The sequence below is a fragment of the Phocoena phocoena genome, chromosome 16 (genome assembly GCF_963924675.1).
Source record: "Phocoena phocoena chromosome 16, mPhoPho1.1, whole genome shotgun sequence".
Taxonomy (NCBI): domain Eukaryota; kingdom Metazoa; phylum Chordata; class Mammalia; order Artiodactyla; family Phocoenidae; genus Phocoena; species Phocoena phocoena.
Genome location: NC_089234.1, coordinates 31,272,043 through 31,325,433, shown reverse-complemented (window position 1 = coordinate 31,325,433; position 53,391 = coordinate 31,272,043). Strand labels below are relative to the sequence as shown.

General features: G+C 43.3%; 1 protein-coding gene across 1 annotated transcript; it reads left to right on the top strand.

Annotated features, from left to right (window-relative positions):
* The first annotated feature begins 15,000 nt into the window (after nt 1–15,000).
* DNTT (DNA nucleotidylexotransferase) lies at nt 15,001–49,783 on the top strand. The gene is made up of 11 exons (XM_065894318.1): nt 15,001–15,250; nt 27,158–27,332; nt 28,037–28,165; nt 29,419–29,589; nt 30,619–30,690; nt 31,928–32,051; nt 35,449–35,581; nt 36,650–36,758; nt 40,373–40,618; nt 47,361–47,444; nt 49,353–49,783. The coding sequence occupies exons 1-11, from the start codon at nt 15,048–15,050 to the stop codon at nt 49,437–49,439; spliced, it is 1,533 nt and encodes a 510-aa protein (XP_065750390.1). The 5' UTR covers nt 15,001–15,047; the 3' UTR covers nt 49,440–49,783.
* Nucleotides 49,784–53,391: the final 3,608 nt, after the last annotated feature.

Sequence of the window (53,391 nt, the reverse complement as noted above, 5' to 3'; positions counted from 1 at the left end):
AACACAGTAAGTTAAGCAAAATGAGAAGACAGAAAAACACACAGCAGATGAGGGAGCAAGATAAAAACCCACCAGACCAAACAAATGAAGAGGAAATAGGCAGTCTACCTGAAAAAGAATTCAGAGTAATGATAGTAAACATGATCCAAAATCTTGGAAATAGAATGGGGAAAATACAAGAAATGTTTAACAAGGACCTAGAAGAACTAAAGAGCAAACAAACAATGATGAAGAACACAATAAATGAAATTAAAAATTCTCTAGAAGGAATCGATAGCAGAATAACTGAGGCAGAAGAACGGATAAATGACCTCGAAGATAAAATAGTGGAAATAACTACCACAGAGCAGAATAAAGAAAAAAGAATGAAAGGAATTGAGGACAATCTTAGAGACCTCTGGGACAAAATTAAACACACCAACATGCAAATTATAGGGGTCCCAGAACAAGAAGAGAAAAAGAAAGGGACTGAGAAAATATTTGAAGAGATTATAGTTGAAAACTTCCCTAATATGGGAAAGGAAATAGTCAATCAAGTCCAGGAAGCACAGAGAGTCCCATACAGGATAAATCCAAGGAGAAACAGGCCAAGACACATATTAATCAAACTATCAAAAATTAAATACAAAGAAAAAATCTTAAAAGCAGCAAGGGAAAAACAACAAATAACATACAAGGGAATCCCCATAAAGTTAACAGCCGATCTTTCAGCAGAAACTCTGCAAGCCAGAAGAGAGTGGCAGGACATATTTCAAGTGATGAAAGGGAAAAACCTACAACCAAGATTACTCTACCCAGCAAGGATCTCATTCAGATTCAACGGAGAAATTAAAACCTTTACAGACAAGCAAAAGGTAAGAGAATTCAGCACCACCAAACCAGCTTCACAACAAATCCTAAAGGGACTTCTCTAGGCAGGAAACACAAGAGAAGGAAAAGACCTACAATAACAAACCCAAAACAATTAAGAAAATGGTAATAGGAACATACATATCGATAACTACCTTAAATGTAAATGGATTAAATGCTCCAGCCAAAAGACATAGACTGGCTGAATGGATACAAAAACAAGACCCATATATATGCTGTCTACAAAAGACCCACTTCAGACCTAGGGACACATACAGACTGAAAGTGAGGAGATGAAAAAGATTCCATGCAAATGGAAATCAAAAGAAAGCTGGAGGGCTTCCCTGGTGGCGCAGTGGTTGGGAGTCCGCCTGCCGATGCAGGGGACACGGGTTTGTGCCCCGTTCTGGGAGGATCCCACATGCTGCGGAGCCGCTGGGCCCGTGGGCCATGGCCGCTGAGCCTGCGCGTCCGTCCGGAGCCTGTGCTCCGCAACGGGAGAGGCCACAACAGTGAGAGGCCTGCATACCACAAAAAAAAAAAAAAAAAGCTGGAGTAGCAATTCTCATAACAGACAAAATAGACTTTAAAATAAAGACTACTACAAGAGACAAAGAAGGACACTACATAATGATCAAGGGATCAATCCAAGAAGAAGATAAAACAATTGTAAATATTTATGCACCCAACATAGGAACACCTCAATACATAAGGCAAATGCTAACAGCCATAAGAGGGGAAATCAACAGTGAAACAATCATAGTAGGGGACTTTAACACTCCACTTTCACCAATGCATAGATCATCCAAAATGAAAATAAATAAGGAAACACAAGCTTTAAATGACACATTAAACAAGATGGATTTAACTGATATTTATAGGACATTCAATCCAAAAACAACAGAATACACTTTCTTCGCAAGTGCTCATGGAACATTCTCCAGGATAGATCATATCTTGGGTCACATATCAAGCCTTGGTAAATTTAAGAAAATTGAAATCGTATCATTTTCCGACCACAACACTATGAGACTAGATATCAATTACAGGAAAAAATCTGTACAAAATACAAACACATGGAGGCTAAACAATACACTACTAAATAACCAAGAGATCGCTGAAGAAATCAGAGGAAATCAAAATATACCTAGAAACAAATGACAATGAAAACACGATGACCCAAAACCTATGGGATGCGGCAAAAGCAGTTCTAAAAGGGAAGTTTATAGCAATACAATCCTACCTCAACAAACAAGAAACATCTCAAATAAACAACCTAACCTTACACTGAAAGCAATTAGAGAAAGAAGAACAAAAAACCCCAAGGTAGCAGAAGGAAAGAGATCATAAAGATCAGATCAGAAATAAATGAAAAGGAAATGAAGGAAACAATAGAAAAGATCAATAAAACTAAAAGCTAGTTCTTTGAGAAGATAAACAAAATTGATAAACCATTAGCCAGACTCATCAAGAAAAAAGGGAGAAGACTCAAATCAATAGAATTAGAAATGAAAAAAGAGAAGTAACAACTGACACTGCAGAAATACAAAGGATCATGAAAGATTACTACAAGCAATTATATGCCAATAAATTGGACAACCTGGAGGAAATGGACAAATTCTTAGAAAACCACAACCTTCCAAGACTGGACCAGGAAAAAAGAGAAAATATAAACAGTCCAATCACAAGCACTGAAATTGAGACTGTGAGTAAAAATCTTCCAACAAACAAAAGCCCAGGACCAGATGGCTTCACAGGTGAATTCTATCAAACATTTAGGGAAAAGCTAACACCTATCCTTCTCAAACTCTTCCAAAATATAGCAGAGGGAGGAACACTCCCAAACTCATTCTGTGAGGCCACCATCACCCTGGTACCAAAAACAGACAAAAATGTCACAAAAAAAAGAAAACTACAGGCCAATATCACTGCTGAACATAGATGCAAAAATCCTCAACAAAATACTAGCAAACAGAATCCAAGAGCACATTAAAAGGGTCATACACCATGATCAAGTGGGGTTTATCCCAGGAATGCAAGGATTCTTCAACATACGCAAATCAGTCAATGTGATAAACCATATTAACAAATTGAAGGAGAAAACCTATATGGTCATCGCAATAGATGCAGAAAAAGCTTTTGACAAAATTCAACACCCATTTATGATAAAAACTCTCCAGAAAGTGGGCAGAGAGGGAACCTACCTCAACATATTAAAGGCCATATATGACAAACTCACAGCCAACATCGTTCTCAATGGTGAAAAACGGAAACCATTTCTTCTAAGATCAGGAAAAAGACAAGGTAGTCCACTCTCACCACTATTATTCAATATAGTTTTGAAAATTTTAAGCACAGCAATCAGAGAAGAAAAAGAAATTAAAGGAATCCAAATCAGAAAAGAAGAAGTAAAGCTGTCACTCTTTGCAGATGACATTTTACTATACATAGAGAATCCTAAAGATGCTAGCAGAAAACTACTAGAGCTAATCAATGACTCTGGTAAGTAGCAGGATACAAAATTAATGCACAGAAATCTCTTGCATTCCTATACACTAATGATGAAAAATCTGAAAGAGAAATTAAGGAAACACTCCCATTTACTGTTGCAACAAAAAGAATAAAATACCTAGGAATAAACCTACCTAAGGAGACAAAAGACCTGTATGCAGAAAACTATAAGACACTGATGAAAGAAATTAAAGATGATACAAACAGATGGAGAGATATACCACGTTCTTGGATTGGAAAAATCAACATTGTGAAAATGACTATACTAGCCAAAGCAATCTACAGATTCAATGCAATCTCTACGAAACTACCAGTGATATTATTCACAGAACTAGAACAAAAAATTTCACAATTTGTATGGAAACACAAAAGACCCCAAATAGCCAAAGCACTCTTGAGAAAGAAAAATGGAGCTGGAGGAATCAGGCTCCTAGACTTCAGACTATACTGCAAAGCTACAGTAATCAAGACAGTATGGTACTGGCACAGAAACAGAAATATAGATCAATGGAACAGGATAGAAAGCCCAGAGATAAACCCACGCACATATGGTCACATTATTTTCGATAAAGGAGGCAAGAACATGCCATAGAGAAAAGACAGCCTCTTCAATAAGTGGTGCTGGGAAAACTGGACAGCTACGTGTAAAAGAATGAAATTAGAACACTCCCTAACACCACACACAAAAATAAACTCAAAATGGATTAAAGACCTAAATGTAAGGCCAGACACTATAAAACTCTTAGAGGAAAACATAGGCAGAACAATCTATGACATAAATCACAGCAAGGTCCTTTTTGACTCACCTCCTAGAGAAATGGAAATAAAAACAAAAATAAACAAATGGGACCTAATGAAACTTATAAGGTTTTGCACAGCAAAGGAAACCATAAACAAGACAAAAAGACAATCCTCAGAGTGGGAGAAAATATTTGCAAATGAAGCAACTGACAAAGGATTAATCTTTAAAATTTACAAGCAGCTCATGCAGCTCAGTATCAAAAGAACAAGCAACCCAATCCAAAATGGGCAGAAGACCTAAATAGACCTTTCTCCAAAGTTGACAGATTGCCAACAAATACATGAAAGGATGCTCAACATCACTAATCATTAGAGAAATGCAAGTCAAAACTATAGTGGGATATCACCTCACACAGGTCAGAATGGCCATCATCAAAAAATCTACAAACAATAAATGCTGGAGATGGTATGGAGAAAAGGGAATCCTCTGGCACTGTTGGTGGGAATGTAAATTGATACAACTACTATGGAGAACAGTATGGAGGTTCCTTAAAAAACTAAATATAGAACTACCATACGACCCAGGAATCCCACTACTGGGCATATACCCTGAGAAAACAATAATTCAAAAAGTGTCATGTACCACAATGTTCCCTGCAGCTCCATTTACAATCATCAGGACATGGAAGCAACATAAGCAGATGAATGGATAAAGAAGATGTGGCACATATATACAATGGACTATTACTCAGCCATAAAAAGAAACGAAATTGAGTTATTTGTGGTGAGGTGGATGGACCTAGAGTCTGTCATACAGAGTGAAGTACGTCAGAAAGAGAAAAATAAATATCATATGCTAACACATATATATGGAATCTAAAAAAAGAAAAGAAAAATGGTTTTGATGAACCTAGGGGCAGGACAGGAATAAAGACACAGACGTAGAGAATGGACTTGAGGACACAGGGATGGGGAAGGGTAAGCTGGGACGAAGTGAGAGAGTGGCATGGACATATATACACTACCAAATGTAAAATAGATAGCTAGTGGGAAGCAGCCGCATAGCACAGGGAGATCAGCTCAGTGCTTTGTGACCACCGAGAGGGGTGGGATAGGGAGGGTGGGAGGGAGACGCAAGAGGGAGGAGATATGGGGATATAAGTATACATATATCTGATTCACTTTGTTATAAAGCAGAAACTAACACACCATTGTAAAGCAATTGTACTCCAATAAAGATGTTTAAAAAATAAAAAAGGAGGTTTTGACCTGCGTAGGATAAGTCATGCTTCTCTACATAAAGAAAGGTAGTTTAGGATCAGTAGGCAATAAATATAGAATAAGTGGGCTTCCCTGGTGGCGCAGTGGTTGAGAGTCCGCCTGCCGATGCAGGGGACACGGGTTCATGCCCCGGTCCGGGAAGATCCCACATGCTGCGGAGCGGCTGGGCCCGTGAGCCATGGCCGCTGAGCCTTTGCGTCCGGAGCCTGTGCTCGGCAACGGGAGAGGCCACAACAGTGAGAGGTCCGCGTACTGCAAAAAAAAAAAAAAAAAAAAAAAAAGATAAGTAACAAAGGGGTGCTCTTAGTGTGGGTTCCCAGGAAGCTGGCCCTGAATTGGGGATTTGTATGCAGGAAGTCTATTGAGGATGCTCTTGGGATCAACATCTGTGAGGGAGTGAAGGGAGTTGACTAGGCAGAGGCAACAATTGATCCACAACACAGTCACAACACAGGCTTCAGTCAGTCCCACAGGATGCTCTGGAGCTGGGGAATCCTTCAGAGTTGTCACCCCTTGAAACAAGATGGCCTCACCTGCATAAACCTCCCCGACCAGGAATTAGATGCAGCTGTCCCGTCCCAGGGACGGTCCTGACCTCAGGCCAGGTGGTTCCCTTTGGCAGTGAGCCATCAGCTGGCAACACTCCCAGCAGCAGAGGAAATGGGTGCCTGGGTCCTGAAGGGGGGCTCTAGGCAGCACAGCACAGCATCCACTGCAGGGCGGATCGGTGACCTTGGTGATAAAATGTTCATAGCAGGAGGGGGCGGAAAGGCCCATTCCTAAGGAACTAGGAGCAATCAGGGAATTTGAAGCATAGTATTATCACCAGGCTCGGTCTGCTATTCATTTCACTCTGACCTAAGAACGTCTCAGACCCCTAGAGTTACAAATACTACTGCAGTGTAACATTTGCCCCATAAAATCTAGTAAAGAATAATTGAAAACTCAGCTGACTCTTTTCAAACCGTAAAGGTCAAACACATTCCAAATTTGGTTTAATTATCTATTTTACAATTTTGGCTATGATCCTATTGTTTTCCAAAACACTGTCTAAATGACTGTGAGATTCTGTCTTTATAAAATTGTTTCTTTCGGATTTGCCTCCTTGCTCTGTCACATTTATCCCAAGTCTCCATTCCTACTGCCATTAGCTTCTTTCAAGTCTTTGCCCAAATGTCACCACCTCAGTGAGGCCTTCTGACCATTTTTTTTTTTTTTTTTTTGGTACGCGGGCCTCTCACTGTTGTGGCCTCTCCCATTGCGGAGCACAGGTTCTGGACGCGCAGGATCAGCAGCCATGGCTCACGGGCCCAGGCGCTCCGCAGCATGTGGGATCTTCCCGGACCGGGGCATGAACCCGTGTCCCCTGCATTGGCAGACGGACTCTCAACCATTGCGCCACCAGGGAAGCCCTGATCCCCTTAATTTAAATTGCCCCCCTCACCTCCACCTTAACATCTTTATTCTTTCCATAGCACTTATCACCATCTGGCCAACTCTAATTCATTTATTAGTTGTATTTATTGGTTCCCCCCCACCCCACCCCGTGATAGAATGTAAATTCCATGAGGACCAGGATAGTCTGTTTTATTCACTCTGTATTCTTATTGTGTAGGATAGCGCCTGTAGTATAGTAATCGCACAATAAATATTTGTGAATGAATGAATTAATGAATAACCCCAGTTTAGGCCTCCATCAGCTCTCTCCTCTCCGTCTCCACGTCTCTGAGGTGTCCCCTTTCTAGACTACTCTAGGCTGACTTCCTCATGCCACTCTCTGCTCAGAAGCTCTCCATGGCTTCTCAATGCCTACTCAGGCTTTCAGCACTCTCCGAGAGCTGGTGCAGCCCTCCCGGCCCTGGACAGGCCCCCTCCTCTGTGAGCAAATTCTCTGCCTCTCCCCTCCCCTCTCTCCTCTGAATTCCTCCAGCAAGAGATTGTAAGAGGGGCAACTTAAACATCCTCTAGGGTGCTCTGAAGAGTAAGTGTGAGGTTGAAGGTTAATGCACGTCACAGAGACTAACATTGTTACAGATGACCACGACTGCTATGCCATCATCATACGATTCTGCCATCAACTTCTCATTTAAATCATAGGTGTCCTGAAGCTAGGAGCTAAAAAATCAAGTCGGATTCTCCAGTTTACTAGAAACAAAGCTGATCTAGTGACTCAGATCACAGTGGTGTATCAGAGCTGGCTAGTGCCAGCTAACAAGATCCAAAGGTGAAATGTTCTTGAACTTTGAGAGCTGATTGTTAAACATTCACACGCTCCTGGCTGCCTATCTGATTCCTGTGTTTATTTCTGGTTTGCAATCCAGAAGGGATAGAGGTGTTACTGGTTACTTCAGAAACACTATCAAGTGAGAAGGAGAGAATTAAAAGGATCTGGGGAGAGAGGTGAAGGAGAAGTTTGGGGAGTGAGGATAGAAGTTCTGTTTCAGACATTTTGAGTAAGACCCATAAGAGGAGACTATATGGGGTAGGCATTCAAGGGAGAGGAATGAACCGGAGATAAAGATTAGGAAATCCCCTGGTTCTGGCAGCACTGGAGGACTTACCCCAGGGATCCAGCAGCCACTGCTAACCCCAGTCCACCCAACCTACGGCCAACAGCACAGTCACCAGGGCCTGCCTCTGTCACTTTAGACTCGGTTCAGGTTCTCTCCTGCCGTCCCAGATCAGTCTTTGATCACCTCATGCCTAGATTAATCCAATGGTCTCCTAATTTCTTCCCTTCTCTCTACCTCTCCGATTCATCCCCTTCATTACTGCCTGGTTGGTTTTCCTGAGGCTCCATGTCACCACATTGTGCCTTTGCTCAAACACTTTCAGCAGCTCCCAATTCTCTGCAAATAAAATCCCAACTCTCCTATTCAAACTCTTCTCCAAGGCAAACACCTGTACTTTCTTACCTCCATGCTTGACACCCATGCTTTCACCCATCATTTTGTCCGCAGCTGGAGTTTAATAAATATTTTTTTTATCGAAGTATCGTTGATTTCCAATGTTGTGTTAATTTCTGCTGTACAGCAAAGTGATTCAGTTATACACATATAGACCTTTTTTTAAATATTCTTTTCCATTATGGTTTATCACCGGACATTGAATATGGTTCCCTGTGCTAGACAGTAGGACCTGTTGTGTATCTATTCTATATATAATAGCTTACACCTGCTAACCCCAATCTCCCACCCCATCCCTCCTCCAACCCTACCCCCCTTTGGAAACCACCAGTCTGTTCTCTATGTCAGTGATTCTGTTTCTGTTTCATAGATAGGTTCATTTGCGTCATAGAGTTTAATAAATATTTTTGAATGAAGACTAGAAGTCACAAATAAGCTGTTGTTTCCATCAATTCCCTTGTTCTTGCCATCATTCCTCACCTTGTGGATGAAGGGGAAACCTCAAGTTATAACTAAAATATAGAATTTTCTTGTATTTATTGGCATCAAGGATACAGAACTACAGATTGATTTTTGAGTGGCAAGAAGCAAATTTTCCAAGATTTTTGTCATTCAGGAAACTCCAGGAATTTTCCCGAGGAGGCAGTTCAAAGCTCCAAAAAACACTTGCTGCTGAGAACCAAACACAGCTGTCCAGGCGCGGAGGAAGCTGGTGCTTGGTGAGAAACCAAACCAAAACAAAGCCCTGCCCGCACATTTGAGGATGGCAGAGTTCCCAGGTCGACAGCTTGAAGTGAGTAGATGATACAAGATTTTTGATATAAAAGAAAATAAAACTACCGGAAGCAGAAGTTTTCTCTCTCAAACTGACTTCTTCTAATGCACAGAAACGGAACAACAACAAGACTTCTCAGGACAAAAATAACGATTTGTTTTTTTTTCTTCTTTTGACGGGAAGAAGCCCACTTCCCCACCCAACCCAGGGAGAACCTGCAACCGTCTCCCTTCTCTCCTGCCCCAGATACTCATACTCAATAAAGGTCTGTAAGATCAATCATATGGATACAAAGTATTATCCCAGATGGAAAAACAAATCAAGATTAAATGAAGGAGAACAGCAACTGCATAGGAGCCGGAGAGTGGCAGCCAATGGCCAGGTGTGCTCTCTGTTTCCTCATAGCTGCCATCACCTACCCAAGCCAGGACCACTGGTTGTGTCTCCAGCACACGGGAGTGGCAGTACGAAGGGGAGGGTAGAATAGGGACCACGAACCCACAGTGGGCCAGGTGGCTATGTTCATATTATCTTGTTCGTCACTTACAATGCAATGAAGTCGGCACTATGATTGCCGTTTTACAAATCGGAAGCCGAAAAGCCCACAGGTTAAGTGACTTGCCCAAGGCCACACACCTGGTGAGTGGCAGGTGGTTACCAGGCCTAACTCCAAGACCCCAGGCTGAGTGTGTATGCAGCTGTCAACACCTGTGGCGTTCAACAAGGTGATCTAAGTGGTCTAGGAAACAAACCAACCAAAAATACAAGCAAGTTGGGAATACATTGGGCTAACCTAAAATAAACAGGTTTCTTTACTGCAAGGCTCCCCGAATAGTCTAACACACATAAAGTTTTTCTGGCTTCCCTTAATACACCACAGAACTTTCTGTTTTGCATGGAACACTTCATGAGAATAGTGTCACCCAGAGCCCATTTTGGGAATCATGGCAGGACACCCTTCCAGTCTCATTGAGATCCTCTGTCTGTTCTTGAGTGGGCCTGACACCACTTTTGGAAGAGTCTAGGGAAATCAAAAGTCCAGTGAGAAGTACTCTGACAGAAATACCTCTCAATTGTGTGGGAACACCACAAGGGACAGGGGAGGGAAGGGGGCAAGAAAGATGAGCTATTATAATGACAATGAACACTTTTTAGCACTAGTTGCCTGCCGGGACTATTTGAGGTAATTATTTAGTCCTTATAACCACCTATAACATAGAAATAATTATAACCTCCATTGCACAGATGAGAGAATTGAGGCACAGAGAGGTTTGATAACTTACCCAAGGTCACACAGCTCATAAATGTCTGGGTGTTGAATTCAGGTAGTCTGGCTCCTTTATTACTGTGTTATACTTGCTCACATTGAAGAGACATTTAGGTGGGAACTTGTAGCTTGGAGAAAGGCAGACATGGCAGAAGATTCATATCATAGTTACCCAAACAGCATAAAAGCTTAACAAAAACACCAAGTTAGATTTGATTTCTAGTTTATTCTACATTTACTGGTGCCTACTGTACAAGGAGCTGTGTTAGGTGCTGGGGATTCAGATGTTAACATGCCCTACATGATTCCTGTCCCAACAGAATTTACGGTCCAATAGAAGGTACACACAAGGGATTAGTGTATTACAGCACAGAATAGCATGTGCTCTTATGGGCAAGGAGACACAGAAGACTGTGGGAGCACAGACGGCACCTGACCCAAACTTAGGATAGCCCTAAGTACTTTAGTGCTTTATAAAGTACTTTAACCTCTATATGATGCCTGAAAGAGGGAACAATTGGTATGAAGTTATTTCAGGGGGGTCACATCTTCTTGTCCCCAGGACCATACCCACAGCTTGGAATTCTGGCAAGTGCCCAGAATGGCCTGACCACTGTACAGTGTGGTCCCCCTCTTGAAGCCTCTCCTCTAGGAAGTGTAGGGCTCTGGCCCTCCCTAATCTCTTCCCCAGGCTTGGTTCAGGTGCAGTAATGTCCCCTTGACTGGGAGTCTTCACAACCATCTGTCAGCACTTAGCTTGATCCTAGGCACGGCAGAAACAGGAACACTCCCCCTAAATCCCGTGTGCTCCCCTGCATTTCCAAGCCCTGCTGTAGTTAGGTGGACTATGTGGCTAATTCTGACCAATGGGCTATGACCAGCAGTCATATGCGTATCATTTCTGAGACAAATTTCCCCTTAGAATAAGTATGCCTTCAGCAGTGTAGGTGATTCTCCATTTCCTACACCCTCAATTTCACTGGACAATGTATTTGTCAGTCAGGGTCCAGGTAGGAAATAGGAAAGCACACTAGATCTTTCAACAAAGAGAATTTAATATAGGTTTTGCAGGCATCGGAGGGCTACAAAGCAAAATGAGAACACTGAGATATCTCAGAGAGAGTAACTGTAGGAAGCATGTCCCACCCCAAGGGCTGCAGGAACAAAGGGACAGAGCAGGCATTGTTGAAATCTGAAAGTTTGGAGCAGGCAGTCCCCATGGAGCTGGAAACCAGATCTCTGAGGAAAGGGTGCTGCCTGCTGCTGGTGGTGCTGTAGGAGTTCATAGGAAGATCCCTGCAGAGCTGAGACTGTGCCAAAAAAGGGGGAGAAAGGTTAAAAAAACAAAAGCCGGAGATGCCAGAGTGAAGAACTATTACTGAGAAGACCCTGAAAGTATCAGCAAGCAAATCAAAAGGGTCGAGTCCTCACCTCTCCAGGCTTGCAGTCTCTCTCTCTAGTGCCCCCTATTGGCAGGGCCCAACACGGAGCCAGATGACATGAGAGATGGAGTTTGCACGGTCCTAGCCCCAAAGTCATAGAGCAGATCATAGGAAGAGAGATTTCTTGATTGAGAGACAATAACCTAATAACCAGACAGGCACCATCACATTTTTAATTTTTGATAGTAATCCTTCCAATACTAATGATTCAAAGCAAATTAAATAAGACATTGGTTAGCATAATATTTCAATGATTTAATAGCTTTATAAATCATATAGAATTGATTTCAGATCAAGGTGGGACTTCTCTAAAAACAAAACACGAAATCACTACCAACTGACATTTATTGAAAGTGCTTCCTCTGCGCCAAACACTCCACTCAGGAGTTGCCGTGGGTTACCTCAGTCAATCCTCATTTTACAGATGGGGAAATCTGAGGCTTAGAGAAGTGAAGCACCGTGCTCAAGGTCACAGCACCAAAGCAATGGAGATGATGAGATTTGTACAGGCAGCCCGATGTCAGAGCCTGAGCTCTCAGCCATGTCTCTGTACTTCTCCATCCCTTTTACCACTTAGGTGACATACTGGTTCTTCCTCTGGCCACACCCTGGAGGTGAACACGACAATCCCAGATTCTTGCCAGAATCTTTCCCCTACTCCAGGCCACGGGGCCACTTGGTAGTTAAGACTGCATTCTCACGTGAAACATTCAGCGCTTCAGTCACCAAAAGCCTACCAGTGAAGACCACAGTGGACTCTCATCCCAGATTTTGATCTTTGGCAAGCAATCACAGCACACTGGAACGGTAGAACTGCAGTAAAGGTCTTACCAGATGTTTAAATCCCTTCTGTAACATTTCAACAAACAGTTGTTTGGACTCTATTTGAACAATTTTCATGACCTGTAATATCCCACTGTGCAATGTGGCCTCTCTATTTTTAGAGAACCCTAGCTAATAAAAAGTTCTTACTCTCAGAGAGTTAAAATCTATTACTCTGGAAATTCCCTGGAGGCAATGGTTAGGACTCTGTGCTTCCACTGAAGGGGGCGTGGGTTCAATCCCTGGTCCAGGAACTAGGATCCTGCAAGCTGCCGGCTGGGGCCAACAAAAAACGTATTACTCTATAAGTTCCATCTGAAAATTTTTGATCTTTCTTAATCAACACAGATAGCTTTGCAAATGCTTGAAGGCAGCTGTCATATCACTTTTCCCTGGTATTGTGGTGAGGAGTTCATGTACTTTTGAAGGTAGCAACAGTCTCAAATATGGCAGAATGGATGAGCAGAGCTCAGATTTGTTACTGGGGAAGACACACGTAGAGGAAGGCTTCTTTGCAGTTAAGAGCACAGGTTTCATACTCAGATTAAATTCAGTCATTTCCTACTTGTGACCATTGACTAGTTCTGTGACCTTGAGAAAGTTGTTAAGCCCAGTGGGGATGCTAGTACCTACCAGACAGTGGTGTTGTGAGGATTCAATCAGCTAAGGCTTTTAGGTGCTTGCCGTGGCCACAGAGTAGATGCTCCGGAAATGAGATTAGTAAAGTGTATTGATGAAAGACACGAATTTTATTTTACACATAAAGTTATGAAAACGTCTCTTTATGGCAGTAATTCTCACCTAAGGATCATCCCATCCCATCCCAAAAGATTAATTTTAGGCTTATATAACAGACTACTTAGTCTCCTGAACAGACAACATTAGTCTACTGAAAAGCTGAGATATTTAGCATTTGAAACCCAAAGACCTAAATCAAGATCTGATTCTGCCCCTTATTCTGTGATCTTGAGTACATTGAGCCTCTGTTTCCTAACTTATAAAATGCACCAGCATAGTCAAAATGCCCACCATGAAATTCCGATGGAGCAATTAGCGGCAACAGATTAGAACACAGAGTAATGTGAAAGGATCTGAAAACACAGTTCTGAGTGAAAAATAAAAAGGTGACCAGCAGGATAAGAAGTATAACAGTGCCATTTATGTAAAATCAAAACAACCATACACGATGAATAGCACCCATGCTAACTACAGAAATCCAATGTATTGCAGTGCTAATCTATGAGGGGAAGAGAATGCAAGCTACTTGGGAGGTTAAAAAATCATCAAAAATAAAGACAAGGAGAAAAGGGAACCCTCTTGCACTGTTGGTGGGAATGTAAATTGATACAGCCACTAAGGAGAACAGTATGGAGGCTCCTTAAAAAACTACAAATAGAATTACCGTACGACCCAGCAATCCCACTACTGGGCATATACTCTGAGAAGACCATAATTCAAAAAGAGTCATGTACCACAATGTTCATTGCAGCTCTACTTACAATAGCCAACACATGGAAGCAACATAAGTGTCCGTCGAGAGATGAATGGATAAAGAAGATGTGGCACATATATACAATGGAATATTACTCAGCCATAAAAAGAAACGAAATTGAGTTATTTGTAGTGAGGTGGATGGGCCTAGAGTCTGTCATACAGAGTGAAGTAAGTCAGGAAGAGAGAAACAAATACCGTACGCTAACACATATATATGGAATCTAAAAAAAAAAAAATGGTCATGAAGAACCTAGGGGCAAGACGGGAATAAAGACACAGACCTACTAGAGAATGGACTTGAGGATATGGGGAGGGGGAAGGGTAAGCTGGGACAAAGTGAGAGAGTGGCATGGACACATATACACTACCAAACGTAAAATAGATATCTAGTGGGAAGCAGCCGCATAGCACAGGGAGATCAGCTCGGTGCTTTGTGACCACCTAGAGGGGTGGGATAGGGAGGGAGGGAGGGAGGGAGGCGCAAGAGGGAAGAGTTATGGGGACATATGTATATGTATAGCTGATTCACTTTGTTGTAAAGCAGAAACTAACACACCATTGTAAAGCAATTATACTCCAATAAAGATGTTAAAAAAAAATAAAGACAAGAGGGGTCTCAAGAAATTTATAATAAGTAAATAGATTAATTAATTAATTAATTAATAACATGGGAAAAATGATGCTTCCCTACCTTCCTCAAAAGGTTATTCTGAGGATCTGATGAGATGATGCATAGGAACCCAAAAGTGAATTTACCATTTCCACTATCATCTCTGTACTGGACAAATGAACAGAGGTAGCAATTCCCCATGGATCTTCAGCAGGAAGTCATGAACAGGGCAGAGCCCAGTGAGATGGTGAGATGACATCAGGGCTCCTTATGAAGGAGGGGCAGGCTCTCCCTCACTTCTGGAGACACCACTTGTTGGCACAGCCAAAGGCAGCAGCAGTCTCTCCCCATGGATCCGCTGCACGTGGCCCCCTCAGGCCCTCGGAAGAAGAGACCCAGGCAGCTGGGCACCTCAATGGCCTCCCCTTCTTATGACATCAAGTTTGGAGATTTGGTCCTCTTCATTTTGGAGAAGAAAATGGGAACCACCCGCAGAACCTTCCTCATGGAGCTGGCTCGAAGGAAAGGATTCAGGGTTGAAAATGAGCTCAGGTAAGAGACATCACGGATTTCAGTTTGTGAATAAGCAGGGCTTCTTTGGAACCCGTGTTTTCCTCCACCTACAGAAGAGGTGACTCTCCCACTGGGAGAACAGGTATGAAATTAAACAACAAACTTGAGGCAATTAGTTAAGGGAAATAAGATGAGTGGGGATTTGATGCAATTATATTGAAACCAGTTGGCACCAAAAGATAACGTAATTTTTTTTTTTTTTGGCCTTTCACTATTATGAGATGAGGTATCTAGGGATGACCAACAGAAACCTAGTTGGGAAGTTCAATGATGAAACCATTCGAGTTTGTTCTTGACCAAATTAAACTAAAGCACCACTGAGTTCAATCAAAAACTGTCAGCTGCTTGGAAGCAAAAAGAGTGGTTTGATTGCTTGGCTCTTGAGCTGTGCATCGATCTGACTGTGCTGAGGTGGGTAGTGTCTGTGATGGTCTAGGATGAGTGACCAGCTGGCTCACCATAGGCACCCAAATGTGGCTCTGATCATGCTTTTCTAAGCAGCAGTCTGAGTGGGATTTGTAGAGAGAGGGATGCCGGTTAAAGATTCAGGGGCAGCTCTGTCCAGGGGTGATGGACACCACGCTGAGAGTGATGAGATCAGAGCCCAGACAAGAAGGCAGTTGAAGCAAACGCGTGGGGCACCTTAACTGGCTCACTAGCAAACCCACTCACATCCCAGCACTGGCCCTGCTCTTTTTCTAACAGTCAGGTAAACTCTTCACTGGTTTCAAACAAAACAAAATCCAGACACAAATGGTATTAGAACCTTGGCATAAACAGTTCCAAACAGAATTGCCAGAGGGCTTGTAATGAATCAAGAATGATAATTAATGCAATTGGCTGGCTTTGATTGTCCAAGGAATAGTTTGACCGCATTTTTTTTTTTCAGGAAAATCGATAAGAATTCTGTGTGAAAATACATTTTTACTTTGAAGATAGTCTTTGATGTTAAAAAATAAAACTGACAAGCATTTCCTGAGGAAGTGTCAGTTTCAGATTGCTAGAGAAACATATGTCAAAAGTCAATAATCAGATATGATAATTTTCACAATACCCATAATTCATATGAAGAGTCAATCTCATAGAAACATTTTATTTATTTATTTTTTACTGAAGTGCCCCATTCAGAAATTCCTGAGTTTCCCATGGTCTCCCTCACCCGATTTCTCTTTACATGGTCTCCCAACTCCTGCCTCTTTTTTCGTTTTTAACCCCTATCTCATTTGGGATATTAAGCTCAAAATCTCATTGAAACATCCCTTCCACAAAATCATAGATGTCATCCAATTGTTGAGTCTGCCTTATTTAACAGACTTACATAAAATATTGGAATCAGGAGGGGGAAAGACGACATAGGTAAGTGGCTAAAAACCAAAATTGAAAAAAAGGAAACTGAAAAAGTAGAAACTAGAAGCCTTAGCAAATATGGAACTGCTTTTTGCGGTAAAGAAATTTGGCAAGGGCCAGACAGGAAGGTGAGAGCCAGATGGTCAAGGCATCACTTACATAGAAAGCTCTCTGTTGAAATGTCCACACTTCCAGCAAGAGCTGACTAGTTTAGTTACAGGCACAGCTACGAATATGCACACGGTAGCTGAGGCAGGTACTAGGAGAGACGCTGGGAGGCAAGCTTCTTCTTTTGACAAGAGCCCAACAGGCAGCTTTGCTGCCGGGGGCTGAGCCCAGCTGCTCAGGCGACAGAGGAAACTGGCGCACGGTGAGCCAACTGCTGCTGTGAGATGACGGTGGCAAGGTTCCCAGGCTGGCTGCTCAGAAGACACATTAAATACAAATGTGTTTTATGGCACAAAAATAAACCACAAGAAGTAAAAGTCCTAGCTCTCAATCGGAATTTCCATACATAGTTATACAGACTTTAACTGGAAAAGACAATGGAAATTATTGTAGGGGAAAATCTCTAGATAAGAAATCTAGAGACCTCAAATTCTGGCTCTGACCCTTCCCAGCCATGTGATGTGGGGCAAGACCCCCCTCTTCTCTCTGACCTTAGTTTCTTGATAAATGGTCTAGTCTATCTGATGTGATACCACATGTGATGATGGATGTCAATATACTTGGATAAATTAAAACAGTTATACAAATGTAAAGTGTGGTTGTTTTCTTGTTACTTAGCTGAATCCATTGACCTTTACAGTAAATCCCTAAGGAGAGGGCTCTCTCTCCACACTCTGAGCTAGATCAAATGACATAAATAAATAGAACAAAGAAAGGAAGGAAACCCATCAAATCGTCTATTTCGTAGGGAAAGGGGTAGTAGGGAGAGACTAGGTAGTAGGCGGAGGAGGTCGTTGGGAGACATTATGGCTGCTTTTATGCTCTGTGTTTTCCAAGTGTTTTTACAATAAACGTATATTTTTAAAATGAAAATAAAGGAAGTTGTTTTTTAAAAGAAAGGATACTTCTCAATAAGAACAGCTAGATCTCTCCTTTTGATATATAGGATTCAGAGAAAGAGGAGCTAAAATTAAAAATGCTCTGAAAATAGACAGTAATCTCCATAGTTTCTGACACATTCTTTGGCTGCCAGGAGGATTAAATTTGAGGAAAAATCTGATTCCTACTTTACCTGGACCTGAACACACAGCTTAGAAATGGTGTACCTGAATGCATAGAACTATCTGGAACTATTTAAATTTCTAGCATATGTGCACTGTATCTTTATATTTGGATTGGACTTCATTAATATTTATGTTATATTGCAAAAGACATGCTATTGCATGTGCCATAGGAAGCTGGTTCTTGAAATATAAATCAGGAGAGGTGTCAAGTCCTTTGAGGCATTTGTGCACATTCATTAAAAAGGTTTCTGAATTTTATTCCATGGCCAACATCCTAAATTTTAGAGCGGCTTCATAATATTTGAGCTACTCTAGCTGGGACAAGATAGAGAAGGATCAGAATCTAGTGTTTGTCATGTTCTTCTTTTATCCTTGATTCCAGTACTTTGAGCTATTTTAAAACTTTATCTGCATCAACCCTCCTCTATGAACATATTAGCTAAGCCTACCATCTATGTCTTGACCTAAATCATTGATGCTGAAGAAGAAAGGGCTGGGTAGGAAGGGTGGATCTCCATGGTTACATCGCCCAGCAGATTAACACTTGCTGAGTTCCACTGTTCAAGCTGTAGAAACCCATCAGAGGATACTTTTGCCCTTCCTGGACCTGCATAATTTGTCTACAAGGGTACCTTTGGAAGGCACTGATTTTACTGAAAGCAAGATATACCATCATGGCATCACATATAAAGTGTTCTGTTAGTACCCACTCTGCACGATATGTGTCAGGTTCTGGAGACAAAAAATAGTAGAAGACTTGAACCCTGCAAGCAAAGAGTTTAAAATCAGACAGGAGAGTCAGGAACTGTACCTTTGTTGTCACCTAGCATGAAAAGATAGCATAATGTATTTTCCAAGTATGTACTCGTCTTCCTCTTTTTTTAAAATTAGCATTTTCCTACCCAACACTTCGAGCCTTCTTGTGTCATTTTGGTTTCCATCCATTCACTACGTAACTTTTGAAATGTGGCTTCTGCCTCACTCATTATCCCAAAACTATTGTCTTCAAAGAATTTCCTGGTAGTCAAATCCATGGTTTTTCACCTGAATATTGATAAAGACCCTTTCCTTGACTAAACTCTAGTGTGGCTTCTAGCAGCTTAAGGCCATGTCCCTAGGATTGTACCCCTGGCCCCGCCTTAAAATGCCTGCCTGAGAAAGTTCAAGATTACCGGAGAATTTACTGTTTGTTCCAGCCAAAACCTGGCAATAGGCAGATAGACCCCTGAACCCCCTCTTAGAACAGGTACTTTAGAAATCTTGCCAGTATAAACCCTTTCTCTGCCCCTTTGAGATGTAAATCTTCCAACCACCCAGAACTGTCTTCTCAAGGACCTGAGAGCAAACATCCAAGGAGATCATTCTCACCCCCAGTCTCTGCAGGAAGGTAAAGGCCTAACTTCAGTGGGCCCCTTGCTCTAACTTGCCCCACTGCCTCCTGTCACAAATATTCCAGACGTTTTCTCCTCTGAATAAGCAGCAATTAGTAAATCCAGGTGGCCAGGTCACAAGGACCAGCCCCCTTAATGCCTCTCGGTGCCTTTCCCACACTCCAGCCTTTACAAGGTCTCCTGCCTTCTGTTCGCTCGAAGTTGAGTTCCATTCATGCTGGACCCTCTTCCCTATTGCAATAGTTATTACTGAATAAAATCTATTCTCACTGCTTTCAGTAGTATCCAGCTCTGCTTATCTTTGACAATGTCTGATCACTTCAAATTTGTGGTATCTCAAATAAAAATATTAAAGTCATTGTTTGCCAAATAAACTGAACACCAGATGAAAGAGCTGTTACCTGCTCTAGAAAATACAATGTGGAACTTGTCCACCTCTAGGCCTCTTCTGGGTCCAATGTCAAAACACATCTTCATTGGTTTCTCTTTATGGGTTTTTCTCACTCTTTCTCCCCCAACCTTGAATGGCTCCTCCCTGCACCTCTCTGCATCTAAGACCTAAGGCCCCTGGAAGCCTTCCTAGAGGAATAAACTTCCTCCGTGGACACAGGTGTGATCCATGGCCTAGGGTTGGGCCCCGGCTCTTCCACTTGGGTTTGTTCCTCATCTCACCCAGCTGCCCGTCCCTGACTCCACAAAGGCAAGGGCGTCATCTGGGCCATTGTGTAGACCTCATCTTCATACCCTTGACAATTTTCTTACCCAGAGTAGGCTTCAGGAAATATTTGCTCAAAGAATGATTTATCTGGTGAATATGAAGCCAACCAAAGGAACTTATGATTACCAAGAGTAATTTTTGTCACTAAATTTTTTTTTCCACAATGCACCTGTATTACCTTTGTAATCAGCAAAGTAATGAAGACTTTATTTTTCTGAGTTCAAGAGTATGCAGTGTAAAAATTAGTCCTGCTCTGGTCCAAAGTACTTTATATTTCAAAATTTGTGGACTTTAAAAATGAAAATGTTGGGCTTCCCTGGTGGCGCAGTGGTTGAGAGTCCGCCTGCTGATGCAGGGGACACGGGTTCGTGCCCCAGTCCGGGAAGATCCCACATGCTGTGGAGCGGCTGGGCCCGTGAGCCATGGCCGCTGGGCCTGCGCATCCAGAGCTTGTGCTCTGCGGCAGGAGTGGCCACAACAGTGAGAGGCCAGCGTACCTCAAAAAAAAAAAAAAAAAAAAAAAAAATGTTCATAGTCTCATTTGCTGTGGGTCAAAAACTCAAGGCAAGACCCTCTCAGTCTTAAGTATATCAAGGACTGGAAATAGAAACTTGGCTTTACTGGTGCTAGTAAGAATGTGCGATAAAACCAAATAAAACTACCTTGATTTTTCGGTGTCAGGGATTCTGAAACAGATCGGTTGCTAGGGAAATTTGCAAGAGGATATTTTTAAACTGTGAATGTCTCTGCTCAACTATAAATAACTATTTAAAGTTATTGTTTATAAAATAAGTCCTATGTCAGATGGAAAGAAGTAAGAAATTAACAGATACAAACTACTATACATAAAATAGGTAAGCAACAAGGATTTACTGTATAGCACAGGGAATTATATTCAATATCTTGTAATAACCTATAATAGAATATAATCTGAAAAAAATATCTGAATCACTGCTGTACACCTGAAACTAACACAATACTGTAAATCAGCTATACTTTAATTAAAAAAAAAAAAAAGAATGCCCTCCCCAGGGAAAGAAAAGAGTTTTAAAGACAAAGAAAAAAGCAGGTGACCATCCATGAGGACAGCTTGGGGTGTCAGTCTGGCTCCTGGCAAAGAAGGATGGCTGCCTCTTTCCTCATGGAGAGTTTTTCTAATTGTATCAAGAGGCAGGACCAACTGGGAAAAGAAAGACAGAAAGATCAGGGATACTGGTATCTGAGAAAAAAAATCGGAACTGAGATTTGTGAGTTAATCTTTCAGTTTAGAGCTTTCTGGACATCTGAGGGCCACATTCATGATTCTTATAATATCTTTTACCGTATGGATTATTATATACCTAATGTGTTTCTTTTAATTGCCCCTAAACGGAATCATTGCAATTTAGCCCTATCTTAAGGAATAATAATCATAAAAACCATGGGTCTGATATACATAATTTAAACATATAGATTTAATAAACACATAAACTTTTTAAATGTTCAGTTATGTACTCCTTAAAATTATCTCATGTGCCTGCAGAGAAATGAGTACCATGGGGGAAAACATTGCTGTAATTAAGCAGCAAGTCCAGCATGGGGATCAGATCTAAGCTGGGGCAGGTAAAGAGCGATCTTTCTCTATAGCTCCGTTCCACAAGGTGGAGTTCTTGGGCTGTGAGGTGGTTTTGAAATACGGTGGCCCCCACGGAGTGACAGGGACTATTTTCCCTTTCCTTGCATTGGGGGTGGGGGTGGGGCTGGTGTACCGGATAGGGTACAGCAGAAGTGATACTATGTGGCTTTGGGGGCTAGGTCATAAAAGGCCCTGAGGCTTCTGCTGTTCCTTGGACCCCAGAGCCTCAGGTAAGAAGTTTGAGGTCCTGCTGAGAGAGGCCACTTAAAGGTGCTCAGGCTGATCGATGCTGCTGAGCCCCACCTCCCAGCCACCCTCGCCAAGGTGCCAGACACGCATGCTGTGTGGAACACCAGTACCTCCATCAGCTGTATATGCAACAGAAGGATGGCCCAGCTGAGCTGCCTAAATTCCTGACCCACAAAATTGCCAGACGTAACAAAACTGTTCCTTTTCAAAGCCATTACATTTGGGGATTGTTGGTTGTGCACCAACAAGATAACTAGAACTGACTATGTCAGAATCACCAAGGGAGCTTGTCAAAATCCATATTTCTGGGCCCTAGGTGAGATTTGCTGAATCTGAATCTCTGGTAATAAGGCTCATGCATCTGAATTTTAGTCCACCTTCCTGTGTGTCTCTAGTAGACACGAGAATTTTAGAAACTTTCCTTTAGAGCCATAGATTAATCAATTCATTCTACTAGTGGGCTCTCTATTGACCATTGCTCTGAATCTGGCCGTGAGCTGGGCGCCAGGCATGATTATAACCATGCAGCTTATAATCAGGCAGATTGTAACACTGTCCCTGCCCTTGGCGATGCCAAGCATCAATCAAGCACGTTTCAGTTCAGCACCAGTTGAGGAACAGGACCCTGCATGGTTTTCCCTGTGGGAAGCCGAAGGACAAATCCGAGTTCAGGATTCCTGCAATTGGTTCACAGCCTCCCAAACCCACTCCAAGGCACTATTAATTGGTCATGGCTAAGAAACTGGATGCACTTAAAGAATGGAATCCACTGATATTTCAGGAACAGCCATCTCAGCACTGCCTTGGGGTCTTTAGAAGAGATTGAAGATGGCAGCCTGAGGCTCGCTGCCACCTTGTATCATAAGAAGAAAGCCCAGGTCTTTGGGGCCAGCCCCAAACAGCCATCTCAGCCCCCATCCCAGGTTGATTTGCCCTTGAAAATGACATGCATGTGTATTTATTCCTTTAAGTGGAAAAGTGATGAAAGATGGTTCATGACAGAAAATGGGAAAATATAGAAAAATGCTTAAAACAAACAAAACCTCGCACAGGGGTCTAACCACAGTCTAGCAGAACGTTAAGAGATCGCTCGAGTCATGAACACCTGGGCTTCATGTAACCTCTGTAGGCTTGGTTTTCTCATTTGAAATTTTATTCCCCACCTCATAAGACTCTTGGGCAGATTGAGTAAGAACATATCCGTGTGTGTGTGTGAATGCGTGTGTGTGTGAGTGCGTGCACGTAGTTTTTGTTATTCTTGCAGATTGTCTGGAATGTTTCTCTCTAGTCTTTTTCTTTCGTGTATACCAGTATTTAATAGTTTGTTGATTGTTTTACAGCACCCTTCCCCCACATCCCTAGGCATTCAGAATGTCTGTTAGAGGCAGGGCTGAGTCCGGAGATACCCTAGGTGAGAGATAGTGTGGAGGAACAGGGGGTGGTAAGTGTGGATGGTGAGGGACCTGAATTTGGAAGAGGAGCCCCGGGGGTTCCTCCTGAGCACATCTATCTCCCTCCGAAGTTTAGGCAAAACCCAGAGCTCAGGGAGCCTGACAGCCCCTCTGTGACTACTCCAACCTGGTGTGTAGCCATAGCAACCGTTCTTTCAGAATTTCTGGGACAGTCCTTATTGTAGCCCATATTATACTGGACATAAAACATCGAAACATGAATCCTATGTGGCAGCAGCAGGGAGAGAGTGTCTAACAGTGTTATGTAGGAAGTGTCAGTCCACCTCTATTTCTGCACTTCGGAGAGAATCTTCATCGTGATCATGATGGTGGTGGTGGTGGTGGTGATACCCATCCTGATGGTATTCCTTTTGAGAAAAGGAATAGCTCCCGCCAGAGCCATGGAATTAAGCACAAAGTCACAGAGGGACAGCTCAGTGTGGTCTAGCACACAGGTTTTATTCTATTTTATTTTTTTGGCTGTGCCACACAAGATCTTAGTTCCCCTACCAAGGATCAAACCAGCACCCCATGCAGTGGAAGCATGGAGTCTTAACCATTGGACCACCAGGGAAGTCCCCCAGTACACAGATTTTAGATTAAAACAGACCTCAGATCAAATTTCAGCTCTACCAATTATAGCTGGGTGAATTTTCAATGTCTCTCAAAAGCTCTTTTCTTATTTTTAGATGGGGATAACCATACCTACCTCATAGTGTTATTGACAATTAAATGAGGTAGCGTATGAAATGTGCCTACCATGGTTCTGGTACATGGTAATATACAAATATTATTAGTCTTTTCAATACTGGAGTCTTCAGGGCAGAGAGAAAACCACTGTATCAGCAAAGGGCTGCCACAACACAGCAGTAAGACAGCAGAACACACTAGAGGGGATGACCCTTCTTGGTAATACTATTTGCTAAGGGCTCAGAACAGAAAGTGAACAAATGCTTTATTGTGGTGGTCTGGAACCGAACCTGCAATATCTCTGAGATATGACTGTACTGTGATGATGTCAAAGTTCCTAATGCTGACTTTCAAGCTCTTACTTTGTGGGAACGAGTGACAAACAGTACTGAACTCTGAATAGCACAATGTGAATGTTTGATTTTTTGTTTTGTATGTGCTTTATTGCTGTCGTTGTTGTTTTGTTTTGTTTGCTAGTTGCTTAATGAGCAGGGGTTGGAAGTCTAAATCTGAGTCTTCCTTCATATGATGTATAGCCTATATTCACAAATACGCTTATATGAATTCAGTAAGAGATGAACATGGTCCTCATCCAATAGGGTGAGCTCACATATCCCCACTGGGGGATGGTGGTACAAGAGTGGATGGTGAGGGGTCTAAATTTGGACACTGAACCCCAGAGCGCCTCCTCAGCACACCCTGCTCCCTCTGAGGTTCAGACAAAACCCTATTTATAAGAATAAATATTATAATAAATAATGTAATAGTAAAATTTCCCTTCGAAGGGCAGAAATATAGAAGGAATAATAATTACTATGTAGCCCTGTTAATTCTTTTGTTGTTCAAGTCTTGACATAAACAATCTTTCAAGAAGTTTACCATAAATAATCTTTGGAATTATATGGATCTGGAATAGGGAAGCAGCTAGCCGTCTTCCCTCATCCCCTGTAAAAGGTTGTTTTACCCTGACTTATTTCTGCCTGGGCCTGCTGCACATCCTGCCATCCAGATGGTCTCAGCTCTGATCTCCAGCCCTCACCTCTCTCCCAGCGCCAGCCTCAGATCCCAACTGTCAGCCAGCTATTTTCATTTGGATCTCCAGCCATCCTTCCAATGCAGCATGCCTGAAATAAACTTCAATTCCACTCCCCCACCCCTTCCCCCAAAGAGATGCAACTTCCTAAATCCCTATTTCTACCAAAAGTGATAATACTTGAGTGTGATAGATATGCTGGAGTCATATCTGAGTCTATTCTCCACACCATCTTTCATAGGCGATGCCAGCTGTCCATCATATGTCTTCTTTGCCTTCCTTTCTAGAGCTATAGGAACCAGAGTGGGGTTTAAGTCATCTTATATCTGGTCCAGTGATTCATCTTCCTAAGTAGCTCCCCACCTTTCCCCAACCCATGACTCCCCCTTCCAAATCATTGTGTGTAACAGATTAGTCTTTTAAAATAACACAACAATGCTATCCATGTCCTGCTCACAAAAGCCTTCAGTGGCTCCATAATCCCAGAAAACAAGATCCAACTTCTTCAGCCAGGCTTCCAAGACCCTCTGTAATGTGGTACTCAGCCACATCTGCAACTACTTCCCAACATGAATTCTTCACTCCAGTACAGGCCGTTCTCCTTCCTTTCCTCTGAACCTTTTCTTCCAGGACGACCAAAAGTTCTGCCTACCAGGTACCTTATCCCTCCCATCCACCCAGACAGGGCACAAATCCTGCTTTTTCCACAAAGCCATCCACCTCTCCCAGCCCACACCAAATTCTTTTCCCTCTCTGTGTACCATCTGCAGATCCTGTCCATATCTTGTGTCTTATCATAACATACTGTTAACATAAGATACTGATGCCCAGAGACTTCTCTTTTCTTCTTCGGTACCCATCACCACCACAAGAAACCTAGGGCTGTGCATATAAGAGTGAACCAAAAAATACCCAATGAATCCAAGAGTCAGTCAAGAAAAGGAGAAGGAGAAAGAAGAAGTCAAGCAAGAGAAGTGGGAAAAAGAAGAGAAAATTGATTTTTTTCTCTTAGATACCTAAGTACACTATTTGCTCTTGTTATTTCCCAGATTCATAGACTACTTGAACTGAAGGAGCCTTAAAAATTATTAGTTCCAATGATAAAATGCTGACTGTGGAGACTTCTTCAAAACTAGAAATAACATACTTGACCCAGAAAAGACAGTCAAAAAGGATAAATATCATTTACCAGCTGTGTGACCTTCAGGATGTTCTTAACCTCTCTGTTCTTCAGTTTCCTCATTTTTGAAGTGTGACTAGTATGACATTTACTTGAGGAGCTATGTGAGTATTAAATCAGATAATGTATGTAAAGTACTTGGACAGTGCTGAAACATTGTAAGTGCTCAGTACTTACTAGGGAAAAGATACAGGGTCTTACGTCACAGGGTTGTACTTTGAAAAACATGTAAAACAGGGGCTTCCCTGGTGGTGCAGTGGTTGAGAGTCCTCCTGCCGATGCAGGGGACACGGGTTCGTGCCCCAGTCTGGGAAGATCCCACATGCCGCGGAGAAGCTGGGCCCGTAAGCCATGGCCACTGACCCTGCGCGTCTGGAGCCTGTGCTCCGCAATGGGAGAGGCCACAACAGTGAGAGGCCCGTGTACCGCAAAAAAAAAAAAAAAAAAAAAACACAAAACATGTAAAACAATATTTCTCAAAGGCTGGTCACCTCCTATTAAGGGGTTGTGAGATCAGTTTAGTGGGATGTTATAAGCATGTCGACATCTACATCTATATTTTGGGTGATATAAAATGTGTTTCTAACTGTGGGTCACAAATAAGTTTGAAAGGCACTGGGTTAAAGCCTTCTACAAATAAAAACGAAGTGGTACATCAAAGCCACAAGCAGAGTGCAAGGTGCTAATTTAAGAACGGTTCTATCCTCCATCCTCTCTGGACCTTGGTTTCCCATTGACACCACAATCTTACTAATGTTTTCTTAATTTTTCTTGCATCTGATATGTAACATAGACCACTGTTGTTACACTAATTTAAGTAGAATTCCCTTGCATGGAGGTCTAGGTTCTCTGTGCCTATGGTCAGGTCTACTGTGCATCTTTCTCCATCAGATGGAATGCTCTGAAACGCCTCAGGGAAAGAGGAGAGCTTCTCATTTCAAAAGTCCCTTCAGCTGGTAACTTTGTCTTGCATTCTGCAGTGATTCTGTCACCCACATTGTGGCAGAAAACAACTCTGGTTCAGAGGTTCTTGACTGGCTTCAGGTACAGAACATAAGAGCCAGCTCACAGCTAGAACTCCTCGACGTCTCCTGGCTGATAGAAAGTATGGGAGCAGGAAAACCGGTGGAGATTACAGGAAAACACCAGCTTGTTGTAAGTGTCACGAATGTGATTTTCATTGCCTTTTGCTTGATGATTAAGAACATGGGCTGTAGAACCAACAGACCTGAGTTAAACCCCAGGTTCTCTGCTTACTCCCTGTGTGAACTTGGACAAGTCACTTAGCTTTTCTGAGCTTCAGTTTCTTCCACTACATTATGAGAACAATAGTGCCTGCCTATCTTGTAAGATGGTTATGAGGATTAGAATAACACACATGTAAAGTGCTTAAGACAGAGCCTGATTTATATATGCACTTAATAAATGGTAGCTATTTTTACAAACAAGTCTATACACAAATATTTCAAAATATTGAAGTCTTGATGTCAGCAGTCAGAAAAGTAGAAGGTTCTTATTTTTTTTTCTTACTGTGATCATTCATAAAGAAAAAAATAAAGTTAAGCTCTTAATTCTACACCCATCACCAACAGACCATAACTACATAAGTTCACAGAAAAGAAAAATGATATTTAATTGGTAGTTTTTTTAATGTTATTTTTTCAGATTGCAAAAATAATACATGTTAATTGTAGCAAATTCAAATATTAGAGATGCATATAACATAAAATTTGAGCCTCCTATGATTTTATTCTCTTTCCAGAGACAATTGCCATCAAACTGCCTTTTTCTTCACACACATCTATTATTATCACCACTATTAATTGTTATTTAAAATGGATGCTGATGCATTTGTTTAGGTGAGAACAGACTATTCAGCTACTCCCAACCCGGGCTTCCAGAAGACTCCACCACTTGCTGTAAAAAAGATCTCTCAGTACGCGTGTCAGAGAAGAACCACTTTAAACAACTGGAACCACATATTCACGGTAATGGAGATTTACAACAACACCTAGAGCAAACGCAGGGCTTTCTGCTTCTTTCCATGAATCTCCAAATTAAGTTAGGAATATTCCTGAAAATCTAGGAATGTTTTTCACACCCTTACCCACTCCTCTAACCTGATCTCTGGTTCCTCTTTCTGTCAAGAATGGGTCTCCTTTTGTCATGGAAATAGACAAATATATTCGGAGCACATTCTTTAGAGACAGTAGGTTACTATTTATCAGGAGTTGTCATTAATGGACGCAACAGTTATCAAAGGCAAATATTCTGAAAAAACAAATATGTACTGTAATTCGTCCATTACATAGTAAGAGCAAATTACATAGAAATAGCAATTGTGCATAAATAGCTTTGCTGGGAAGCCAGAGGATTGAGAGTCAGCAGACCTGGATTCAGCCTCTCTGATATTAACTAGCTGGGGCAAGTCAATTCCTCTCTCTGAGCCTCAGTTTCCTCATCTGCTCAAAAAGGAATTAGCTATAGATCATCTCTAAATTCAGCCCTGAAATTCAATAATTATGTTTCAAATGACCCGAACAAGCCTATAACTGCTTGTCCTCCAGCCTAGAGTCAGTAGTCAGATAGATAAAACATGCATTAGTATATCAAATACAAAACTTCTCCTTTCTAGTCTTCTAGCCCCACGTGTGCAAGGAGCACCAGGAAATTGCAGCTTCTGGGCACACTGAGCATCGTGCCACACAGCTGCAGCTGCTTCCTCCTCTGCCAGAAATGCAAACGTGCCCTACCTTAAATAACCCTGCCTGTGGGTTTGCGCCACTTATGATTATACCCATTCATTCAACAAGCCTATGCTAAGTGCTGACTGTATTTCACGTATGAGATAAGAGATGGGGCTTCCCAGTGATCAAGACAGAATCCTGGCCACAGGCTGGTGGGAAAGTCAGCAAAGAGGGAAGCATCATGCCAAGTAACAACTAGGAAGATGCAATGAGCACAGTATCATTTTATAGTTATATCACTCTTGAATATCTAATGGCAGAGAACTCAAAGTTTCCTTACAAAGCGCTCTGTGGCCTGTCTTTTCAACTCAATTCCTCTCATCCACCAAGGGACGGGTGCAAAAGTACAGCACACCCAATCCTGATCTTTGAGGAAATAGTCACGAGGTGTTATAATACTTAACAGAGAGCAAGGTGTTTGCAAGTGGCTGCTGGCTGGTGGGCTAGGGGCCAGGAAACAGACTGTGATTTGCTCATCTGGTTTTATTCTTCAGGATGCCTTTGAGGTATTGGCTGAAAATTATGAGTTTAAAGAAAATGAAGTCTCTTGTCTGGAATTTACGAGAGCAGCGTCTGTACTTAAATCTCTGCCATTCACAATCATCAGTATGAGGGACACAGAAGGAATTCCCTGCCTGGGGGACAGAGTGAAGTGTGTCATAGAGGTAAGGGTGAAAGGTCATTCGTCCCAACTCCTGATAGGGAGGGAGGGAGGGAGGGAGAGAGAGAGATGCAGTTAATGGATTTTCTTGTTAACTATATAGATGTGGTATTCATGACTTATTTTCCTTTTCCTCTAATATAGATTATATATATATATTATATAACATATATATTACATAGATAGATAGATACACACATATATATGTGTAATTCATACTCCAATATTTTCTCTCCTGGAGCTATGTGGGGTCAGCTAGTGGGAAAATAACTCTCCCGTATCATTAATCACAGTGAAAGACTCTAGTGACCTGAAAGCTCAATGGGAGAGGATGCTATGACTTCAAACACAGGCTGTGTGAAGACCCTCACTTCCACTCAGGGGACATTGCTCTCCAGAATGGTGGTGGGTGTGAGGGGCCGTGGAGCTGATTCTGTATCTCTACCTGTATATTCTAAGAAGAGAGCCAGGGATGGGTAGTTATTTATTTAATGATGTTTAAGGATTCTCTGGCAAGGCAAATTGGTCATCCAAGAGTAAGTTTCAATATAGTCAAGCTCGAGGTAAATTATTCAAGGGAAATAATCCCAGCTCTATTTAGAGGATGTTGGGTGGCTCTGAGCTAGACATCATAAGGGCTTGAACCCGGATTAGCTTTTCAGTGGGTCCAAAATTAACCGGCTCAGATGAAAAGTCCTCTTGTTTCAGCTAGTTTATATTAATTGAAAAGAAAACTATCTCAAATATTTAGACACACCTTTTGCAGTGAATCTTTTGGTTTGGTGTTCTATAGATTTGGACCCTAATCATTCTGTACCTTCCTCCTTGAGGATTGTAAAGGGGTCCTTGGAAATATAATAACCTGAGATTTTTCAAGCAGGAAATGTCTTGTTTTCTCCAGATCAGCTAAGGAAATATCCTGTATACAACAGGTGTATTTCATGAAAAATTAAGCTACTAGATCTGGGGATTTGAAAATCTTAGACTGCAGTTAACATCACTAATGTAATATATTTTTCAACTGTTCGTGCAGGAAATTATTGAAGATGGAGAAAGTTCTGAAGTTAAAGCTGTGTTAAACGATGAACGATATCAGTCCTTCAAAGTACGTGATTTTTATATGTATTTATCAAAAATGGTTTTTCAGTTAATCCTATTACTTATTCTAAGTGGTTGTATTAGTCAGCTTGGGGTACCATAACAAAATGTCGCAGACCGAGTGACTTAAACAACAAATATTTATTTTCTCACAGTTAGAGCCTGGAAATCTGAGATTGGAGTGCCAGCATGGTTGGGCTCTGGTTAGGACTCTCTTCCTGGTTTGCAGACGGCCTCCTTCTCAATGTGTCCTCGCATGACACAGAGAGAGAGCAAACTCTCTGGTGTCTCTTCTTATAAAGGCACTAATCCTATCGTGAGGACCCACCTCATGACCTCATCTAAACCTAAATACCTCCCAAAAGCCCCATCTCCAGATACCATCCCACTGGAGGTTAAGATTTCAACATATGAATTTGGGAGGAGGGGGCACAATTCAGTCCATAGCAGTGGTCTAGGAAGGAGATGCCTAAATAAATATGGGTGCTCGAGCTTATTGCCATGCTATGGTGAGATACAAATGACCTTACCTCCCAAGTGTCTGTCACTCCTGGGTACACTAAGACTGTGAGACAAAACAAACCTACCTACTCTTAAAGAACAAACCTGTTCTTTAAGAAACCTGCTCCTCACTGAATCCTTGTCTACTTTGAAGCAGGGTCTGTTACCTCCCAGTGTTCCCTACTTTGGAGTTGCAGGGGACAGAGACTTCCACCTACCAATCCCTTGGGTTCAGAAGTGATGCTTAGGCTAAACTGTGGTCGAGGGCAGAAGGCCAGGCCTAGAGGGCGGACAGACTGGGGTGAGTCTGGGCTCTGACACTTACCAGTTGTGTGATGGTGGAGAATTTATGCAACCTACACGTGCATCCCTCTTTAAATTGTGAGGGTGAATATGCATCAGTGTGTGTAAGACACTCTTGGCAAAGGGTTGGGTACAGATCCCTGTTGTCACGCATTGACAGTGCAGGCAATCCTTATTGGATATCTGGAAGCCCTCGGCAGTGCCAGAGGCTGGCTCCTCCCTTCTGCTTCATTTAGTAATAACATATGTCAGGAAGGGACCCTCCTGAAATAGAAATGCCCCTGAAAAATTACCATTGCCCACCTGCTTGTCATATTCAGGAGGAACTAGGTCAGAGATTTGTTTACACCCTTTCTTAATCGCTTGACCTTGAAAAGTATCATTTCATTGACATAATGTTTGTTGTAGAAACTAAAGGCGTGCCTTTCCCTTTGTTTCAGCTCTTTACTTCTGTATTTGGAGTGGGATTGAAGACATCTGAGAAATGGTTCAGGATGGGGTTCAGATCTCTGAGTAAAATAAGGTCGGACAAAACCTTGAAATTCACAAGAATGCAAAAAGCAGGTGAATTGTCTCTCCTAAAAAAATCTCATGTTTTTGCCACATGGGCTGGTTAGGCTGTGGTAGGGATCTGTCTGCTGTACTTCATACATCAACTCCAGTCTTGGTGAGCTGGTCTCTTGTTTGGCCTGTTTTCATGCTATGGCTAAAAGCCCAAGCTTTTGGAATCAGACAGACCTGGATCCAAATCCTGGCTCTGGCACTCTCCAGTCGTGTCATCTTGAGAAAGTTAGTTAAAATCTTTGAGCCTTCGTTACCTCATCTATAAAAGGGAGGTAACATCAGTACGTAAGTGGGGAACAGATCAGATCTTGCAGGCAAAGCGCTTAGCCTGGCACAGAGCAAATATACCCTGCATGAGGGCTGTTGTCATTCCTTTATCCCGCTGTCAAACCTGGTTGCACCATTGATCTAGTTCTTACTGAACTGACCCTTCCAGATATTTGGGTCCTGGCTGGGTAAGAGGTATGGGGGAGGAATCCAAGACAGAACCTTGACCTGGAGAGTTGGGGAGTAAAGAATATTTGAACGAACTAGAGCTGTTGCTTGGTACAAATATGGATCTGCTTTAGAAACTGTAAGACACCAGGACATAGAAGGGAAATGGTGGAAATCTAGACAGGGGTTTATCTACCCAACCAGGACTCCTTAACCCAAAAGAGTGTAGAGACAGGCATCTGAAAGCCTGGCAGGGCCTCACAGAGGTTGAAGATGGCTTGATCACTTCTATTTATGAAGGGTCCTGGTATATTTTTTTCAATCAAGGAATGTCAAAAAACAGGGTCAAAAATTGTATGATTTAAATGTTTATTTTTAATATGCAATAGAAATACAATATAACTGGGATTTGAAAGGAAGTCACAGCCACAGTTCTGAGCACTAGGCCTTCTGAGTTACAGAGAATGAGGACGTCATCAACATTTTTAATCATATGAAAGTAAGGGAATCTTCTACAAGAGGAGGCCAGAAAGAAAAGAAAAGAGAAAACAGCTATCTTCTGTTTAAGTGATGAAAAGAAACAAGCAAGAGGAGAGGAAGAAATCAATTCTTGGTGGTTCCCATCAACACTACCATAGAACTCCCCAACTTCATTGAGTTGCTAGCCTCCGAAAAATTGCTAATAAGGTTTATAAGATGCCACATAGGAACTAAAAGAGCCTAAGGAAAAAAAAGACCCATATTCATATTCTGGGCTTCTGAAAGTGCACACTTAGTAAGCGTGATGTACACCAGCTCTAGAGTTGCCATAGAAATATATACATAAGTATTAAAATATCCATAAGTATTAAACATGGCTCAGAACGATAGTAAGGGCTGTCAACACATAGAGAGAAAATGGGAGGCAATGCCGTATTTCCCTTAGATGAAAACCTTTATCAACTGACACCGAATGCTCTTGGGATCCAAGTAGCTCCCAATTCCCCAGCTTTGTAAACTGGATTTTTCTCTTCCTATTTGGGCTCTTCCAGACAGATGAACGAAGCAGCTATTATTCTCTCAATCCATCAGTGATGGCCATCCGACTATCTAATGCTTTTGTTTTATGTAGAACTCGAGGAATGCCTTCCTATCATACTTATAGCTGAAAAACCCAGGCTTTATGTGTCCCTTGTAGCAGCGCTACAATGAATGGACTTGTCAAGGGAATAGTTTAGCATTTTGCCAAGGGTAAGCTAACTGAACATGTTGAAAATACGATCCAGGGGTGAAACCCTGATTCAGTTTTACTTATAATCATACTTGGTTTTAATTCCCTGAGGCTTGAGGATTCACATGCCACATTGGTTTCTGAAATATAACAGCACACATGTAACACTGTACAGGGTAATAAGTTTCTTGTAATAAGTTCACCTCCCTACCATACCCAAAAGGAAAGCCAATTAAGCTGCTTTCATGGGTGTCAACAAATTATTAAACTATCTCCATGTTCGTTCCTGATACCTGCATATGCCCTTAAAGAAATTGCTGTTAATCATGACTTTTGGTTTAGGTACATCCTGAATAATCACAGGAGTTTTATGGTTACCAAATGAGTTGTACTGTGAATATCAGCCATGATGAAATTTTTGTATCAAAAAAGAGCCAAATGGAGCATTGTTGTTCATTTTTTTCACATTTATACATTATTTGTTTAATTTTATTAAATTGATTTTTTAAAATATGGTAAGAACACAACATGAGATCTACCCTCTTAGCAATTTTTCTTCCATTGGTATCATAATTTGTTTACCCATTTCCTGTTGATGGACATTAGAATTATTTCCAGTTTTTGGCTATGAACATTCTTGTACCTGGGGATATATGTTCTCATTTCTCTTGTGCATACACCTAGGAGTGAAATTGCTGGGTCAGAGGCTGAATAGCTATTGATTTAGCTCTAGCAGACACCCCACCAGCACTGTGTCAGATACATAAAATGCAAATATCTTCTCCCAGTTGGTAGCGTGTTTCTTCATTGCTTGATAATGTCCTTCGATGAATATATGTTCTTATATTCAGTGAAATCCAAATTATCAATCTTTTCATCATAGTTAGTGCCCCTGCGCCCCTGCTGTTTCAGAGATATTTGCTTACCCTCAAGACCATAAAGATATTTTCCTGTTTACCTTCAGAAGCCTGATTCTTTTTAACTTTTGCATTGAAGTCTATGACCCACATCACATTTACTAATGAATTTTTGAGGGTGCAATAGAGTACTGTTAATGCAGTATTGTGTGGCGGGCACAATGATGCACAGCAGACCTCTGCCGAAACTTTGTACCCGTTGCACAGCAACCCCCTGAAAGCATTGTTTTTTAAATCAAATGCTCCACACACAAAAATGGCCATATCGCAATAAAAATGTGGCTTTATTCTATTGATTTTATTATTTTTTTAGCATCTTTATTGGAGTATAATTGCTTTACAATAGTGTGTTAGTTTCTGGTTTACAACAAAGTGAATCAGCCATACATATACATATATCCTCATATCCCCTCCCTCTTGCGTCTCCCTCCCAGCCTCCCTATCCCACCCCTCCAGGTGGTCACAAAGCACCTAGCTGATCTCTCTGTGCTTGTGACTTTATTTTTAAAAAAGAGAGAGAGAGTTTTAGGATTGATATAAAAAACAATAGTGTTCCACAAGCTGTGTGGTTTGGTATTGGGCACAGTTTATAGATGTATTAGTGTATTTTGTGACTGTGATGTTCTAGCCAAATGGCTTCCTGCCTCCTCCCTCCCGTGATCCTGGAGGTGAGAAGGACCAACATGGTGGCTCCACATCTTTCCAGAGAGCAGTGATGGGTGAAACTGCTAGGAGGTAGACTTAAGCTCATGAAAATAAAGAACTTTTGATGCTCCCCCCCATTTTCACACGAGACATGTCCCTTTCTCCACTGACTTGTCCAATGGCCTCTCAGGATTCCTCTATTATGAAGACCTTGTCAGCTGTGTGACCAGGGCCGAAGCAGAGGCAGTCGGTGTGCTGGTTAAAGAGGCCGTCTGGGCATTTATGCCTGATGCCTTCGTCACCATGACGGGAGGATTCCGGAGGTAAATAATGATGACGGCTGCTTTTACCTCCCCTGCTCTAACACCTTCAGTGGCTCCCCATGCTCAGGAGTTTTGGCACAAAATGCCTTCGGGGGTCTGGCGCCAGCTTCTCTCTGCGTCCTCATCTCCTGCACCTCATGTTTCACTCCAGCAACCCCAAGTTGCTTGTCTTTCTCAGCACACATGGAGCTCTTTCTCGCCTCTGTGACTTTGCTCCGTCCCACCTTTCTGCTTGGGCTTGTTTCCCTCAACTCATCAGCTGGCTCACTTCTCCTCATCCTTTAAGCTTCAATTCAGATGCCACCTCCCCCAGAAAGCCTTCCTTGATGCCCTCCTCCCCATGCTGGGTGAGGCACCCCTCCTCGGTTCTCCCTGGACAGCTGTCAAGTAATTGTTTGTATTGTTTGTATGCGTGTTTCCCCACTAAGGTTCGGGAGCTTAGTGCTCAGTGAGAGCCAGTGCGTGGTGCCTGGCACACAGTAGGCACTCGAGAAATATTGGTTGTGTCAATGAGTGAATAAATAAACTCTTCACAGAGATGCGTGCAATTTTTGGATATTGAAGCCCGTTTCAGAAAGAGACTCCTTCCCTCCCACACCCTTCTCTATCTCTCCCCATTTCTTACATGGTGGCTGTTGGCTGTGGAGGTGATGGAGAAAGTGGGAAGACAAGATCAAATCCAAGAAAACGCCCTTAGTCTATGTCGTAATTGCAAGAACCCTATCTCATGTTATGTGGATATAATTCTTGGTTCGCTTGTTGTCCAGCTTGTCTCTGGTGTGTGGGAGTGTGTGCACGTGTGGGTGTGGAGAAGAAATAATCTTTGCCATTTTTACCCACATGTACATGATCATATACGTACCGTATATGATTTTTTAATTTTTCTGTGTCATAAATTTATTTTGCAAGGAGGAGAGTTGTGTAACCAAGGATCTTTTGTTTAAAAGATACAGCATGAGCATTTTGTGTTGCAAACCTTAAGCCTGTGGCATAGAAACACAGGTGGCTTTTTTAAATTGAGAGCTAAAAATCTAATTCATTTCAATTTTATACAATTTTTAAAATCAGGCGTAAGAAGACTGGGCATGATGTAGATTTTTTAATTACCAGCCCAGGATCAACAGAGGATGAAGAGCAACAACTTTTGCCGAAAGTGATAAACTTATGGGAAAGAAAGGTAAGAAGAAAGATCATAAGTAGATGTTTGGACGCTCAAGAATTACATTAATACCGTTGAATTTGGCACACTATTGACCTTGTAAATGTGTAATGATCATCTAACTGATTCTCAGTTGTTTGCAACAGCTTACACAGTGCCAGTGACATGCAGTGAGACTTACCTGCTTTGGGTCCTAGAGTCTGGGTTGTGAGCTTGTGTATACACACTCGTCCTATTACCAAAGGGGCCGAGGGCGGCTTGTCTCTGTGCTGGATGTGCGGAGGCATCAGAGCCCTAAACAAAATGAACAGCGTGTGCTGAGAAGACCTGGGAGGTGTGAACCAGGGTAGAGCAAGCTTAGGGGTGGGGCTAATACTAGGATAAAATCAGCCCAAGAGGTGTTGGGGCTGCCTTGAACTCTATGCTGGTCAATAACCACCTTGACTTTGTGCTGAGATGGGAAGAAGTGAGCTAATGAGGGCAAGCTGGGCCCAGCAGAGGTCATGGCTCAGGAACCCCCACCCACTGAGATCAGATTTGCCCCCGGCCGCATATTGCCCAGTGGAGGGAACTAAGGATGACCCTGTGGCCAGAGCAAACTGCAGGGCCCTGACTCCTGCCCAACCCCAGTGAGAGCGCTGAGGAGACCAGAGGGCCCTTCCCTAGGAACCCGTAGGCCTGGATGGCTTGAGGAGGCTGGGGCTGGTGTTTTTCCAGCACAGCTTCATTTTTCCTGAGTGATTTAGCATCTTCTGGGTGTGGACAAATCTCCCTGACACACAGGAGAAAGAAGACCTCAGATACAGTTAGTCTAAGAAACACACGACTCTGGTGCCAGGAGTACCAGAATTGAAGACCCAGCTTTGGAACCAGACCCAAATTCACCCACGAGGCCCCTCTCTCTCTCAGGAGCGGGGATCCAGACAGCCGGGAGCTCTGAGCGTGAGCTGAGCCAAGGGAATGCCGGACGAGAAAGAGTCAGCCGAACCTAGGCTGGCCCTACTTCTCCACTCGAGCAGGAAAGCTGAAAGATTCTCATGGACAGACAGCACCCTGAGGGGCTCTGCCAGCCATGGCCTGGGCGGAGACAGGGCTGCCTGGACCCCCATCAGGGGCTCTGGCAAGGGTGAACTTATTTGACCTTGGTATACAGTCACCACCCTCCCCACGCTCTGAGACTGTCCCAGCACGACATGGGATGGGGTTGGGAGATGGGGACAAGAAGCCTCATTTTCGTTGGTCTGTCTTCGGCCGCCAGGCAGCCATACTGCTGGTCCCCAAGCAAAGAGATGGGCAGACACTGGTGGATGCAGAGGTTAAGCACGTGGGTTTTAGATTTAGGATTTTAAAAGCACAACCCTGCCATGTACTGGCTGTAGGAGCTGAGACTCTCTCCTAGCTTCTCTTTCCTCATCTGTGAAACAGGGATAGCAAGCCTCTCTCATTTGTTAATGGGAGGATTAACTGAGAGAATTAGTGCAAGGCTTGATAAATGCCTATTAAACAGTGGCTGTAGTCATGATCTCTCCTGCACGACTGTATACTGAACTCTGCCGGAGAGCCAGGCACTGTGCCGGGCGAGGGGACCCAGGGGAGAACGCGAGCAGCTGTTCCCCTTCCCTTGCTGACAATCAGGCACCAACTCTGTCCACACCCCTGCAGCCCCACGCCTGCCCCCAACACCTCGGTTGTGAATCATGGTTAACTTCCACCTCTACCTCACTCCCCACCCCTGCCTTTCTTACCAAAATCTGCACTTTCCAGATTAAAATGACTATATCTCATGCAGGCACACTCAAGCACATGCTCACACGACACATGCGTATACACATACGATGTTTTAAAACACCTGCAGAACGAATGAACAGCCAATGGGTATGGTTTTCAGTTGCCTATCAGATGAATCTACATGTGGTCCTTGTAGAAGACCTCTCCGTGGGAGAAAGGGAGGAAAAGAGCTAGGAAATACTGATCTTGGGGGGAGGGTGCCATCCAGAAGACTCCACTGGCCACCAGCAATTCACCCCAGAGGGGAGGGCTGGCTGGGTGTAGTTTGGGTTCCTGCCTAGTGGGTGGCCCGTGTGTCTATGACCAGCCAAAGTGTCACCACCACGTGGCAATAGTGCAAACACAGTTTACAGCTTTTAAGAAGCCAGCTTTGTGAATTTTTTTAAAGGGGGGAGGGAAGTTACAAACTTGGCTTCAAAGTAAGACTTTTGATATTTTAATAGCTCGCTTTTCAGATTTACATAATTCAAATTGACGTGAAAAGTTGTGATGTTGACTAATCTTAGTAAGTTTCATTAAAAAGCAGATGTCTTCCCGGAGTTGGTTGTTAGATTTGCCTAGGGCAACACCTGCCTGCTGCACCAGAGGCTCTTCCTGACATCAGCGCTCCCCCCACAATCCCCCACTCCCCACCCCAGCTTCAGACGGCGCATCAGCGCTCCCCCCACACACCCCCACTCCCCACCCCAGCTTGCTTCTGACAGCGCCGGTTCTTCCTCATGCCTTTTCTGGGAGAGGCACTGAAGGGCCAAGTGTTCCCTCTTCTGAGATCAGCAAAAGGAAAAGCATCCCCTCCTCAAAGTGTTGAGTTGAATTGAAACAATGTCTCTTGGGGGTGGGGGTGGATTGCGCAGGAAATGCCAAGTGCTTCTAATAACAATAGCAAATGGAACTAGTGATGCTCCAACTGTGGTCCCTAGATCAGAAGCATCAGCACCACCTGGGAACTTATTAGAAATGCAAACTCATCTCCCCCCCGCCCCCGCCCCAGCACGAATCACTCCGGGGACAGGACCTCCCAAACTGTGCTTTAACAAACCTTCCAAATGTGTCTGATGATGATAATATTTGAGAATGTCTGACCTAAAGAATCCAAGAACAAATCATACACCCTAATAGCTATGACTAGATTATTTTCAGGTTATTTGCTCTTCTAGTTGCTACTCAGATTCAGCAGTTAGTTGCATAGTTCTGCCTTTCCCTACCCCACATCTGCCCTGTGCTGTGAGGAAGTCCCACGGAGCAGATAAATTGGAGGATGGCAGCTTGCTGGGCATAACTTTCTGACTAGGCAACGTTCGGTGATGTGCCACCAATTTTGTCTGATTCTCCAAGGCAGGCAGAGTAACAATCTCAAAATGCTCCCTAGAAAGAGTGAGTCATCAGGCCCCAACGCGGCTGAGCCTCAGCCACAACCTTTGGGGCCAAGTAGACCTAGTCATCAGTATTTTATGGAGGGACACTAAATCTGAACAACCGCATAGAAACGGCACGGCTTTTTGTTCAAAGTTGGTTTGTACTTAAGGGAATGCGGCAAGTTTGTGAACACCGGTCAGCCGTCAGACCTTGCGGGAGTAGATTCTCTGGCAGCTTTGCCATGAAGTGGCCTTGGCTTGGCCCCTCTAATCGCTAAATTCCTCTGCTGCGGAGGGAGTGTAACACACCCACTCCATCGCTCCCTCTGCTAGTGTCGCCAGGTGGGCTCACAACGCAAGGACAAAACGCACCCACGTTTTGCTTAAATCTGCAAAGCTTTCTTTAAGAGCGTTCATTAAGAGCCCAATATAAAATCTCCGACCCTCTGCATCAGGGACTCTTCCTGATGTCTTTCTGTTTATTTTCAGGGATTACTTTTATACTGTGACCTTGTGGAGTCGACATTTGAAAAGTTAAAGGTGCCAAGCAGGCAAGTGGATGCTTTAGATCATTTTCAAAAATGCTTCCTGATTTTAAAGTTGCACCATCAGAGAGTGGACAGTGACAAGTCCATCCAACAGGAAGGAAAGACCTGGAAGGCCATCCGTGTGGATCTGGTCATGTGCCCCTACGAGCAATATGCCTTTGCCCTGCTGGGCTGGACTGGCTCCCGGGTAAGCGCTACCTGTATCCGTGGGATGGTCTTAGCTTTCCGGAAGAGGTAGACTGGGTCTGCCTGGGCCCAGGGGAGAGACAATGGCAGTGGGGGTGGGGATGTGGGGGAGACGGACAAGGAAGGAGGGGGGTGGACAGGAGAGAGGGAAGTGGACAGAAATCTCTAAATCAGGGCATTCCACCTGCACATGGTCACGTGAGACAAATGCATTTAGAACAGTTATTCTCAAAATGAGATCCCCTCTGAATTGGGAGATTGGGATTGACATGTATACACTGATGTGTATAAAATGGATGACTAATAAGAAAATAAATAAACATTTAAAAAAAATATGACACACACAAAAAAGAAAGAAGCCAAGACACAAAAGGCCACATATTGTATAAATCCATATGAAATCTCCAGAACTGGTAAATCCATAGAGACAGAAAGTAAATTAGTGGTTGCCAGGGGTTAGGTGGAGAAGAAAAGGAAGTGACTGCTAACAAGCATGGATTTCTTTTGGGGTGATAAAAACGTTCTGTAATTACAGATTGGTGATAGTTGGACAACTTCATAAATATACTAAAAGCCACTGAATTGTACACTACAAAACAGTAAATTTTACTGTATGTGAACTATACCTCAATTTAAAAAAAGAATAAATGAATGAGCACAAAATATGTATGTAGTTAGTGAAACTTACTGATATATTAAATGAAGCATATCTTAAATATTTCATCTGTCATGAAATCTTACCCTTCTAATAAGTCTAAGAAACTTGTTTTTAGGATGTAAACATTTTTGTTAAAAAGAATGTCACAACTGTCAATAATTTTTACCGTGTTTCAATGTACCCATCAAAACTTTAGATTAAAAAAGACTCTAAGAAGAAAAGTTGCAAATTAAAACAAAACCAAGTACGGATTTATACCAGTTACACGATTCCCTTAGAGTGGCTCATGAATCTTTGGTATATTCTGAGCATCACAAATGATTATGACTACAGACTTATCTACACAAGGTAAAGTTTATAAATCTTTGACTAGGAGTCAAATTTCTAACAAGGAGTCAGTGACTGCTAATTTTTTATTTTGTACCACAACGGATGTCCAAAACCAAGTATTTCTGCTCTTGTTATGTCTCAATTCTATTAATTCCCTTCTGGGGAAAAAAAAAAAAAAGACAATCCTACAGGAACTCAGAACAACTGCATGTAAAAGCTTAAAATCGTATTAATTCAAATTAATATTACCAGAGGAATGTATGACATTACTACCATAAAATAATAATGTGTGAATTATTAATATATGAAAATAAAAGAATCTTCTTATTCCTACTACACAGAGTAATTCATTTTAATTCTAGAGAAGTATACTTAACTGCCAAGCCAAGAGCCTGCCTACTTCATTAAGTCAACAACTATTGGCTGAGCAGTTATTATGTTCACAATATAAGGAATACAAAGATACTGGTCCCTACGCTCAAGGGATTTATAATGTAATACAAGATGGAAGTGGGCAGGTGATAGAATGTGGGGATGGATTATAAACGCTGAGGATCTTACAGTTTAGCCTATAGGTAACAGGGAAACTATTAAATGATCTGAACCATCTACTGAGTTAGACCAGGAGATTAACGCAATAGTCTAGATAAGGATGAGAAAGATCTAAATTAAAGTAATGGCCGGGAAGGGCAGATGAAGAAGGACTCTCAAGTCTTATTTAGGTGGTAAAAATTAGTAGGACTTCGGTGACTGCATATAGAGGAAGCAATACCACCTAGAAGTTAAGGCTTGCATAGGCTTTGAAAATACACATACAAAAAGAAAAAAAAAAAAAAAAATGAGATCCCCTGACCAGCAGCATCAGTCTTACCTGGGAACAGGTTAGACATGTAAATTCTCCACCCCACCTCAGACCTTCTGAATCAGAAACTCTGGGGGAAGAGCCCAGCAATTTGTGTTTGAAAGAACCCTGCAGGTGACACAGCTAAAGTATGAGAACCATGGAAGCAGAGAAAGCAGTCTGGTGGCTAAGGGCACAACATGGCTCATCCCAGACCTGGTCACAAGCCCCTGCTCTGACTCTTACGAGCTAGGTGATCTCCGTCAAGTTCCCCATGTCCTCTAAGACTTAGTTTTCCCATCAGGAAAGTCAGGGCAAAAATGCCTCTACCTCCCTGGGTTGCAGAGATCCAGTGAGATGAAGCTGGCAAAGCCCCCAGCACCACGCCAGGCACGGGGCCAGGGCTGGCCGAGTGGCAGCTCCCAGCTCCCATCATGTGATATTCATAGACATGGCGCCTGAGATTTGTCCCATTAGCTTGTGCTCCACCCTCCCAGCTAACACCCCACACTGTTTTCCCACATAGTTGGCTGTTGCTTTGAGTGACCTGAGCCCTTAAAGGATTTTATATGATAAATGACATAGAATTTAATTGTCCTCAACCTTGAGTTAAATGTCAGGTGTGTTTGCTTTAGGCCGGAATCATTTCAGCACAGGATCTCAGCACCAGAGCTTCTAACCCTAATCAAAAACGTTGGCTGGCATCTTTCATTCATTAAAATTAGGAAAGCTGATGAAACAATACATCATAAATGCACTTCGTTTGATAGACGTACATCTTTGGGAACAGAGTCTGTTGGGAAAGGGGAGAGTTCCAAAAAGAAGTCCAGCGTTATACAAGGTCATGCCAGTCAGGATTCGTTGGCAGAGATGGTTGTTCTTTGTTCACTTTGTTTTGAACATGGGCATCTCTTCAGCACATTTTATTCTCTTTTCTCAGAAATTACTGTTATTGGCTCTGCGGGGCACTAACAGAGCACTAAGCTCTCCCACTTTTTAGCTGGGTGACTTTAAACGAATTAGAACCTCTTCAAGTCCTAGTTGCCCCAACTATATTGTGGATAATAGTGGTGCCCACCTCCCAAGTTTGCCATCCGGTTAAATGAGATGCGTGTGTTTAAACGTGGTAAGGGCTCAGCAAACGGTAGCTACTTGTGCTACCATCTTTACGCCCCTGCTTATGTGACCGCTGAACGTGATGTGTTTTGTCCCCAGGTGGATACATGTTGGTGGGTGACCAGGTTTAGGTTTGGTCTAAAATTTTGTAGGTGAGAAATTAAATTTCACCTTTTAACCCAAAGATTTCAGCACCTGGGAAATGTTCTTAAGCCACTTCACCTATTAATCTCACCCCAGTTTGGGGTCATTAACTTACCAGGTTGTCTCATCTACTGAGCTGACAAAGTTTCCTTTGGATCTTGTGCCCTAAAGATTTCTTGAGTAGGATGCATCCACTGGGACACATTAAGCTGAGGTTTTTCTAGAACCATCCAAGTACAGTGCAATTTCTGGACTGGGTATGGACTTCATTAGTTTAAAAAAACAAACAAAAGAAGCTTTTGTTTTCCTCTGAATCATATTTCTTCAAACTAGATCTGCCGTTTGTCAGCATGACTTTATTGGCTGAGATTCCTTCAAGAGTATTGTCCACGTTTGTGTCAGATGCTAGAGGAAGTACACTCTCTCCTCCGGAAACACATGGACAATGGTGGCTAGATGCCTAGGCTACCCCAGCCTCTTTACTAGCCCAAATGGCTCCCTTTCGCCAACTTTAAAAAGCATCTCTTCCTTAAAATACCTTACTGCCATTTCCCAGAAAATTGTCATAAGAAACATGCATATTTACAAAGACTACACAGTGAATGGCGCCCTCTAGAGTTTTGCAGTGCACAACTTGCACAACCGTATGTGTGTTGTGACCAGTGACACAGCCAGACTGTAGTATCACTGCCCCTGCTCAATGTTCAGCTTTCTCTATCTGAAACAAAAGACACCATGCTTGCCCTGCCTATCTCACAGGGTTGTTGAGAGAAACTAAAGAGCTTGTAAAGCAGAAGGCAGAACTGTCCAGGGTAAAGAACCTGAGCTTCGGGATTCAGGAGTCTGAGTCCTAGCTCTATCATTGGCTGTGCGGCCTTGGGTAAATTACTTAGGCTCTCTGGCCTCGTTTCTTCATCTGAAAAATGGGACTAATAACAGTACCAACCTCACGGGATTGTAATGAGGATTAAATTAGACAGCGCCTTCATCTTAACACAATTCTGAGGCTAATTGTATACTTAATACTGTTCTTTTAGAAGTATTGTTAGACTCTTTTAGAAGCTGTTAAATACTAGTGATAATAGAGTAGATCAGAAATTAATATAAAGCAAGAAATCAGCCCAGCACCCAGCACAGGGTAAGCTCTCCATAAACATTAACTAGGATATCATTGCCCGGATTATGACCACAGCTGTTCTGACTGGTATCTTGCCCCCTACAGCCGAGTGATCCTGTCATAACATAAGTCAGATCGGGTCACTCTCCTGCTCAAAACCTGGCAGGGGCTTCGCATTCAACGCAGAGTAAAGGCCTTCCAGTGGTCTGCGAGGCCCTGCGTGGTCTCCCCACACCCTCATCTCTCTGAACTCCTCCCCACTGCTCTCTCCCTAACCAGCCAGGCCTGCCCCTCCCTAAGGCCTCTGTTCTAGCTGTTCCCTCTGCACCGTGTGCTCTTCCCAGAGTCCACTTGGCTAGCTCCTTCACCTTGGGCAAGTTCTTGCTCAGATCCTACCTCCTTTATGAGGCCTGAGCTGTATGCAGCATGACCTTTTAACATATCATGTAATTTACTTATGCTGTTACTGTGTCATATTTGTGTCCCCTGTTGAATCCAAGCCTCACCAAGGCAGACATCATTGTTTTGTTCTCTGTTATATTCCAAGCATCCAGAACACACCTGTCACATAGTAGGTGCTCAATAAATATTGGTTGAGTCAATATGATTACCCTCCAAATGGAAGACATCATTATAATTCCAAACAGAATACAGAAAAATGCTCCTGAGGATTTAGCAGAGGAGTCCAGGCATAGATCTCTCACCACACAGAACTGGGGAGCCAAGGGGGGCTTCTCACTGCACCTGTTACCCCATCCTCTCCAGCATCCCCCCATGCCCAGTGTAAGGAGCCGTTGCTCTAAGTGCTGGGGGGACTGGAGGCAAGTGGCCCAGGGCTGTAGGAGTCCGTGTGCTAAGCAACACTCCTGTACTTTCACAGGCCAGCAGCTACTGCACCCAGAATCTGCTTCACCCTGATTCTTCCACAGCCATAGTTTCTCTTCCGCTCCCTTATAAAGAACTTCTGGCTGGAAAGTATGTCTTCACACAGCCAGGTGAGGAAGGGCAGTTCCCAGTCTTCGCCAGCTTTCCCATACTCGCCACTAGAGGGCGCAATGATTCCATCCTTGCTCCCTAATCCCACATGGAAAGGACATTTCTAGATCTGTGCTTCTTAGGAAAATTAACCTCAACGACAACTTCATTCATTGTCCTCCTTTTCCAGGGTTTCCCTGTCCTCTATCTAAGGCTTCAGGTTTTGCTCCCTGGAGCCTCCGAGCTCACCCTGATCATAGGAGATGCTACTCTGGGGCAGGTGGCTCAGACCATCAGTTTTACAGAATCTCGTATGAGAGGATGTTACAGCCAGAGGGGACCTTACTCATGCACTTCCTCCACCCTCTGAACCGAGATTCAGAGAGGCTGGGTGACTTGCAGAGAGATGCACAGCGAGACAGGAACAAAATCCAGGCTGGAATCTGGGTCTCCTAACCCCTCATCCTCTTTTATATGAGTGATATTCCAAATAAAAAACAACACCAACTATTATTTATCCAGCATTTACTCTGGACCAGGTATTATTTTGGACACGATCCTCACAATCCTCATTTATTCATTCAGCAAATATTTGCTGTACATCTATGTGCCAGGCGTCATTTGAGGAGGAAATATGGTTATGAACAGAACAAATCAGGTTCCTTTTTTCACAGAGCTTACAGTCTAGTGTGTGCATGTGAGCATGGAGCTTTGTCATCGTAGACTATTGCCCTGGGGGAGAAAATTGCTTGGAGAATGTTTAGTGGCGATAGACATTTCATTACAGTAAGTCCTCTACATACTAACCTTCAAACTGTGAACTTTCAAAGATGCAACTGTGCATCTGGTTCCAGCAAGGAACCAGAACCTGTGCCATCAACGTCAGGCATGAGTGAAATCGCAGCTTGCCCTCTGTCTCCTATTGCTGACGATCCTTCAGCTCTACCATCTCCCACCTCCTCTCCCTCCTCCAGTCAGTAACTCTTCTTGCCCGTTCACTCGATGCCAGCCCCTGTATGCCAGTTGTTATACTGGACTACTGTGCTTTTCAAGGTACTGGACTGTAAGATTTTAAATGTTTTATTTTTCGTGTTTGTTTTTTTTGTATTATTTGTGTGAAAAGTATTATAAACCTATTACAGTACAGTACTATATAGCCGACGGTGTTAGTTGCGTACCTAGGCTAACTTTGCTGGACTTACCGAACAAATTGGACTTACGAATGTGCTCTCGGAACGGAACTTGTTTGTATATAGGGGACTTCCTGTATTGGGATTTAAATATCTCTAAACACATAATACTGAAGACATTCTAGACTTGATGGTAATTTATTTATTTATTTTAAAAAATTTATTTATGTATTTGGTTGCATTGGTTCTTAGTTGAGGCAGGTGGGCTCCCTAGTTGCAGCACGTGGGCTCCTTAGATGTGGCATGCATGTGGGATCTAGTTCCCTGACCAGGGATCGAAGTCGGGCCCCCTGCATTGGGAGCGCAGAGTCTTAACCACTGCTCCACCAGGGAAGTCCTGATAGTAATTTATTTTAATTATTTCTTATCCAGCAGTTTGAGAGAGACCTCCGGCGCTATGCTACACACGACCGGAAGATGATGCTGGATAACCACGCTCTATATGACAAGACCAAGGTGGAGCTGTCTCCCTGAGATGGGCCTCTTTGATCCTCATCACCAAGGCTGGCTCCCTGAGTGCTTTTCCAGAACTAATTTTAGTGTCCAGGTTCAGTTTCCTTTGCCCCGAGTGCCCTGTCCGCACAGATCACAGTTGAGGGCAGCTGGAAAGATCCTGATGGGAGCATAGCCCTCACCTGGCCCAGAATGCACCTCAGAGGCTTTGGACTCAAAGATGATGGGCTAGTTGGGCCCCTAGAACCAGTCCAACAGTGAATATTAATTGAGTTTGGTATATCCTTGGTAACTGCAATGAGTAACTCCAAAGAAAACTAAGGATCCCCCCAAATCACAAATACCACTCAAGTACCCCTCAGATGCAGTGAGAATTAGCATTTTGAGTGATCATATAGGTCATTAATGAGAGTCCACTGCAAGAAGGAGAGCAACAGAGCTGCCCTGAGATGTAGATGAGCAGTCAGCTAGACTCACACACCAGCTGAGACTTACTTGGTATGCCAGCCTTGCAGTAGTCCAAATGCTGTCTCAGCAAAATGATAGATTACTGTACGAATTAGGAAGAGTTAAATATTCAACTAAGTCCACAAGTGCCAAGATCTACTCTTCCTACGGTGATCAAAGACACTAAACAGAGCTCTGAGGAGGAAGAAGACACAAAATAACGAGAAGTAATGGCTTTTACCCTTTAGGAGCTTATAGTCTAAATGAGGTGTATTTAGTTAGAGCTGTCTCACAAGTGTCAGAAACCCAATAGAAAATGGAAATGGCCAAAAAAAGAAAAGAATTTGGCTTATATACTGTAGCATCTGGGATAACATGGACTTCAGATGTGGCTGTATCAAGGTGATCATGCAAATTTCCATCAGTGTTGGTTTCACTCTCAGGCAGGGTATTCCTATGAATTCCAACCTTCTAGTTTAGCTACCCCTTCAGAAAAGAGCTTCCTTCCTGATAGTTCCAGCAAGAGCCCTAGCTGATGTTCACTGGCCAGACCTGGGCCATGTGCCAATCCCTGAACACTTTTCCATGGCTCTTATTGGCCAGGCTTGGGTCATGTGCCCCTCCTTGGAGGTGGGATTAGCCCCACCAGACCCTCAGAGATTGAGAGTAGGGAGGGGTGGTTTCCCAAAGAAAAATCAAGGTGCTGCTGTCATAAGAGAGGGCTGTGTTTGCTGGCAGGAAAGCCTCAGTGGTCTAGCATGTGAGTGGAGACAGCTTCACATAACACGATGTAGGAAGACTTACAAATTGACACGTAACGAATAGTTCAACATAAGCAGGTGCCTCCTACAGGCCCAACGCTGTGCTGTAACAAGAAGGGCTGGAGGAGAAGTGGCACTTGCTCTAACAGAGATCATGCGGTGGGAGCCTGGCGGGAGCGGGGCAGGGGTGGAAGGCCAGGAGGAGGCCCCAGCATACACAAGTATCCTATAATCACCGTTCCTTCTTACCAATGGCAGCAGTACGTAATTCTGACTGCACAAGAGAATTTCCCAGCCCCCTTAAACAGATGGAGGACAAGACCTCTGCTGAGCTTCTGACTTCATTGGACTGGAGTATAGCTCAGTTTTCAACATTTTTTTAAAAAAAAACTCCTTCAGGTAGTTCTAATGAGTAACTGTGGTTAAGAACTACAGATCCGTAGGAAGAATACCAAATGCCTCTAGTTGAATATGTAAGACTGTCATCCTTTTACCTTAATTTATTAAGTTTTGGGGGGTGGGAAAATACAAAAAGTACGGAAGTCAGGTAAGATGAATTTCTGTCCTCAGAAGCAGGGTAATGTGTTTTGGCAGTAATTTGTTTTGACAAAACAGTTTTACAAGTAATAGTTTCACTGTGTCATCAGCACTGAGATGATTAACAACAATATCTGAATGTACACATGTCTTGTTATGCTTTCAGAGGATGTTTCTCAAAGCAGAAAGTGAAGAAGAAATCTTCGCACATCTGGGATTGGATTACATCGAACCATGGGAAAGAAATGCTTAGGAAAAAGTGGTCGACTTCTTTTCTGTTTTGTTTTTTTTTTTTCAGGTTAGATAAATTATGCTTCATATTATAATGAAAGATGCCTTAGGAGAGTTTGGGATTCTTTATGTCTTACTGAAATGCAGATTGCTTCTAGAAATAAATAGTTTGGGAAACATGATCATGTCCCACCTGGTAATGGGTTATGCTCTAATAGGCCATTTGTGGGACTGTTACTTAGAATTCACAATGCATTTGCCACAAAAACAGTGTTGTAATTGGTGGCTTGTTCTCAGGAAAGCTCATCAAAGCCCACTTTGCCCACAATGTAGCTGAAATTCTGTATATTTCCAATAAAAATAGGAGAAAACAAGATGGTGGAGTCTTTTGTTTTTCACTCAAATATTTTAAACTATTCTTAAACAAAAATGTAAGAAAATGAAAGAATAAAGAGTTTCAGGTTTACCTTGAGGGGCAAAACAGGTTTAATCAGAAGATCAGAGATTCTAGAGGGGGTTGTGGGTCCCTCCCGGAGCTTTTGGAGGAGGGGGACTGAGTCCTGACTCTCAGCTCAGGTCAAAGCCTGCTCCTCCCCTGTCACCTGGAGCTGTGTCCCTTGGTGTGCTGGCACAAGGCCACATATGGGATGTATTCTCACTGCTTTCACTCAGAAGGAAGCACAATTTCCTAAACCACCATCTCTGAGTCTCTCTCAGGGAGACGATCTCTCTTGCCCTCTTCATCTCAGGGCACCCAAGGGAATGGAGGCAGCCTTTGGAACTCCCAGGCTGCAGACCCATTTGGACGTCATGCCTTCTCTAGGAAGGCATCGACTCCATGCCTTGAAGAGACCCGAAAGGCCATCTGTTCCAGCTGCTTCTGTGTCCTCAGCCTGCTGGAGAGCTGGGAGACCTCACAATGATCCTTGCCATTTCCTTCCAGCCCCCTCAAAGGAGAGGAGATGGCAAGATCCAGGACCCCATAGAGAAGCTTGATGCCCCGCCCCGGGCACAGGGAAGGAGCCTCCTTCCCTTCCTGGTGCTGGAACCTGGGGGTGGGGTGTATATCAGCTAGTATTGCCCCAAATTCAAACTATCCCAAAACTCAGTGGCTTAAAGCAGCACAGATCTGCACACAGCCTGGGGTTTGGCTGAGCTAGGCGGGGCTCTGCTCCTCTGGTCCATCCTCCTACTCCAGGGACCTGCGGGCTAACCTGGCCCTCTCCTTCTCACGATGACAGCAGAGACAAGAGAGCAAGCAAACCCCAGCGTGCATGTGCTTTTCAAGACTCTTTCCATGTCTGTTAATATCCAGTGGCCGAAGCCGGTCACATGGCTAAGCCTCCAGAGACGGGGCGTTATGCTTTGTCACAATGGGATGTATTGCAAAGGGCATGAATGCAGGGAGGGTGAGGAATTGGGCCCATGAATACGAGCTACTTCAGAGAGTTACATGTTTAGTTTCTTTTACATTCTTTTCTCTTCCTATAAAGCATCTCTTGTAATCCTGATAAATCTGGAGGTGCCATTAGAAGCTGGGGAGGGGATTCTTCTGCTCAGCTGGTGACCATGAGCCCATACACGGGGGAGCAGGGCCAGAGGAGAGCACTGAGGAAGCCGTGGGAGGGAAGGAAATGGGAGCAGTAGTGCCAGGAGGATGGAGGCAAGGTCCCCTGCCAAAGCTGGCTTCTGAGGGATGGCGGGGACATGGGGAATGCCTGCTCTCCTGGTCAGCAGTTCCACTGCCCATCAGGGCTTCACGGCTCAGCGTGCCGGTCCATGACAGTGAGGTTGATTATCATCACCCACCTTCCTCTTCCGGATTATTCAGCAGAATGCTCTGTGGCTGGGCTCAGGCAGCATCTGGGAGATGGACTCATAGCAACACATGGCAGGCAAGCGCAGCCGCGCCCTAAGGATTGAGGATAAGCACGTCCGTCTCATGGGTGCTGGGCCCCAAACCCAATGGCCAAGCAGCACCTGGGACCAGGTGAGCAAATCGGTGGAGAAGGATGTTTGAATCAAAGCTCCTCCAGACACCACATTAGGCATAAAGAGCATGAAGAACAGAGATCTCAAGGAGCCCAAGGGTCGACAGCAGAGCACAGCTGGGCATCCCTGAACTGCTCCTTGGAAGGAACAGCCAGAGCTGACTCCCTGGGCTCCCTCCCATGCCCACCTTGCTTCTCTCTTTCTACAGCCCAACAGTCCTTCAATCTCCTATTGAAATCTTCTATTTCTCAAGACAGAATCTGATAGGGTCAGCTTGCCAGTTTCATGTAGGCCAACTGGTCACTGGCTGCTCTCCAGATAGTAGGTGCGCTGCCTTTGGGCCAGGTGTGCATTATGGGTCCAATCAGCCATGTGATGGTGTGTGTGTGTGTGTGTGTGTGTGTGTAAGGTGAGGTGGGTGTGGGTAGAGGTCGTTCCTCTTGGAAGGGCTATGGCCATTGGAGGCTGGGAGCTGTAGCTTCTTAGAGCACAGCCGCTCCCATAGAACCCAAGGCCTCAGGCCCTCCTCCGTGCTTGGTCCACTCTCCAAGTTCAAGGGGCCTCGAGGTCTACCCCCCAGCACCCCTCAGCACGTCTGTCACCAAAGAAATGTCATCCTTGAGGCCAGGGAGTTAGCAAGGAGCCCAGGCCTCCTGGGGAGGTGGAGGGAGGAATCATGGATCAAGGGAAGTCAGGCCTCGATGTCCAAAATCCAGATCTCCCCTTCATCATAACAGTCTCTCTCCAGGAGAGACCTGGAAAACAAGAGAGGAAAATGATCAAGACGACAATGCCAGAGAGCAATGGCTGGTCAACACAACGGTAGGAGTGCTGCCACCTAGAGGGGAGGATGGGCAATGCGGGCTTAGAAGTAGGAGAGCCCTGTGGGCCAGAGGCCTTCACAGAGGAGGAGGGAACGCAGCAGGTTTTTTTCTTTTTTTTTTAATTGAAATATAGTTGATTTACAATATTGTATTAGTCTCAGGTGTACAATATAATGCTTTATTTTTATAGATTATACTTCAGTTAAAGTTATTATCAAATATTGGCTATATTCCCTGTCCTGTATGTTACATCTTTGTAACATATTTATTTTATACCTAGTGGTTTGTACCTCTTAATTCCTTTCCTCTATTTTGCCCATACCCACTCCTCTGTTAACCACAAGTTTGTTCTCAGTATCTGTGAGTCTATTTCTGTTTTGTTATATTCATTCATTTGTTTTATTTTTTAGATTCCACACATAAGTGTTAACACACAGTATTTGTCCTTCTCTGTCTGACATATTTCACTAAGCATAATACCCTCCAGGTCCATCTATGTTTTGCAAATGGCAAAATTTCATTCTTTTTTATTCTATTGTTTTAAAGAATGGGAGGATTTAGATCCACATTCATGGTTCCAGCACAGAGACTAGGGAAAGTACATAATGTTTTATAAGCAGCAACAAGGGTAGCTGATCCAGGAGCCAGAGCTTTTGTTTTTATTTTTGGGGGGCCGCACGGTGCAGCGTGCAAGATCCTAGTGCCCCGACCAGGGACGGAACCTGCCCCCTCTGCAGTGGAAGCACGGAGCCCTAACCACTCGACCACCAGGGAATTCCCAGAACCTGTTTTTGGAATGAACTTCTGGAAATGAACTTCCCAAGCCTTCTTGTGCACCCTGAAAATGTCAAAGGGGGAATAAGAAGGTTTTTTTATGTATGACAGAGATAAAAACTGGCAGCCCATGGGCCAAATACAGGCCATAGGTGTATCTTGTTTGGCCTTCACTGTGTTTTAGGAAATTTTAAAATTAGTGGTCAATGCTTAAAACCTGATAGAGTACATTAAAAAAAAAAAAAAAAAGGATTTATAGCTTCTCTCGGGAAACAATCCATGGCAACAATGGGCCACATTCCTACCTGACATCAGGGGCTATTGCTGAGGGGTGCTGCCCTCCGGAGCTGGGCTGAGGTCTCCAGTTCAGCACCAGCCCCCAGG

Excerpts from the sequence above, each read along its gene's own strand:
- DNTT (XM_065894318.1), top strand. The coding sequence starts at position 15,048 with ATGGATCCGCTGCACGTGGCCCCCTCAGGCCCTCGGAAGAAGAGACCC. Across the intron at positions 36,759-40,372 it reads TAAACTTATGGGAAAGAAAG|GGATTACTTTTATACTGTGA; the intron begins GTAAGAAGAAAG and ends GTTTATTTTCAG. Across the intron at positions 40,619-47,360 it reads TGGGCTGGACTGGCTCCCGG|CAGTTTGAGAGAGACCTCCG; the intron begins GTAAGCGCTACC and ends TTTCTTATCCAG.